Source organism: Diadema antillarum, unplaced genomic scaffold (genome assembly GCF_040938485.1).
Source record: "Diadema antillarum isolate AM-2024a unplaced genomic scaffold, OU_Dant_1.0 seq00001671_RagTag, whole genome shotgun sequence".
Lineage (NCBI taxonomy): Eukaryota > Metazoa > Echinodermata > Echinoidea > Diadematoida > Diadematidae > Diadema > Diadema antillarum.
Window position 1 is genome coordinate 567,759 of NW_027272368.1, and position 72,089 is coordinate 639,847.

At 37.4% G+C, this 72,089-nt stretch overlaps 2 protein-coding genes across 2 annotated transcripts in view; both read left to right on the forward strand.

Annotated features, from left to right (window-relative positions):
• Window positions 1-6,904, forward strand: part of LOC139711575 (uncharacterized) — a 33,735-nt gene extending 26,831 nt beyond the window's left edge. Inside the window, exons 25-32 of the mRNA XM_071623453.1 lie at window positions 1,133-1,202; window positions 2,112-2,183; window positions 2,666-2,737; window positions 3,321-3,398; window positions 3,793-4,696; window positions 5,187-5,292; window positions 5,700-5,935; window positions 6,734-6,904. Coding sequence (XP_071479554.1) covers window positions 1,133-1,202; window positions 2,112-2,183; window positions 2,666-2,737; window positions 3,321-3,398; window positions 3,793-4,696; window positions 5,187-5,292; window positions 5,700-5,935; window positions 6,734-6,904 — 1,709 coding nt within the window. The remainder of the gene's footprint in view (window positions 1-1,132; window positions 1,203-2,111; window positions 2,184-2,665; window positions 2,738-3,320; window positions 3,399-3,792; window positions 4,697-5,186; window positions 5,293-5,699; window positions 5,936-6,733) is intronic.
• A 5,203-nt stretch (window positions 6,905-12,107) lies between these two features.
• LOC139711576 (uncharacterized) lies at window positions 12,108-47,908 on the forward strand. The gene is made up of 26 exons (XM_071623454.1): window positions 12,108-12,195; window positions 19,428-19,766; window positions 22,371-22,548; window positions 24,126-24,316; window positions 27,338-27,487; window positions 28,043-28,387; window positions 28,681-28,841; window positions 29,422-29,535; window positions 31,761-31,899; window positions 32,602-32,693; window positions 33,131-33,320; window positions 34,266-34,688; window positions 35,834-35,918; window positions 36,473-36,642; window positions 37,435-37,563; window positions 39,745-39,897; window positions 40,702-40,818; window positions 41,403-41,472; window positions 43,015-43,086; window positions 43,627-43,698; window positions 44,059-44,130; window positions 44,637-44,717; window positions 45,041-45,944; window positions 46,571-46,703; window positions 46,939-47,171; window positions 47,747-47,908. Exons 1-26 carry the CDS (start codon window positions 12,108-12,110, stop codon window positions 47,906-47,908), a joined length of 4,863 nt encoding a protein of 1,620 aa, XP_071479555.1.
• The last annotated feature ends 24,181 nt before the right edge of the window (window positions 47,909-72,089 follow it).

Below are 72,089 nucleotides of genomic sequence, written 5' to 3' on the forward strand. Positions count from 1 at the left end.
AATGCCATCAGTAAATTCATTTTGTATTACTGATATTGAATCACATTTTAACACGTCATATAAGTTGAATGAGGAGAAATAATATACATATATATATAGGCAGAGATATTGATCATTAAGATAACATTATGGACACAGTTTTGCTAGTTCTGTAGACGTATTCAGTTACTTCTTGACTTAGAACACAAAAATGATTTCATGACTATGTATTTCGTTGTTTATCCATGATGTGCTTGCATACAGATCACTTTCATGTGAGGGACATGGCGAAGCGTGTAACATGTCACTGATATTGCATCCTCCGAGTTATAACGTCACTTCTCAACACGGTCTCGCTCCATCCAACTTACCATATCTGGCCTTTTTGTAAGTTTTCCATTTCGTCTTAAATGTCGTGCAATGCAATCCTGTTTATACATGGACTATGCTATTCAGAGGCACATTCTTTGTATATAATGCAATATGCAGCATTACGTCGATACAGTAGTCGTAGTGTTTACAAAGTAGCAAAGAAAGACGTGAACTAATGGTTTCGGTGCCTTTCCTTACATAAGTAACGTAACATTCTATCTTCAATACTCTTTAAACGGCTCTGCTGCCGATGTGTTGACCAATGAATAAGATCGATTACAAAATGCAAACCCGAACAATGACTTGAGTCGTAATTTTCAGTATCCATACTATTTCAAATATCAGGCCGAAATGCGTCTAATTTCTGTGTTCCTGCTATTCCATAGAAATTTCACTACATTGTACGATCTTTAGATAAGAAGTAGATCGTGTTACTTTCTTTTTAATCTGCTTTTTTTCTTTTGATCATATATCATGTTATGCGCAGTTGAGTATAATATGCTTCATAGAAACTGCGCGGTATAAGTTCAGAATTATTATCATTATTATCATCATCATTGTTATTATTATCATTATTATTATTATTTAAAAAAATGATTTTCTTCTTAACGGTGTAGTCTCCTCTTGCTTTTATTGCTAGCTTTTAGTTGTTGTTTTTTTACATTCCTTTGTAATCTATGATTAGGTTTCAAAATCTACATAAGATGAGGTAGGCTGACAATTCGTAGAATAGAATGAATAAGCCTACTGGTATGTTGTTTTTATCTTGCTCATTTTAGAGATTTGCAGAACACAGGACTTTCCGAAATCGTGTCGGAATCATTCGTCGATAACGGCAACATTTTGCATTTGTAAGTACCAACCGTTGTGGTTGAAAAGTTACATCGTACACGTAGGCCTATATATCGGAAACTCGTGAGGAGTAGTGTGTCGAAGTATTACTTACGACTGTCAAACACAAACAATTTTCTCCTGATTGGAGAGAAAGTTCGGCTGGTAAGACGATGCGACAGTCTTTTTACAAGTTTGGCATACAATAAATCGTGGATCTGTATCTCAACTCAAGGAAACTCACCTCTCCCAAAAGTTCTATAAAATGGACATTTGAATAATAAGTTCATCTAAATAAACATGTAGATTGAGAGAATGCCGCAATATTAGTAGGAAACATCAGTGAAAGTTTAAGGAAAATCAGACAATCCTTTCAAAATAAGTGAATTTTTGAAGTTTCAGTGTCGCCACCGCTGGATGAGAAAACTAATAATTCACAATATTTATAGAGCGCTTATCTTATTAGAATGTCTCTCAGCGCTGAGAAAATAAAAAAAAAGGAAGAAGAAGAAGACTAAACTGCGGCTTGTGATGTTACATGCTCATCTAAAAAAGCACTTGACTTGCCTCTTTCAGAAGGTATTGCATATAGCGGGAATAATAATTATTACCCTTAACATGCATCAGTAATAAGTTTAGGGAATGTGTGCTTTAAAAAAAAATGAAATTTTGTGGAATTCTCCTTATATTCTCCTTATGTTGATCTACACAGACATCATAAACTGTAGTAGTCTTCTCATCCAACAGTGACTGCGCAGAAACTTTATTGAAATAACTTTTAAACGGATTGTCCGATTTTCCTCAAACTTTCACTAATGCGTTCTACCGATATTATTGCATTCACTCAATACACATATATATGCAGATGTGAAGGTGAACTTGTCCTTGCATGCTACCAATGACTATGTAATTGAATCTCTAACCAACAGGAATTTGTCAGGTAATAACATAAGCCGGCTTGCTCAAGGTTCACTCCGCGGTTTACAGAGGTTGACCAAATTGTGAGTATACCTCAGCGTTCTTCACTGTATTCACTCACAATTTCAATTACTATACCGCTCTTACTTATACTGCCTTTATACTACCTCTTACCAATAATCCAAACGCTGTCATCATTAGAAAACGTTATCTGAATGACTACGTTTTGTCATTTGTTCTTGTGGAGAGATTCGAATATATGGAAATCTGAATGAAGTATTACCGCTGTAATCCGTACAACGTACACACGTATTGTCCTTATCAAGTGATGAATAGGCCTATAAAATATCTTAATGTGTTTTCATAGGTTGTTACATAACATCACACCATTCATTACATACAAGCCATCTGCACAAAATATGGATAGACACTAAGGGGATAAGCAACAGAAAAAAAGAGAGACCAAAGTTGTGCAAGGTGATATCATTGTGAACGGCTGTAGATCATTGGTAAATCTAACATGAGGCATATATCTTGTGAAAATCGTTTCCTCCTCTTCAAACAGGAATCTCCATGGCAATCCACTGGATGACGTCAGTCCGGGAACCTTCTACAATTTGTCAAATCTACAAGAACTGTAAGCTGAATCCACAAAAGCAATGTTAAAAGGCTTGCTAGTATCGCTGAAACTTTCTTCATAAATAGCCTTATGATATAGTCAGTTCGTCGAGGGGAGAAAAAACGATGATTGTATCAAAATAGCTGAAGAAACTCTGAATTCAATGGAAATCTGGTGACAATGAACCTTTATACAATTCTCGAAATTATGGCATAAACTTCCAAACGTTCCCACATGTTGCTATGCATTATACAGATTAAAAACAAGCTACAATTTAACATGTCTACGGCTTGCTGCCGAGTAAGCTCTATGTTAGGAGACTTTTTTTGTATAATCATTTGAGACCGTTTGTGTATTTTGTAATTGCATGACGTTGTCTTGAAGTCCGGTGTTAAGTAAACATGTGCTCAAGTAGTATAAGTCTAAGGGAATACATTAGTCTATATGGAAGTGCCAATTTTTCAAGCATCTACACCTAATTACATGATGGGAGGCAAGGCTTGTATGGAAAAAGGTATCAAGAGAATCGAAGAAAAGTGATGGAACATTCCATCTTGTATTTTTGTTGTTGTCAACGCTTTCTATTTTGTTTTTTTCTTAGAGATGTTCGTGAGACTTCTATCAGGCTCACAACATCAGGACTGGATTTATTCCATGGCTTGCAGAGTCTGAAAGTGATGTGAGTTTTGTTTCTTGTCACTATGTAGATTCCAAATAATCATATAAAAGAATCGTACTAAATGATGACACGTAACAAAAGATGGAGATAATATAGAGATAAGAGCTGGCTTTCACACCATGTTTTTTTTTTCATATGCTTTAATGCATTTAAGTGTATTTGTAATAGAAATGATGAGGACATATATGTTACAACGTACATATATTTATAAATTCATGGGATAAGAAACATCAAAAACTGTCGTAGAATGTGTTTCGCTGAAGGAAATTGACCGTTCATTGACGGTATGCTTTCTTCATAGACACGCGGACAAAATAATGAAAATCAAAAATTGTCATAGAATGTGCATAGTTGAAGGAATTGACCGTTCTACTACATTATGCTTTCTTCATAGACACGCGGACAGATACGTGTTTTGTTGTCTCTCTGGACTAACCGACGCAGACGGCTGCAAGGCACCACGTGATCAATTTTCATCCTGCGAGGATCTGATGTCTAATAACATTCTCCGTGTCTTTATCTGGATCCTTGGTGCTAGTGCCTTCGCCGGCAATGGATTTGTCGTGTTCTATCGAATGTTCAAATCCCGCCGAGACTCGCGCACTTCCGTGCAGTCTAGCTTCATCACCAATCTTGCCATCTCAGACTTCTTGATGGGTTTGTATATGATCACGATCGCCGCAGCCGATGCATATTTTAGAGGAAACTACGCAATCCATGCCGAAGCGTGGCAGTCAAGTATTGTGTGCAAAGTGGCTGGTATGGTATCTGTCGTATCCAGCGAGGCGTCGGTCTGTCTCATCATGATGATCAGTGTAGATAGATGCATCCATGTGGTGGCGCCCTTTAAAAGAGGTCTCCACTTGACGGTACGTCGGGCTCGTCTTATTGAGTTCACGATCTGGAGTCTGGCCCTACTAGTGAGCATCTTACCCGTTGTTATCCCGGCCTACATAGAGGGGAATTTCTACGGGCAGTCAGGTGTATGCCTAGCACTACCTTTGACCGTCAACAGACCTGCTGGGTGGCACTACTCCATTTCCCTCTTCATTGGAGCAAACTTCGTCGGGTTTCTCATCACACTCCTGTGCTATATAGCCATCTACATATCCATCAAACTCACCAAGCAGCAGATAGTAAAACGAGGTAAGGGATCTAAAGTCAACGCTCATTTAGCTGAGGAGATCAAGCTTGCATCCAAGATGGCGCTAATTGTCGGTACGGACCTGATTTGCTGGATGCCCATAATAATCATGGGCCTCATGTCTGCTGCCGGTAAACTCGTCATTTCAGCTCAGGTTAGCGTCGTTTTGAATTTTCTACGTTCAATGTTCTGTCCATTACACTGTATGTGTTTCCATAACTCAGGATGGTGTAAACTAATTTAAAATTGTAACGTGACAAGAAGGAAAATAAAATATATGTCGTATGTGTTGTTCAATGAACAATTGTTATCTGTTTGTATCTCTTGTATGTAACGCTGGTGGAAGGCGCATTTCCACATTCGCCTTGTGGACAATAAAACAATCAATTCAATTTAAAAAAAGAATACCATGTTTAGTACCATATTGGGCTACATTTTGATAGGACTTTAAATAGCAATTGCGAGCTTAGAGAATCTTGAAGTAAAGATCATGAGACATATCACACGTATGTCTTTCCTTTCTCTTTTTAGGTAACTAAATGATTAAAAAAATCATGAATAACGTGTAATGACAAAACAGAAATCGCGTTATCATTCAAGTCTGTTTACGTGGACCATCTCTTATATTTTATTTTATCCTGCAGGTGTATGCCTGGACTGCTGTCTTTATTCTCCCGGTCAACTCGTCCCTCAATCCGTACCTCTACACACTATCTTCCCTTCACGGCACGAGGAAATCAAACACATCCAGTCAGATGGACAATTCTAAGACAAAAGGTTTCAGTTCAGTTCAGTTCAAATTTATATAGTTTTTTTCACATTGAAATGATATGTAAACATAAATCTCACTTTCTTCAGTGTCAAAATGGTGCATGTAAATTTAGGAATATAAATTCATCGAGATCTGCGTCTGTCGGTGTTGAATTTGGACAAAAATACTAACCTTCAGTTGTCATTATGATTTCGATTTAAGAAATTTAGTGTGACGTATAATCGATTGTTAATAACGTATCTTTCAATAGTGTAGCTATGATAAAAAAAAAACGAGAAGTTGATGATCTGTCAGGAAGATAGGGCCTACGTTTTAATCAAACATTGCTACGATCATTTTTATATCTCGGTATCTACGTCATTTCTCTTTTCTTTTGTGATTTCAGTGAGTACCATTTTCCAGGAGAGCACGCCATCGCTCATTACACCTTTTGATCCTATGCCGAATCCCAAACCTTTGCGCATGCGTGACTGGATCTCGAATAATGAGCGTGACCTGACGTATGGGGAGCAACAGGTGATCAGTCGAGACATCGCCAGTGCTGTGGAATCCATGAAAGAGGCTGGTTTCCCTGCTTCACGCTTTCTTCAGTTGCCTGAAGATGCAATCGCGGTTCAGACGGTAAATTAACATTGTAAAACATGCGTACAACCATTGCAGACGACTTTATTATTGTAGCCTCCCCTTTAGAAGAAAATATTCTTACTGATATTTATGATGTTTTGATATTCTATCACCCTAATGAAATAGCAATTCAAGTTACATTCTCCGTGCAAGTTCCAATCAGATATTCGAGCCACTTAAAGACACTTAAGGACTTAAAGAAGAACACTTGCAATTTTGTCAGTACAACTGAATTGACCTTTTAATAGTGGGCTAACTTTCTTTTCTTTGTACAATGTGTGCGAATGTAACTCCTTTAGCTCTTATTCTGAACAGTGGAAGTTTTTGTTTTAATGTTCACTGACGCTATTAACTCTGCACATGCCAAAAGCCGTCTGTATTTCAAATAATTGCCGCACCAAACTACACGTTATCGTAAGATACACCCTATCGTCATATACGCCTTTCTTAAGAATGTTGGACAAAAAGAAAATGTTAGAAATGTCAAAACGACAGCACTGGCTAACAACATAGACTAAACACAGACTAACGTTTTAATGCTATAAGAAGATAATTATCCAACTGCGGAATAAATCAGAATCTCTCGGAACATTTACCGAGTGATAAAATTTCACATTTAATGTTTATTCCTGTCGTTATTGATTGCACTGTTTAAAAAGATCTATATATTATTATACTATATTATATTATATTATATTATATTATATTATATTATATTATATTATATCATATTATATTCAACGTCCTGTTTTGTTAATTTGTTTGTGTGTTTGTTTGTTTTTCTGCAAACTGAAGACGGAGAGCGGTCGCATCGAGCACGCCTTTTTAGTCCTGGACTCACCTTTCCTTTGCAATGACAATGAAGGCGATGATCATCTTCATAAACCTTGTGAAGAGGTTGGCAACCGAGCTCATGTGATGAGGGTTATGCAACGCGTGAAGACACTCTACACCAACGATTTGTAGTCTACAAGCACCGTTCGGGACACGAATCATAATCTTTAAGTCTTTAAATAAGATATGTTACGAAATTCGTTGTGTAGCCTACGATCTGTATTTGCTAGTTTTTCACTTATTTCAATTTTAATTTTTACATTTCAATATTCATATTTCATGTTTCTCAATGAAAGCTGCATCAAATAATGGTAATAGAAATAAATCTGATAACCAGTTTGGATGTATAATAAGATATTATTAACATGATTATGACGGTTACTTATCAAATGGATTATAGTGAAAATGTAAAAGAACTGCAAAAGAAATACGATGAGACCTGGTTTAAAGCAAGCTTTTTAAGCGTAGATTCCGATAGGGATCATGTGTATAGATAACGATACAGACCACGGATACAGCTTTGGCCCTATGGAGAAGAAAAGGACAATAATACTCGTGGATACAGTAAATACTTCTCAAATACTAGTACAAATGTATAAAAAAAAACAACAACAACATAAACCACATAAACCACATGCTACACTCAAATTAACAGTTATTATGATAAAATAAATGAGAGAAAACGATTTGCCTAAAGTACTTTAGTAAGGCCTAATAAATGATGTTTGAGGCAGTTTAGAACTACACCTGTATAATGTTATACGAGGGTGCTAAAAAGATCCACAAAAAGTATTGGAGTGCCTTTTGTTAGATTTGTTTTGTTACATTTCTCTATTTAATTACTTCTTTCTATGCACTAGCCTATTAAATATCAGATTGCCCAAGCCTGTGGTTTGCTTTTGTAGTGTTGGTAATGCATTAATACAGCATTCTGTCTTAGTGCTTGTCTTTTATCATAGTTATCGTGTGTGTTGGTGCGCCAATCATAGTGAGACTTTGTGTATCTAATGTATATTTCTTCGCTTGTAATAGAGAGCTTATCAGACCAATGGTAGCATTGTTCAAACGTGAGAAACGTTATTGCCTCTCTCGTCTTTCATGATTTCTTTCATTGAAATATGATATCTGACTGGAAAAAGCATAAAATAGTGATAAACCAGCTTGACTTTGATCGTCATTGTTGACTGTCTACATGTATTCCAACCGAGCGCTATTTCATAAAGCTCTTTACAATTTTATTGCAATAAGTTGCAACAACGACGGCTTTTATGGCAGCAGCTATCCAGCAACCATCAGATGCGAGTATTTGACTCACTACCATGTCAACGAACTGGGTACCCCCAGCACGTCTTATTATGCTAATAAACAAGTTCACAATTAGCCCCGGCAATTAGCTCATCTGAGCATTGGTACAAATGACCTTCTTTTTCTAAGTAATTTCACTTTTTTTTCCAAAGCGGCATAATGCAGAAGCTTGCCCGACGTGGCAATAATGGAATTCATGTTCAAACAAAATGAACCTGCGTATCGATAGACCAGGTGACCAGAATGGTCCGTCAATTGACATCAATTGGCAGGAGTCCATTTCATTGTTTTGTGTGAATGCATTAATACCATCTGTCAGGTGAATGTGCTAGCAAGTACCACATACAAGACATGGTACACGTGTGTTAGAATGCAGTAGAAAATAATTGTAGCAGTTCTCGTGACGTGACGCAAAATAAATGGAAATGAATATACATTAACACTGTCGTCATTATGGATATTATTATTGCTACTTATTTTATTACAGTCGTTATTACTGTTATCGATATCATTATGGGTTCAGATGTGCGTATCCTTACACCAATGTGATTTCTTGAAATTGTTGTTGTTGTTGTTGTTATTGTTGTTGGGTTTTTCTTGGGGTGTATTTGTTTATTTTGATTATTTCCTGGTAGGTAAGGGAAACCAGGAGAGCTGAGCACATCTAGCCTTTGTATTGAATTTTATCTCTGATTGGAAAAGATATGATGGAAAATATGAAACAATTCTCTCAATTAGCCTAATGACAACACCTCTTCATTACTTTATTAGAGCAAAAAAAGAATTATTATCGGCAATCGAAGAAATGTTTCCATACATCTAAGCCTGACTATGTAGGCTGTGGATATTGCACAGTCTCCATGAAGTGTAATACGATTTGTAGTTCAACGTTGAAAAGTGCAACATGGTCATGAACAACCATGCACTCGCTTAATTTACTTAGAGAACCTAGCGTCACGTTAGCGAAATGTACACAAATAATGACCCTATAACTGAAAGAGGAATATAATGAAAATCATCTTTCCGGCAAATGATTTAGCAAGTGAATTAAGCATTAACAAATTGGTTTTGAGAGTTGCCAAAGTCGTACTTTCTTCGTCAGATCGGGGGTTGCAGAATCTTTCTTATATTTTATGTTGATAGCACACAAGACTTGTCAATCATGCATCAGATCATGTGATCAATAGAAAGCAAGCTCATCTAGCCTTGCAAAGAGAAAAGTTATTATCTTCATATCGCGAAAATTAGAGCAGCTAGGGCATGGTAATCTAGTTAATGGTACTGACATTGTTCTTTTTTTCTTCTCTTTTTATTTTTCGATACCTTCGCAATTGATTCGATAATATGAGAACCATGGTAATTCATGTATGGAAGAGGGGGAGAGAAATGGAAAAAGGTTCAAAGCCCAGTTCCACAAGAAGTCTACAAATTAGATATTGCAGGTAAATGACAAAATGCTGGTGAGGTTTCTGTCAAACGTGTCATTTTATTAGGAATGTGTGTAGTAAAGCAGTGAAGTGCTGGTACATAAAATGCAAATATTTGAGCTTTTAAGTAATGTTTGAATAATTATCATGTTATTCAGTGGATCGCGATATGCAGATAATGTAATTCGCATTAACCTCTTTCTTTCTCCCCCCCCCCCCCCACACTCTCTCTGTATCTATATATTCTAACCACAACGCTTTATTGCATATCATTTAACAGTATTGTTAATAACGTTCATTCCATTGACAGTCTGAAATGTTTGTCCACATAAAAATGCATACACTGAAAGAGAGAGAGAGAGAGAGAGAGAGAGAGAGAAGGCGTATGCATCATGGTGCTATAGCATTCAAAACTACCCATACACATATACATACATTAGTTGGTGTTGTTGTTTGTCTTGTTCGGTTAAAAAACGAAGTCATCAAAATTCAAGATCTAACGAATTTAAGATGCCAGAAAAGCACACACACTCACACACACACACACACACACACACACACACACACACACAAATCTTGTCTTTTCACCAAAAGGTAACAGAGAGACAGTCTCCCCTACTAGGGTTTTCTGTGCTGTCTCTTTCCACAATTAATTACACGAAAAAAAAAAAATAAGTCAGCGCACCATTCCTCTTTCCTTGACTGTTCATTTTTCGTCCATATATCTCTCTGTGACCAATGCTTTTCAGTAAATGCAATACACAAAATAGATTATACACATACACATGTGTATAACATTTTAATGCCTCTTTTTGTCTGCCACTGTGGCCATTAAGTGCATTTAACCAGGCCTATAGGCAGTTGTACATAAAGACTGAAAACTCGATATGCCTTTCTCCGAACTATAGGCAGTCCATTAGGGACTTCAACACAGGATATAAAGAACAATATGTAGATCCTATTCAGAAGACGCTGGTGAGGCCATAAGCCATAACTGTAGTCGGGTCAAGTATTTAGGCGGACCATTTGTCATTTAAAAGCGATGAAAGATGCGTTCGAATGTCCTCGAATAAAGTGACTATGATAAATGAATTAAAGAAATTGAACAACCTTCCAAAACTTGCTGGTGAACTGAGTTTCCTGCTTTTCATTAATGATACAAAAATCTGCATTCACTATCAACTGTGCTTTAAAATGAGAGCGACTCTGAAAAGCAAATACATGCTTATTCTCCTTTAATTGCATTCGATCACCAAGATCCACATTAAAAGATCTAACTAGTTCGTTCGATTCAATTTCATTAAAAATCGAATTCGTGATTTCTCAAGTAAACCTGTAAAAGATGTTAGAAGAATCAAGAAATCAAAAGAGCAGGTAGAATGTCTTTCGCACCAGCACCGCCGTGATGAAAATTAATGATTCAAATTCACACAAAGCAAGCAATATTGGAGTAATTTCTATTTGACACTGTTTTTATGCCAATGTTTTTGTTCTCTTCCTCTGACTGAATAATTTGTGCAAATTGTATGTACCTTGAATTCGGACCCTTGCTTTCACATTGAATTTTCTTTTCCTCGGGCAATTAAAGTAACAAACATCCACTTTCATACACAGACCGTCATTTTACGACTATGGCTCTCGAATACGGACAGAGACAGTTTGGCTAAAGTATTTGACAACCAGCAAAACTACCTGTAACAGGCCAACAATCTACCGACAGATCTGCGGCTACAGGTTGTTGAAGTGCGTTGACACGGGAAAGGTTCATGCAAAGCTACCTATGGAAGAATCCCGAAATGTCAAAACGTGACATAAAGCACAATCTGTATATACACAATACATTTCTATGTAAATAGAAAAATAAATATAGATTAATCTTATACATAACGTTCATAGTTTTATCAATCAGATTAGAACTTTGAAAATGAAAAGCAATTTACTTCTACGATGTACTTGAACAGAGTTTTACATTGAAACTTTGAAAACAAAAAAGGAAATCTTGTTACCAAAACTTCAAAACAAAAACACAAGGTGAATATGACATGATGACAGTTGCTCAAAATTGTGCGATAACCATATTTACAGCGTAAAATCAAATGAATTTCTTTCTTTGTTGAATGAAATAAGAAAGGAACATAAAAACAAAATGGACCATGAGAGCAGAGAGTTGACGAAAATCCCTCCAATTCTAATGCCTATTCATGAATATGAATGCATTGCTAATGAAATTGGGTCGGAAAATTTGTAAATAGATGATAGAATAAATACATGAACAAAGATACAGTAGGCTATGACGAAGGACAATCTTCCACTGAAGGATAACACGTGCAATTAATTGCTACCACCTATAGCGGTCACGTGCTCTTGAGCTTCAGCCCATAGCAACCGTATAAATGCGATCTGTTTCTGTCGAGGGTGCCACAATTAATGGGGATGTCGGACCAACTGGATGCAAGAAACAAATCTAGCGAGTGTTGAAGCCAGGAAGTTCTGAGATACCTAAAGCGCTTCTGATTCAGTTATCTCTGCCTAGTGCCCTTGAAACTGAGATAAACGATCAAGCTCATGCTACGCCGGATGCACACAAATGTATTGATAATCTAATGGCGAAGGAACTGGAGATATTCTGCTGTTCTGCAGTATTTGTGATGGTACTAATCCTGGGTTATGTGGAGAGTGAAACTGGAGAAGGTGAGTGGCAATTAACGATCGCTTCTCTTTTAACCATTCAAGAACAATTTACTATCCTCAGTCTTAGTCTTTCGACCTCAATTATGTGATTTATTGAGTATATATATATATATATATATATATATATATATAAAACATATATATCTATATCTACATGTATTATGTATATGTGACCGTGCATCACAAAACCAACAAAAAGTCGCACCCCTTGAAATTTATGTGAGGACTCAAAAACGGGTCTACCAAGTCAATGGTCTGTTTTCATGTTTTCTGAAAGAGCTATTTTTCTTCTACATTATTCCTAAGTTTGGGATCATAACATGATTGGCTTACGGGAAAGTGTGTTTTCAGCAGTTTTACGAGTAGTGGGAGCAGGCATGCCTTTCAGAGACCCTTTTTATTTTTTGAAAATCCTTTGTACACTCATCACTTTCAATCCCAATATCTTTTGAAAGGATAATGCTATTGTTTTGAGAGTTGGCATTTGTGGACGGAATGTGTTGATAGAGCGTGTTCAATTTCAGCTTAATCTAATTAGCCCTTTATTGTTCATGCTCCAGTGGTCTAAATCCTGTTTTTATTTTGTCCCATTCATCGAAAAGCTAGCACAGCTTAGGAAAGATTAAGCGCTTGAATAGACCCTGTACTTCAGAGCCTTTTTTGCTCAGCTCACACTTATCCAGAATGTGTGCTTTCTATCCAATATTTAGAATTGTTAGGAGAATCCATTTGAATTGAGTTATACATCATTTTAAAGCTAAGAGTCTGTTCTTTCAAATTCTGCGCTTAACTAAAAATCCATGCCCAGCAACTTTTTTTTTTAATGCGGAGTCACATGTACGTATATATATATATTATATACGTATTCAATATAGTTGTTTTATTGTAGATAATATTCTGCCTGTCATCACTAGCATTCTTTTAACCTTTTGTGACCATTACTGTAATCAGAGGCTGTTATTTCTTTAAATGTTACAATCGTTTAGACTTAGACGTGTTATGTGATTTATTGGTATGGCATTATTTGGTGTACTTGGGAGGTTTTTGGATCAATAGGTGCTGAGTTACCTACCCTCTTGAATGCGCAAAGTTAATAAATACATACGGTTTGGGCCACTCATTTTGGGATTTTTTCATTTTCTGTCTCATATCTTTTATATTCCTTTCTGACAATGCCAAACGGAATGATGGTGCATGGTGATGATATATATTGATCAAGAATGTTGATGATGTATATATACATTATAACAGCTATCTACATTTTTTTAAGTCTCATATTGATGACAATTCCGATATTTTTCAAGGAACAAACATGACAAATGCGTTGAAACGTAGATGCATTTTCTAGCGAATAAGCGGAATAAAAACCGGTTACAGCGCTAGATAAAAGACAATCAATAGAAAATTATACAGTGTCCAGTGCAATTAGTGATTTGCTGAAAACAATTTTCTCACACTCTGTTTAAGCGTTACGACCATAAAACGTAAGTAGGAACACAATCTTTATTTCTGTTTATTTTTTTTTCTGGGGGGGGGGGGAGGGGATGTATAGTTCAAACATATTGCTGCAGATAGTATGACGTAATGTTCAATGGGAATTCCAGGGCAATTTTTAAGTTAGTTGGACAAGAAAGAGTAAAATCTAATAAGCTCAACAGTAAAATGAAAAAAAAAAGAGGACGGAAATGAGCTAAAAAAACTAGGGAAGTTATGAAATTGTGAAGTTTTTTTTTAATTTCTGCAAAACAGTTTTCGTACAGTTGATTTGAATACGTACATAAATGAGCTGATGATGTGGTTACAGCACAATTTTTTTCATTGGTCGTGTGCAAATAAAAAAATGGCGAAAATTCAATCATTCCGTTACAAAAGTGTAAAACATTATACTATTATTCTTGGTTAAAGAATTTCAAAACAGGCATTCCTGTTCAAAATAATTAATAGTTAAGGGTAATAAGGATTTGAGATTGGGCATAATTTCGTTTGAATGAAAAATGAGATATTTAATTTTTTTTCATACGCACTATCAATATGGCAAGTTGTGAGGGAATGACATCATCATTCCACTATTTGCATATTCATTATTTCTTTTTGACTGGTCAAAAACTATTTCGAGAAAAATCATGGACGCTTCCTAATTCAAACTTTATTATTCATCTGATTTTTATCAAATTTTCATTGTTGTGTTGATAAAATTTTACTCCTTCTTTTCAAACAAACTTTCCACTCCACTGGAATTCCCCCTTTAAGAAAAATTCTTCCATGAATTTACCCCATCAATATCAATTTCCACAAACCCTGTATAAACGCTGCAACTACACGTTAAACGCGCTGTCATACTCATACACGTAAATATGAATACAGTTGTTGGTGTTTTTTTAGTAGGTTTATAGCACAATGCTGAGTGCTAAATAGTGAAGATGGTGTTTTCCAACGGTCTTGGCACCGGTAAAGATATTGTCATTGGTAATGAGTAAATGAATACAATAAAACATGTACAAAATAGAAATTAGATGGCATCAAGGCAAGTACGTCGCTCACAAAGCTTAAAAAGAACTATGATGGTTGCCTATTCGTTTCAAACAAAATACACAGCTTGATGGTAGAATACGTCGGGTTTGTTTTTTTTTGTAAGTACATGGCATGTAAAACGAAAGAAATACAAAAATTGATACAGAATTCTAGCATGTTTTTAGTGCTTCATTTCAATTGTCAAACTGACGGAGTAAACGAAAAATGGAAACGTTTATATATTTAGAACATGTCATAGAAAGCTTGCTGTTTAAAGAAAACCGTCATAGATGATAAAATCAGTATCTGATTGTGCACACAATCTGATATTATCACTGTAGCAATTAACGGAGCGAGGCAATGTAGTTTGGCAAAATATGACTGCATGATATTTGCCAACCAGGCAAAATACATGAAATTGTATTCCACTCAAATCTATCATGATCCTAGTGCATTTTCGTCCGTTGAGCAAGTCCGGCTTTATTGTTTCAATGTATCTTTATCTTATTGTGTGTTTTTTTTTTCTTTCGTATGAATCGATGTAATTGACTGTAGTAGTTCATCATCGTTTTCATGGTGAGAGATACGTGAACGGATCTCAATTGAACTCATGCATCCTGCACGCTATTACGTCTATCAATGTCTATCTAATGGGTCTGTACGTAGATTATTTGACATCGTTATGGCCCTGTCACACCTTTCCAGGTAAGCCTTGCGAGCTTGTTGCGTGCAGGGATTTCCCAGCACGCAGGAAAATTTTCTGCGGGAAGACTAGGATTTCGCGTGCGCCTTTCCTGCTGAACGCGTACGTATTACTTACGTCTTACTTAAGTTCTAGTTACTGACGACATACGGGCACTACGAAGTACCTGCGTTACAATTGCATGTTACCTGCTTGGGAACTGCCTGCGAAATGCGGCCGCTACGAGCCCCCTGCGTTCTGCGTGGACCCTTGCGGGCAATCCCCGCGACACACCCGGAACAGGTTTTGACCAAGCTCACCCTTTCCGGGCAAGCCTTGCTTGTTACTTGCGGGAGACAATTTCTGCTATCCGGAGGTTCCCGCAGATGGCACGCACCCGACAGCACCTAGCACGTTTCTCGCCCGTAGTTGCCAATAGGTGCGCACGCAATCCGCTTTACCCGCAGCCAAGTTTTGAGCATGACCAAAACTTGTTCCGGGTGAGTAGCGGGGATTGCCCGCAGATGTCCATGCAGAACACCAGTAGGAGGCCCGTATCTGCAGCAAGTCACAGGCAATTAACCCGCTTGAAGTACGTAGGTTGCTCGTGGATCTGTGCCTATGCGCTATACAAGCGCCCCATTGACCAAGATAAATGACATTCTGTGCCAACTCTACCATATTGAAGTCCTTTAGAGGGATTCCTGCACAGAGTTGTCAGCCCTCATGCGCCACCCATGCGCCTGACACGCAGATCACACGGAATACATTTGAGCCCAAATCATCGTCCGCCCACAAAAATTGTGCACATGCAACAAGCTCGCGTAGATTGACCGGAAAGGTGTGACAGGGCCTAAAACTTGGTTGCGGGTAAATTGGACTTGCGTGCGCAACTCAGGGCGACTACGGTCGAGATACGTGCTAGGTACTGTCATGTGCGGGGCATCTGGGTAGCAAAAATTGTTCTTCGCAAGTTGCACGCAAGACTTGCCCGGAAAGGTGTGACACGGCCTTTACATGCATATTTTACTTTCTCAAAAGGTCGTGACTATAGAGAGAATTAGAATTTAATCAGCTTATCACGGCTGCGGGATTACCAGTCACGTTTACAGATTTATCCAACCAATTTTCATCTCAAAAGCGCAGAGGCTAGCTGGGTCGGCATTTGCAAATAAAAATTTCTGCCGGCAACCCGCTCGGCTCCATTAACAAAGTAGCATGATACAACACTCCAGGAGAGGATCAAGGAATTCCGTAAAGAGGGGCGCCTTTGCATGATTAAAGGGGGAGCGCACGCACCCCTCCCCCGTTTTGTCTTTCTATTTCTTTTGTTTAAAAAAAAAATAGGTAAATGGGGGCGCCCGTTGCGCTCCCCCTCCCCCCTTGGATCCGCCACTGCAGTCCACTGTGACTTCGTGGTTTTTATATACGAATTTGTCCTGTTCTGAAATTTGAAAGTCCTCCAGAATATTCTTCGAGACTGAAAGTATAATCAAATCATGTAGAACAAAATAATGATTGCCTTTATTTATAAACGCACATATTTATCTCTTTAATAACCATATGAGAACAGTAGTTTTTAAACGTTAAGTGCTTAAAAACAGGGATGCTCCCTTTCAATTAATAATTTGATTTTCTTTCCAGATTCAATCTAAGTTGAGCTTAGATGCACTCCTACTGAAATGTCCGTTCACATACTCAGAATAAAACATTGACAGAAGGCTCAAGTTTCGAGAACGTGTGCGGAAGGATGTTTGAGCTTATCACGTTGCTGTACTAATAGAGAACTTACTTTAACCATTCTCACTTCTGTATGCTATCCTGATATATATTTTCATCAGCAAGAAGTGGGGAAAACGCAATTCAATTAAATCTTTTTAAAAGAATAACACATCCGTTGTATGCCTCGACGTGCACAAGAATAAAGGAAGCATTGGGCAAATTAGACGTGGGAAATCCAATAACTGTACTACTGTAAAAGGATATCAAGAGACCAAAATGGTGACAGGAAAAATGAACAAAAGTTTGTCAGTCTTAGACTCTAGTCTCTTAGAGTCTCTTAGTCTCCAACATATAATTGCACTTGCATGTATACAACCAATGTATCATTTTATCTATGAATTGTCTCAATAGGATTTAATCAATTTAAACAAAATACGGATTGAGATATAATAAAATTATCAAGACATGCAGTGAAGATTACAGCAATATGCAGATGGCGACAGCAAATAGCGGCAAAAGAGGAAAGGAAAATCAAAAGGGGAATTCATTACCACATTGTATTGAAGAGCCTATTCATGCATCTTGTTACGAAATATTATAGTAGTTTTATCCACACAAAGATTTTAGATATGTTCTGGATATGATTTGATTACCCTCAATATGTTCAAAATGGAAACGACATTTGGAAAGTCCTCCTGAAACTATAAAAATGGAAAAGTATCACATTATGATATTTCGTTTTACTCTGGATATTGGATTGAGATACTTTGCGTATCAGGTAGTGAATAGGATTTTGATTTTAGATAAGCAACTGCATAAGATGAAAAAAGTTAGCAGTGATACATGTTAGTTTTTTAAAGAAGAGTTGGAAGATATTGTACATTTCTTCTATGAATGTGAGACTGGTAAGTCAGTCTGGAATGAAACAGAAAATGGATAAATGAAGGTTCTAAAGTACAGATAAAATCTAGTCTGGGAAATATCATTCTTTTGTTTTAAAGGAAAGAGAAACGACGCTTTAAACTGTGTTGTGAATATGATTAAGCAACAATAGTTTGTACAAAAGTGAAAGAACAAAGTTCATAGTTTTAACTTTATGAAGAAAAAAATAGGAATAATACTCTAGATATTACCATTCTTTATTGAGACGTGTTATGCCAATATTGTCAGGAATCTTATCAAAAGCAAAATACCATTTCCTTTGTTGAAATGATTTATGAAATAACAACAATTAATATGTAACTAAGCATTGCTTTCTGACGAATTTACCGTGGAAACAGCCCAATAAATCGAACATTCGAGTGAAAGGTCTGAACAGTCGTGAAAGGACACTTCCACACAATGTTTAAACTGACTTGACAAACCAGATTTAAATCATTTACAAAATGACAGAAAACCAGGCAGTGTGATAAGGCATTGCGAATTTGCACCTGTTTTCACAAAACAGTGAATATAGGAAGAGCAACCACATAAACAACTTGGGGGAGGGGACGATATAATAACCGCATAAAGCCCCCAGTGACCTACTCATAAATCCACACATTTATTTTTGAATTTTGTAATAACTTAGTAACGTTGACTTCGAGGAGAGGGATTATGTTTCTTATATTATCCACCAAAGTCATAAGTTTGATAATATTTCTACGCTCAAAACCGATAGAAGAGTGTGGGATGACGACTCAGCTAATTTACTTTCTATGCATATACGGCTAAGATCAATAGTTCTTAAAAGCTTATGAAAGTCAGAAGCCCACCTTTTCTCATTTTTGTCCAATTCAAATGAAACTTCTATCAATCTGTTTTAAACACTTTATTCATCAGTATAGTGAACTTGTCATTGGAATAGAAATTGCATTTCAAGCTAGTCTAGTTTTGTTTCGTTGCGCGTTGTTATTTTGCCATAAAATTCATGACTGAAAAGTCTAGTAGATGATAATTCAAACACACAGCCGAGTATAAAACTTGAATTAAACTCAATTTTTGCGACGTTTCGCCCATTATCAATTGCCTTTTTCGGTCAAATGACCAAATTTGCCCGAAGAAGTCAATTGATAATCGGCGAAACGTCGCAAATAGTGAGTTCATTTCCAGTTTTGTTTTGTTTTTTGTTTCTTGTTTTTTTCATTCAACTAAATCGATCTCATTATGGTCGTATTTTTGATATATTCTTGTTTACATGTAGGGCTAAGAAAAAAAGCATCAGCAATGTATGAAGGTGCATTATGAAATCCTTGTCATTATTTTCGTGTTTGTTTTTCTTGGGTGGAGTTTATTCTTTCGTGTATTCATTAAATGATTTTATGTTCTTACCAATTAGCACAAGCCATCACAATATCAGTTGGTAAGACAAAGGTTGTGACGTCACCAAACTACCCAAACAACTACGAGAACAATGTCCACCTGACGTGGCTCATCCAGTCTCCACAAAACGAGAGTATTGTCTTGAGCTTTGATGATTTCGACCTCGAACCTGGCTACGATGTGCTCAAAGTCGGCTTCGGTAACGTTTCGGGACTCGAAGAGACTAGGCTGATAACACTTAGTGGGGGCGCCCTTCCTTCAGAGGTTAATTGCAGACACAGTGAAGCGTGGCTGGAGTTCATCAGTGATTCTGAGGTTGTTCGGAGAGGGTTTCTCGTAAACATCAGTGCTAAAGGTATGGCTTAGCATCTCTTGGTTTTATTCGCCCTGTGATATTCCACAACATGCCAATTATCCCCCACACACACACACACACACACGCACACACACCCATACACAAACACTCAGACGGTTAACCATTTATGCAGCAAAGCGGTACGATCTAATTATGTGCAGTGCATGTGGTGAAATGTCCTGCAAAGAGAAGGCCGGCCCGGCGTCATACTTTCCGGAAAAAAAAAAAAAAAAAAACATGCACAAAGGTAGAATGAGCACATTCGGGAGATCGGGCAAACACCAAAAAGCACCACTACCATATTTCGGAATTTTCGGGGGTTGAAACTAATCGTAGTCGGAACCCTATTTCAAGATTGTTTAGGAACTATCTGAAAATCACCCCTAATTGATAATATTTCGGAAAATTTATACTAAAAGACCCCCATTTCAACAATTTTGGGACTATCCCTGAAATATGCCCCTTTCCCGAAAAAAAAAAAATCGGGAACGCGCATGATGTACAGATGACTGCCTTAGTGGGAGAGTCAGGTCTACTCTTCGGTACAAAAGGACTCAGTATTGATTCTCTAGGAGAGGGACCAGAAGCAATAAGAATGCTGAATAACAGCATGATAGTCTATAGGTATTAGGTATCACGTGTTGACAAACATCATTTTTTAGCTGTATTACATAGCAATGTAATTATCATAGTAATACAGTGTAACATGTTAATGCTATCATCAGCAAGATCTTATTGCCAATCATTATTGCACTTGCGCATTAAAATTTCGTAGATGTGTTTCTCAAATTCCTCAAAACCGTAGAGGGCCAATAACCCAGGGAATAGTGCATATTTCACGTATGGGTATTCATTGATAGCAAAGATGATAGAAGCGAAGATGGGTATAACTTTCCCAATTTGATATGACATTATTGTAGTGTGCGCATGCGCAGGTGACTATTAAATATCATAGCGTATGACCCTGTTGAGTGAATTCTGCCTCTTTCATATTCAGCTTTTAAGGGGTGCAAACAGGGTCACATGGTGTAGGACCTCATCAGTTCAGTTAAAATTCATTTCATATATCCACTTTCTCAAAGAAATTTTAAAATCATGGACAGCAATACAACAAGTAAGAATACAAAATATATACAACCACGTCTTTTGATTGAAAAAAAACCATACTGAACACAAATGTATATGGTCATATCATTATATGAAGGTGCCACAAGGAATAACAGAAATATGATGGGGCCTACGTAAAAGCTATAACGCTTGTAAAACTGTAGGTTCCCGAATTTATAGACGTGGAATTATACGTAGAAGGGATTTGTTTATCTTAACTAACTAAAATTACACTAGTACGGCAATTAATATAAAGTCGTATACAGAATTGTCATATACAGAAATTGTGCCTATGTGGTAAAGTAAGGAATAAGAATGAAGATATGTCATTTCATAGCCAATCTGTAGTCCCTCTAAGTTCGAGTTAACTGATGACCGTATGTAGGCCTCCACGGTGTGTGTGTGTGTGTGTGTGTGTGTGTGTGTGTGTGTGTGTATTTGTAGAAAATGCCGGGGGTGCCCTTTCTCTCCCTCTCTCTCTCTCCCTCTCCTCTGCTCTCCCCTTCTCTCTAACAATCGTAGATACCTAAATGAATTTTGAATTCCATCATTTACAATTAGGTGTCCGCTTTTTTATTTGATAATGTCGGCTAATAATATAATTTTTCTCAAGAAAGACCTATAGAAATCATTCTAGAGGTTAACTCTGTATTATTAGATTATATCTTTCTAAATACAGGCTGCTGACCACTTCTTTTCATAGGAGAAGGACTGTCACCCAAATAAGACCTGATGGATGTGCAAATTGACAGTGGTTGCTTCATATGACGAATGACGATAAGGAAATTAAACGACGAAATTACCGCCCCCTAAAATGATTTCTATTGGTCATTCATTAACAATATTGTAGAAAACAATTAGCCTACATTATAAAAAAAAGAAAACCCAAATATACATAATGATGAAATTGAAAACCGAACAGAGTGTGTATACGGCCAGAAGAGCCAAGCAAGAAAGAGAGAAAGAGAAAGAGAGAAAGGGATCCTTCCCGTCTATTGGCATTATAAATACGCCTCCATCCCAACCTGCTTTACTCTCAATAGTTAGCTCGAACTTTCAGAGACTACAGATAGGAAAAGAAAGGGCATTTCTTCAATATTCTATTTCATGCATATAGGCAGAAATTATGCCCCTGTGTGGCATAATGAGGTTCTAATTACTTGTGGTAATGTATGTCACGTATGTATGCAAGCATAAAATGGAGAAAATGAAAGGGAGGCAAATTCACCACTCCATTGAGTCACAAGTACGCGAGCTTTTAATGTAGCAACGGTTTGATTACTATACTGACCACCATGTACTCCATTGCGTGATACGCCTGTTTGTGTTTAAAATCGGAGGGTACAAACCATTTTTTTTTTACGCCCACTGCCAGCGCGCTGATTGATACCAATCCAACAATAGATATAGACGTTGTGATCTACGAGTATTGTATTTTTCCCCTAAAGATGCTAGCATTTGCTCATCTGGTGCTTCTAATGTTCTCTTGACTCGTAGTTGAAACCATGGACTATGAAGGTCATGGAAGCTGTAATGTGACATGGCCTTGGCATTATGTGGAATTTCCTGGCTATCCGTCTAGCGGGAGTCTGAATACTAGGATCTCTTACGTCATCGAAGCTCCACCTGAGTGCGTTGTCCGCATCTATGTAGTATATCGCGCAGGTGAATATGGGTGAGTCTTCCGTCATGAGAGTAAAAAAAATAATTTTTCATAAATTATGATAAGCGTGACCTTGCATCACAAAACCAACAAAAAGTCGCCAGACATGGAATTTTAGTTGAGGGCAGATTCTGAAAGAGCAGACTCTAAGCTTTAAAATGATATATAATTCCATTCAAATGGACTCTCCTAATCTATCTAAATATTAGTAAGAAAGCACACACTCTGGTAAAGTGTGAACTGATAAAAGAGTAAAGGGTCTATTCAAGCGCTTAATCTTTACCAAGCCGTGCAAGCTGTGCGATGAATTGGACAAAATAAGAAGATGTAAACCACCGAAGCAACAACAACGTAGGAATTATCAGATTAAGCTGAAATTGAGCATGCTCTATTAACACATTCTGTCCATGATTAATGCTAACTTTCAAAACAGTTATAGTTGAAAGTGAAGAGTGTGCAAAGGATATCAAAAGGGGCCTCTATGATATACCTGACCACACTACTCTACAAAAAAGGGGTTGGAGAAAAACTACTGAAAACGCATGTCACTTTCCGATTCATTTTATGATCCCAAACTTAAGAAGAATAGCTCCATCACAAAACATGAAAAACTCAAAACTGACTAGGTTAACCCGTTTCACCTTTTTTGAGTCCTCATATAAAATCAAGGAGTGCGACTTTTAGTTGGTTTTGTGATGCACAGTCACAATGATTTTTTTATCTCAATGCTGAATAGTAAACAAAGTCCTGCGATCCAATGCATTCTCGCTACTCGGTGATATCGAATATTGAAGGACAAGTACACCTTATACACGTATATTTTATGACTTGAGAAAATGCGGCAATACAAATAGATAACATTAGTGAAAGTTTGAGAAAAAGCAGACAAACCATTCAACTTTTATGAATTTTTGAAGTTTCATTGGCGCCATCGCTGGATAAGAAGACTACTACAGATTGTGATATCACACGTGTAGAACGATATAAAGAGAATTCTGAAGAAATTCAACAATTATTTTCAATATTCTCGGAAAAGAAATAAAAGAGTACTTAACTTGCCTCTTTCAGGAATGCAGGGGGAAAATATTACCCTTAACACAGTGGCAAGTCGAGGGAATGTGTACTTTTGTCCAAAAAAATGACACTTTGTAAAATTCTCTTTATATTTTCCTGTTATCGTTCAATGTATGTGACATCATAAACTGCAGTAGTCTTCTTGTAGAGCAGTGAATACACAGAAACTTTAAAAATCTTAACTTTGAAAGGATTGTCTGATTTCCTCAAACTTTCACTGATGTATTCTACTAATATTGCTGCACGCACTCAACCCACATGTATGAGAAGGTGAACTTGTCCTTCAAGAAAGATGTGATGGGATAGAACCATTTCCAACTCACAATTCTTTGGTTCATAAACATTTTTGTTGTATCAACACAGGTAAGAAAATAAGAAAACTGAATATCATATCCAACTTCATTGTGTATGTGTAACCTTGTATAAACTCGTGCGCATGTTTTTGCAATTTGCAAAAATGCCAAATAAGCATTATAGATATATATTTTCAAGTGTGTACCTATCCCTCACAATAGTCGTGATCTCTTGGTGGTCGGCGACGGAAAGGAAGTCGGTAGACGAGATTCCATCCTCGACACGTTCACGGGTGACATCAGCCTTCGCCTTTACGAGATCGAATCTATCTCCCGTTGGATGTGGTTTATGCTGGTCAGTGACTACGCTGAGCCGGCCACTCGGTTCGACGTGGAGTTCATTTTTGCCACTGGTAAGTTCCCGGATGCTTTGACTGTCTTTGACATTTTTTTAAACAATTGGATTGTAAATAAAAGACGTTAAAAGGTCATGATATCAGGTTTATTACATCTGTATTCAATCATCGAGTAAGAAATAATTGCATACTTGGTGGAACTAAAAGAAAGAAAAAGATGATTTGATTTGTATATCATAAACAGCATCTTTCATGATGAGTATAGAGAATTGTATGTTTCCAATCATATCAGCTTATGCAATCTGTCAACAAGAATCGCACAAAATAACCTTTCTTCTTCTATACTCATTGAAGGTGCAACGTTGGGACATTCCCTTTACTGCATAGTTATTCACTGTTTATGTATTGAAGATGATGGATCTTTGTCTCTGTATTTAGGTTCTTTACGGAAAGAGCAATTAAATCAATTTCCATTACCTTATGTGGCGGTCTTTCTTTATTTCCAGTACATACTCACATAGGACACAAATGACACTTGTAATTTCATTATATTGTTGTTTTTCTTGTTTTTAAGTGATATATTAAAACAGGAATGATAGTGAAGACAATTTCGATATAGGAATTCAATAGGCTTATACTGTGATAATCACAGTTGATTATTATTGTTGGGTAAATTGTACCGCAAAGAATAAGGATGATGATAACTCATTCATGCTTTAAGTAAGGAACGACATCGTCACCACTTATAACTTTTGATTTATCCAAGAAGGATCCTCTGACCCTGATATACATGTTTTCACCTCTAAAGTTGTTTTTTATTCCATCTTTGTTATCACTTAGTCAAGATTCACCTCTCTTACGGTGAAGTGGCGACGATAACGTCTAATGTGGATTTGCTCGAGATTTGGAGTAACCATCATGAAGCCCGATGGACTGTAGAGGCACCGGAAGATGCTTCTATTCGCGTACACTTCAAATCGATAGCTTTGGATATAGCCGACGAGAGAATAGTACTGGCTGCGGGTCTGTTACCCAACAAAATAACTGGTTTTCGCTGTATAGTCACCGGCTATGAAAGTCAAGACATAGTTATCTATTCTCATCGTATAGCGCTGGTCTACAAAGTCATATGGTTGTTTGAACATCAAAACAACGGATCGTTTATTTTGGAGCTTACTGCAATCCCTCCCACAGGTACGATGTGTCACACTGCATAAAATCACATGCTGTTAACCGTGTTGTATTCATATACATAATTAATTTCTTGTCCAATTTTATTTCAATTCAATTCAATTCAATTCGATTTGAATTTATACTTTTCATATAATAGAAAATTTCCTATAATTCTTTGAAAACGATAAGAATTTTATGATTAAATGACTGAGCTTCAACCAACCTTTCAAGGTTGGTTGAAGCTCAGTCATTTAATCATTCATCATCCTCAGCCGATGAAAGTTTTTAGTATGATAAGAATTTTATTTGTTGATTATTCTTAGCATCATGATATACAAAAGAATGTTCAATTTCTGATAATGTATAAACTTCTACCAGGTATGCTCACAAAGTATATTTCTGAATGATTATAGGCGCTATTAGTAGAATAGTTTGAATAAAAGATGAATAACGACAAATGTCACAAAGGTAAATCTGCAGTTCTCTCAAACGCTGTCACGATAATATTTTTTTTGGGGGGGGATTTTAAAGAGATGACAGATCTAAAAAAAAAAATAATAATAAATAAATAATTTAATGTAACGAGAAATGATCCCAGCGCTGTATTCATTTACCAAAGTTTTGAGGCAACCATCTTATATCATTCCAATCACTCTTTGCCTATACAACATAATTCCGCATTGAGAAGTACTTAGTGATCTTTTTTCTTTCGATCTTTTTTTAATTAAAGGGAAGATAAACCCAAAGAGCAATGTGGATTGAGTGAAAGCAGCAACATTAGTAGAACACATCAGTGAAAGTTTGAAGAAAATCGGACAATCGATGCAAAAGTTATGAATTTTTAAAGTTCTGGTGTTGGAACCGCTGGATGAGGAGACTACTAGAGGATATGACGTATGAGTGGACAACAATACAAAGAAAATATAAAGGAAATTCAACAAAAATTCACTTTTCTAGAATTATGAAAGAGCAATGGACCAACTTCTTTCAGAAAGCAGGGGGAACAATTGCTACCCTCAACATATGTCAATATCAAGTTGATGGAATTTGTAATTTTCATGAAAAATGGATTTTTGTAGAATTTTCTTTATATTTTCTTGGTATTGTTGTCCACTCATACGTCATAACCTCTAGTAGTCTCCTCATCCAGCGGTTCCAACACCAAAACTTTAAAAATTCATAACTTTTGCATCGATTGTCCGATTTTCTTCAAACTTTCACTGATGTGTTCTACTAATGTTGCTGCTTTCACTCAATCCACATTGCTCTTGGGGTTTATCTTCCCTTTAAGACTGTGACGAGGTTGACCTCTGTGAGCTTACTGCGGATGATAGGGGCATAAGACTACCCCGTACTGGATCTATTATCATACCATCAACTTTTTACCCCGACTTGTACCCCGCGAGCTTCTTTCGTGAGTGGGTAGTCTTTGCTCCAGTCGGTTATGTCATCAAAGTCACAATGCTCCACATCAATGTGACAACGCTGGATAATGACCTCACCATAGGATGTGGTGCATCGAGGTATTATGGTATGTACATTATTTACATAGCCACCATGTCAACTATTCTTTTTGTTGTTATTTTCTTCGCTGAGGGTTACATGAACCCTGAAAGTAACACTTTTGCATCTTGTATACAAAGGTATAGTTTTCTGATAGAAAAATGAGTTTTTTAACATGGATATTACATAATCCCGAACTGTCTTTTTATCAAAGTTATGTGCGATGTTTCGTCTTCAACACGCACGAGTATAAAAGCAGAAGTTTCTTGTTTCCTCAAAAATACAAAAATTCAAGAATGTGTATTATGCGACCAGCGATGTTCACGCGTTTCATATGATTCATTTTGAATACAGAGATTGAGACTTGAATATGCTGTTTCTTTCCTCATTTTTTTTTTCAAGTATCTGAGAGTCAAACCATATGGGACAGTCAAAACTTTCCTGTTACTGACCCCTTGGCCATCAGTCACTGCAATCGAATATGGATTGAATTGGATACAGATACCACAGAAATCGGACAAGGCTTCAAACTTGAGCTTACCGCTCTCACAGGTATAGAAACCTTCTTCATTATCAATTTTGTCTTTCGATATTTCAGTTTCTTATGCACTGGTTCACTTACGTACTATTTTTACGTGGACTTCGATTGTAATTTTGTACAATTAGCAACAAGTAAAGACATACTTGTATGTGGTTGAAAATTCGACGTAAATAAGCATCGATTATTTAGTGTTTAGTAGTAGCCATGATAAAAAAATCATACGTAATGGGGGTTGGACACAAACCAAGGATATGCTGATTACTCTAGACAGGTGTTATAGCTAATAGACCACCAGGATTCCACCCAGCGGGCAGACCTGATTTGTATCCCTTATAGCAGTTGGTACTACGTATACATTTTCACATTATTCATAATGTTAATGCATACAGACAGACATCAGTCGTTTGAATGTCTCATCATAAGCATATATTGATTGATTCATCTTTAAAAAAAAAAGGAAATGAGTGTTGATATCAATGAAGCGTCAATATTAGGTGTAGGTCACCAGATGATTTTATACCATAATATAATTTCTGATAAAAGTTTTCACACAATTTTTCCGTCAGAGCCTGTTGTCTTGATTGAAGACGGGGTAGAAGAGCTGGTGTCACCTTACTATCCGATGCCTTATCAGAACAATGAATACATTGAGTGGAAGATTACGACATCACAGGAACTGGGCATCATGGGTCATTTTGTCACCTTTGACCTTATTAATGAAGATGACCTACTTGTCATTGGCAAGAGTTCATTTCCAAACGTGTCAGAATCCATCATTTCTGAACTTACCGGTCGCATCCTGCCATCCGACTTCGTTTTGTGGACCCATAAAGCCTGGATTCGGTTTTCAACTGGGACATCTGGGATCAGCGGTGGATTTAAACTCGAGTTAAGATCAATAAATGGTGAAGGTAAAAGCTCTTATCATTACTTTTTCGTAATTTCGTCATTCATTTATTAAGGAGAACATTAACCTCTGGATATTGAATCTTGACTGAGTGTAGACTGCTTAAAAACTGTGTACTAACCGTGCCAAGACACACACACACACACTAAACAACAACTCACAGACAAACAGACAAGCATACAGACTAACAAACTTGAACTGATATTTACTACTCAGTGGTAAGAAACATGTGTCTCTTTGAAAAATGAGTAGCTATCTTCTAAGTGAATTGTGCTCTAATGACAATTGTTTGGACAGGACGTTGCTTGATTCCACTGGGGATGGAGGCAGGATGGATTCCCGATTCTAGTATCACAGCAACGAGTCAGAAGGATGAGGACCACGCCCCAAACCAGGCTAGACTTCATGGCCCCGCCTCCTGGATTCCACATCCACAGCGAGAGAACTCCGTCATTGTAGTGAGCTGAGAGACATGGGAAAGGGATATATGAGAACTTTTGTTCTGTCGTGTTCGTTACAAATAAGAGAAAATTAATTGAAATGCAAACGAATGAAGAAATGAGTGGGTATTTTATTCGAAAATATCGTGGTTAGTATCATACGCATAGTGTATGTTGATGATTTATTGTGATTAGATTAAAATAAATAAACAAATAAATATATACATTTGTATTCATATATAGCACATGTATTATAAACGTATTTCATACATATATGATATACATGCAGGGCCTCCAAATACAACAGTGTTTAACCACTGGCGGAGCCACCCTGTGAAAATAAAACATATAAATAAATAAATAAAAAAAAAACATTCTATGATATCTTTATAAATATCATAAAAAACACAAAAAATACATAAGACCATCTATACATAAAGAACATGAAAATATTACATTTTATATACATATGTATAGAGAGAGGGGGGAGAGAAAAGGGGACGGGCTACAATGAATTCTCGCTAGACTCCATGGCCAAGCGTTTTCATTCACCCTAAACTCTTCATATTCACTAAAATGTATGTTGGTTGATTTACAGGTGACATTTGAAGATCCACACTACATCACAGGGTTGATCATCCAGGGCGGAGAAGAAATTCAGACTCCCTGGCTGCTAACCCTAACAGTGTCTTTTCAAGATGGCAGTGAGGAGGCAAGAGACTTTCACATCTTACGTAGATTGTACAAATACATACACACACATCAGCTTATTAAGTCTTCAGAGAAGCCTAACCGTAACTGTTTATAGCCTAGACTTAATCATAATATATCTCTGCTTTCAAACTTAATCCCGCACTGTAATCTCTAAGCATGGAGTTCATACCGGAATCTTTATTTCAATATACGACGAATCTTGAGTTCCGCCAGCCACACAATAACGTTCATTTTTTCATGCGTATCATCGTAAAACAGTTGATTGTGACTGATAGAAGACAATCCCCAACTTTAGAGTATTGAGCTTTAAACATCGTCTTCAGACGGAATAAGGCTGAATGTTGTTTCATCAAACTTTGATATTGTCCTTTACGTATTTCGGTTATAATGCTGGTATTTACTGTTAATAATGAGGGATAAGGTTTAATGTTGGCGAAATTCATAACAAACAACTGGATTGTCATATTATCTATGCATTCCCATTCTGACTCTCTTGTAGGAATGCCCTTTTCTACTCTACTACAAGTTTCCACTGTACAACAGTACATAACTTTGTCAACATCATCTGTACTTGTGCGTTTGATAATTAACGTGGCACACTGACATGTTCCAAATATTGAATTCTCCTTGTTTCTAGATTCGTCAGGCAGACTGGAATGTGGAGCAAGTGTATGCGGTTTTATTTGCACGTCCACGGTTAACAACTCTGGTCAGGATACTGCCCATGAGCGCTGCTGGTCATTCCTTTGCTCTGAGATTTGATCTGCTTGGGTGCAATATAGGCAAGAAACATCTTTATACCTGTACTAAACTAACTAAACAGATAGATACATTTAAGATTACCTGTCTCGAAGCATTGATGGTCTGGGGTTTCAAGCACTAAATCATTTTGTCCCCCTGAAGTTGTGTGCACCTGGTACGGTATTTCATATCAGCACTGCTATCTGCGCTCAGCTCTCAGATTTTTTTTTTCTTTTTTCGCTTCTCTATACTAGCCTTTCTATAGAATAATGAATTTAGATGTCTTTATCCTTTGATCATTTAATGTGTTCATCTAATTATAGACAAGATTATTTTCTCACACGGTGTATTGTTAATTTCATTACCATTTTATTTTTTACAGTATCTTACCTTTAACTGTTGATTATACTAATGAATATAGAGGTTTTGTGCATATGAATACGTAAATGCACAAGGTATAAATGACAATTTCAAAAAACAATTGTGCTAGTGATGCAGTTGACATTTATTATAAAAATCATCATTGTTCATTACTACACTGATAATAATACGGTGTATCATTTTGTCGAATTTAGACTGCCGTCTGAACCCCGCTCATGGTGAAGTATCAATCAACACTAGCTCCACATCAACCAGTTCTGAGCAATCTGTGAGTGAAGACACAGTGAGGATATTAGCCTTCGACCATTACCCTTCCTACGGCTGGCCGACAGGTGGCAGCAGCCATCAATCATGGATACAGATGACGTTTGATGACGTCTTTCTACTTACTGACGTCATCATTCAGCAATGCGATGGCTCTCGTCTAATCGGGTTTAACATAGATACATCCTCAGACAATTTGTCATTTGTACGTAATACTTAGTAATTACTTTGCTTTCACCTATTTTTAAGCTCAATGTATGTGCAGGAAGGGAAAGCGGAGGGAAATACATTACCATTTTACAAATTTTAATTATCAATTCATAGCATTTCATCATCGTTTAATGCTAGGAGTTCTAGGTTGAAGAGCAATCGTAGCACATGGAGCAATATGCAAAACAATTTAATCCTGTTAATTGAGTAGAACGAAATATTTTCAGAGGCAGCAAGAGTCTCTTCGAACAAAGAGACCAAAATAAAATGTGTTACTGGATGAAAGGACGCCATTACATGTTTTTTGTTTGGAAAATGCTTTGTTGTATTTGTCTGCTTGTTTGTTTATTTGTTTGTTTGTTTGTTGCTATTATTGGATTTTTCTCTCTTTTTTTTTTTTGGGGGGGGGGGGGGTAGTGTCCTGCATTTCGCCACAGCTGGAAAAAAAACTGCCTTGAAAAGAAAAGAGTCTTTAGAATTTTCTAACTATGCGTATTGGTATTTTTGAATGCAAGCCCAAAATGTTAATAATATTCCTTAAGTGTACACCTGAATTAAAGTTGTTATTTTCATTCTACTAGAACATCGCCTGTCTGAGTGATTTTGCTTGCTTATCTTTTTATTCAGAACCTATCGGGATGCCACACGTCTATGTGCAAAGTGAGTCTGGTGGAGAGAGCCAAGGCATCGACGTACAGGATTACGCCGACAAGTTGGGAGAGTTATTTATGCTTTCGAACCGAGCTACTCGGCTGTTACCACACAGGTAAGATTCACGGTACAATAATAATAACAAAAAAAAATGATTGTTCTTTAAATGTCAAAGTAAGGGAAATGTAAGATGGGATAACAATCATGCGCTTTTGTCCGTTTATGATCAGAACGTGGTATTATTCCTGCTATAAGATTGTTACAAGACTCTTTGGGTTCCATGACATTTGCTTCTGCCACAATTGCTCCCATGCCCATAAAATATCTGCACTCTAAGCCAAATATATAATTTTATCCACAAACATAACCCTAACCCTTATCCTCATCCTTATAAAAAACTAAACCTAAAACACTATCACAACCCTAACCCTAAGTCCTTGGAAAAAATAGGACCGGAGCACTTTTCGCAGTCCTGAGCAAATGTGTCACCCCGGGGTGTCACCTCCTGTTTCGCATGGACGATGAAGCTGATAACGATATCATCCCCTCCCCCCCCCCCCCCCCCGTTTAATATCCTTTCATGATATGATGGATTAATCACACACACACACACACACACACACACAGATCAATACATGGGAAACGCAATGGTTTTAATTTGATTTTCTTTACGGCTTGTTCGAATGGTAGGCCGTTATCGTTCCTCTAAGCCAATAGATGAGATTGTCATTTAATTCAGCTGTCATGCTGATTATAACAAGTGCATGATTAAAATGCATTGCTCACTGTCTCTGTGTGTGTCTACCATGGCTTTCAGATTGTGTGACGACCTACTGTGGCGAGGATTGTTCAGCGGATTTCCTCATGCCTCAGATTGCCATCCAGATATCACAGACTAACTCCCTGACTGTACCACCACGAGCACTCTGTCAAGCAGACATTGTAGTTCCACAAGGACGATACGTGGCACTCATTTTCTATGGATTTCATGTAAATATTTCAATTTCTTGGACTTAAACTAGGCTCTGAAGTACTCATGAGTAACCATCTCGAGGTTTTTTTTTATAACATACAGAGTTTATCTAATTTTTATTCAATTTGTTAACATTGTTATTGATAATGTCAACCAAAAACTAATAAGTGGGCCAGGGTTACAACGACAACGTACGAATGACTGTTACTACTTGCTGATGAATACCCATGAACATTTTTTTTTTTATTGGGCACTCTATATCGATTAATCCCTATCCTTCCTCAAAACTTGAAGTTAAACTGTCACGACAAGCAAAATTTCGAAAGAATATCTAAACAGATATAAAGTAAAAAGATTCGATTCTTTCTTTCAGGATGTGGAAAGTATCATTGGAGACAATGATGGTCACATTGTGTTGAGCGACCCGGTCTCGGAGGAGGTGAAATTCGATCCCACCGACATACCTCACGTGTACATTTCATCCTCGCATAAGCTCTCGATTAGCATCTTTACCGGACTGATGACGTCATCTCTTCACATTACGGCTGCATACGGTGACATAGGTAATTCAATACGTCATGTCATGCAATGAAACCAAGTACAATGTATACAAAAGTAAGTATCAGGGTATTTGAGTAATGGGGACGTGATATGTAACCACGTGTTCAACTGCATAATAAACGAATCAATATGGGAAGACACGCGATACATTAATACCCCGCATTATGCACATCATGTATATTATATGATTATGTGTGTATTCGTGTGTGTGTGTGTGTGTAGGGGGTGCGTGTATGAGATCGGTAAAGATGTAATAATTGAAAAGCCGTTAGCAGTAACTTTGGAATTTTGACATAATCAAGCATACAATGACTAGCGTTTCAAGTACACGTATTTGGTTATCACACAATCATCCCCTTTCTGTTCCACAGATGGTACAGAACGACATGCAGGGATGGAGAGATTCTTGATATCATAGTCCCTCGTTCTGAAAAGTTTGTGCTTCTCTATGTTTGTTTTTCTATCATGTGTATCTATATTGGTTAGGAATGTCCAAATTTAAAGAGCAGTATTATATTTCAAAATTGAGAATCTCCCCTTTCAGAATTAAGCTAAACATTCTTATTTTGCAATATTTTGCGGGTTTTGCGATTCAGGGTTACACACGCGTGCACACTTCATTATACTTAACATAAATATATGATTAAATCAAGAAATACTTGACTTGTGTATGTATATTGATAAGTGTATTCGTGTGTACCTCTTCTTGTTCATTGATCGATACTTATCGACGAATCAAAACGGTTTGATTTCTGTAAGAATAATTGCTTTGGCAAATACACATAATATGTGTGCGTATGTGTGTGTGTGTGTGTGTGTGTGTTTGTCCTGTGTTAGCACAAGAGATAAATTGTTGGGTTTTTTTTATCCAATAGGGTAGTTCAATTATATCTACATTATATCGTTGTAATAAAAATGTATGAAATGTCACATGTTCTATCTTTCAGATAAGGGCAGATGTACGACGCGGGAAGTGGCCACCGTGGACAGCAGATTCACATGTACCGATGCCTCGGGCCTCATCATGACGCCAAACTACTTCGAGAACTACCCACCAGACATACACCACACGTGGCTCATCACAACCAAACTCTGGACACACACCCACCTGCTATTCATACACTTCAACGTAGTGTCGTTAGACTCGAGGTGCAATGAAGATCACGTGACTGTGTCTGACGCTTCTTCTTTCCAAACCATTGCTCGCTATTGCGATCACAATCGCCCAAATGGCGTCATCACTTCCTCATATAACAGGATGACAGTCGAGTTCTATTCGGATAGCATGGAGAGTGGCTCAGGACTTCTGGGGGAGTTTTCTTCATCTCAGCTTAGACCTGACGTCATTACTGAAGCCGAGGTGGAAAACGGTAATGATTTCCCACAATGATAATGAAATGAGACTAAACAGATAAGCAACAGGGGAACAAAATGATTTCCTATCCCACCTCGGCAAATTAGCAGCTTTAGGTTGCAGCGTATTATGATAGTCATATAAACCTAATAATAATGTAGAATTAGGATTGTTTGAGTCATAATGATTGCGATAAGTATCGTTTTATGTTTATTCTGATGATCAGGTCACTTTTGCCCTCCTGGGTGGGACTACTTCCGGAGGTCATGCTATCGCCTGGTCCGCCTTCCTACTATTGTCACTTGGTTTGACGCTGAGATACAATGCGTAGATCTACACAATGGGCATCTTGTTAGTATTCGGGATAGGGATGAAATGACATTCCTTCATTATATGATATCATCCCAGTGGGATGCACCGGCTATCAAAACGTACATTGGTGAGTATCTATTATTTTTCCTCGAATATTTACCCAAAATAAAATAAGAAGAAGATAATTCAATAGTTACAGTCAAGTGACAAAGAATGTGCTTATTTCAGATCTTCTGCAGGACGGCTAAATGTAACAGCATTTAATACTCCCATTTTGTCTATCCGATAGTGCGTTTGTTCTGTTTGTCCGCCTGAATGTTTGATTTCGGGATGTCTCATGCCGAGGATCTACTTTTCAAAGCACGTAAATTTGATGTTTTTTCAAGGTAGCAGAATTGCTCATGATGTAAGCCAGGTTTTCACACTAAATATTAAAAAAATTATAAAGGAAATCTATATTATATGTTCTGTGTTTTATGTTCGATGTATTATAATATTTTATGTTCTGTGACAGTCTCTCTCTTCTCAATTTTCCCTTTTGCGTAAGCTTACGCACAGTGAGTCTTTAAGTGAAACCAAATCACATGACAGATTCATTTCTTGTCACCTGCTAGCTGGATCACCCATTTAGCTTAAGTTTGATTTCCAGCATCGTATGGCAGTGGAGCTTAATGTACATCATCTCATACATACCGTATGAAGTACTCAGTATCTCACTGCAAGGAGGGTACTATAGAGAACACTAAATCCTTGTTTTGTGACCCTACATTACACTGATGCATTGGGCCAATGAGACGAGAAGACAAGAGCTTATAGTTCCATCTTCAATCACTGTTTGTTTTCGATCAGGACTCGGTCGAAGGAACGATCGTGGTGTTTTCGTCTGGAACGACGATAGTCCCATGACTTATACAGATTGGTTCGTCGACGAAAGGTTTGGATTGTGATTTTTACATTGATAGCCTACCTTTATAGAAATATGCATGCACTTTTAATGATAATCTTGAAATGGATGATACTTTTCATCTATTTTACAAAGCAATGAGACGGTGATGTGGCTCAGCTAGTCGGTAGTGTGTATGTATTGCAATCAAATTGCTCGGGTTCGACTCCAAGTGAGTATAGATGGCCAGTGTTGTATGTAATCATACCGTCCCTTTTTGTTTAAAAGAGGCATATCATTCTGTCCCTCGTATAGGACGTAAAATGTAGGTCCCTGTGTGACGACTCATGCACGTCAACTGCACGTAAAAGATACACTTCATTCAGTAATCGCTAAGAGCAGACTGCTCACCCGGTGAAGTGGTCCCCCTTCCCACCCACACTAGAAAACGGGCGAATGATGCCGACCCCTCTTGGTTTGCCCAGGCGACTCTATAGGAATAGTCAGCAAACGGTATTAACAAGGCACATTGTGTCGGAAAAAGAGTTTTAACCTTATGTCTTTGGAACATTTCTTCTCGTTTAATCCTGTGTAATCCGTTTCAGTGGTGTACAAGGTACGCAGCCCAACGGGGGGATACTGGAAGCATGTACAATGCTAGTCTTTGATCCAGCCACTGCTACTGACCTTTCAACTGCCCTCTGGCACGACGTGGCCTGTGCATCCCCGGAGTCTAATCAATTCATATGTGAGAGACCAGCTGAGATTGACTCTCGTAAGTCTTACGAACCACCCCCTCTCCCCCCCCCCAAAAAAAAGATATATATATATATATATATATATATATATATATATATAATAGAAAAGTGAATAGATAAGAGATGTGCAGAATTGTTGTGCCAAACAGTATGAGTTAATCTTAAATAAATTGACTTCACACCCACATGCCAGTGAATAGATTATAGTCACTTTCCCTTTCTACGTGAATTCTCATTTTGCAATGTTATTTTACTCTTATTCTGTCTAGAAATTTTGCGGGAAGATGACGTAATTCCTCTATACCTCAATGGTGAGTACAAAGTATACCTTACCCCACGTAGATAAAATCTATGTCAAGTAATGCATACGTTTAAATATTTTACTAAATCGATATGTTACAGTATACACCCATGAATATAAAAGGTGCCTTGTCTTCTTAATGAGTTGAATATTAAAGACAAATGATACATTGAAATCAGCGTATCGTAGATCCACAGTAATCGACCGTTTATGATACATATAGTTGGTTTAGCTTTGTTTTGTGTTGGACTCTTTTGGAACTTCACAAAATTCGGTGAAAGAAACGTTATACTTCGAAAAAGTTTAATTATGTTCAGTGGCAGACTTTGTATTGATATGCCCTTGTTTTTGTTTGAGGGAGGTAAAAGATTTGGAGATGCAATATCCCAACTACCTCCTTCTAAGTTTCTACTAATATACGCCAGTCTTCTGCTATGATGAGCTCAACATTATCCAAGAAGTGAAACGTTTAACTGAAAAGACAATCATTTTATGCCGATGTCTGCAGGTGTAGCGGAGCGTTTCTGTGCATCCGGGCTTTTCCAGTGCACGTCTCGAGAATGCATCCAGGAAGTGTTTCTCTGCAACGGGAACAGTGATTGTTCTGATGGTAGCGACGAGTTGCAATGTCCTACAGGTATGTCATGATCAGAAGTGTTATAGCAATGTTATCTAAAACCGCTGAACGCATACCACGTGTGCTTTGTTCGATCCCTTATAATACCTGTCACTTTTGTCTTTGCCATCTGCAGGTTGTAACAGCGATCAATTTCAGTGTGCCGACGGGTCCTGCATTTCGGTTTCATTCTACTGTGACGTCATCCCACACTGCCAGGATAACTCTGACGAAACCCATTGTCGTAAGATACCACTTACTTCATGTATTTTGTTGATATATTAAATGTCTGCTCAGACGACTACATTTTTCAGCACCAGACATGCCAGAGGAGCAGTAAACGTACATCACAAGGACTCTCATTCGAATAACGCGTATTATTTCAAATGTCCGTTTCCCTAATTGTGGGCGGATTCGTATTTTCACCTACTTAGCGTGGATGACATTTTTCCTGGGGTAGTACAACATTCGAATTCTGTTTTGTGTTTTCAGGATCGACAAAAATGTGACAACTTTAAAAACCAATTGAGTCTTGCCTTGCTTCGCCTTGACAATGCATTTTCTTTTCGGAGTTCAGGTATTGAAAATGTTCTCAAAATGCTGTCAATCAGTCACTTTTAAGCTGCTGACACAAACATACACACACACACACACACACACAAGAAGAAATGAATATCAACCCTAAAATTATAATGAACGAGAGCTATGACACATTTGTGATATCGGCAAGAAATTGAATATCAAGTGAATGTTTGTCTTATCAATATCATGATTATCATTTCTGTTTGTTATTGTCTTTATCGTTAGCAATGATGATCTGACTATCAGCTATCAATTATCAACTGACTTTGATGTGAAGTGATTAGACATGATTAGTGCATACTTCTCGACATCACCACGTGGAAGACATGCTATGGCAATAAAAGAGCAAATTGAATTAACATGTTTTATTTTTGCAGATTACCGAACATGTACAGACTTAGAATTCGCCTGTGGAAGTCAAGATTGCATCCCAATCTCAAAACGTTGTGATTTTATTGGAGATTGCCAGGACTCTTCTGACGAACTCGATTGTGGTAGGCAGTAGGCCTTTTCAATATTATTAAGTAAACATCATCGATATTTGCTTCATATATAGTGACCTAATTTGTAATGTGATTATACTGTGTGTTGACATATTTAGAGTAATAATGTTTTTATTAGCATAGTGTGTTTTATCCATTTATATTTCTGTTGGAAATGAATAAGTGAAATTTGATGAAATAAATTGAAATGAAATGAAATGAAAAATGTTGATTGCACACCGTTGAAAGGTCTATGAATTGTTATTGGATTAGTTGTACAAGAAAAACAGAATGTAATGAATCTTGCCGTCCGACATGTGTTGGGAGAAAAGACATTTTTCTTTCTACTCTATAATCTTCCTCATTCATTCGATAATGTGGTTGCCGTTTTTTTTTCTATAATTGCTCTGACAAAACACATCTCTGGATAAGCATTTTCTACCTCTCGTGTGAATGGCGTGCGATGATAAATGATTCGCCAGTTTAAGGACACTTTTTTTTTCTACAATGCAAGATAAATGTGAGGCGATTGCTGTTATGCTACAAACATTTCAGACAGACAAATAATAGTATGACTAACAATGAATACAAATCTCATATTGCCCGAATGTCATGAAATGTAGGACCGTCTGCAGCATCGTTTCAGTGTTATGACGGTTCTCTGCATCCTGGGAAAATTCATTGTGACGGAATAATTGATTGCATCGGGAATACCAAGGAAGACGAGGAAAATTGTCGTGAGTCATCCTGTCTGTGTGAATATGTCTTTTTTTATATTATTTTCATATGCTTAAAATTTAGTCAAGAATTATAACGTAGAGCTAAATTTCAATTATTCATCCTAGCATCACTTAATTGCATATTATGTAATCACCACAGCTGACGTAGAACCGAACCTCAAGAAACGAACCACTCCCACCATATACGTTGATACTTTAACCAAAGATCCTACACACTACTGTGTAGGATCTTTGCTTTAACGTCATGATCAACTACATTATGCGACACCAATATAAACAATACATGTCCCCGTTATCATACATGTTTTTTTACAATATACGATGATTGGTACAGGACTGTATGTCAGTTACTTAAACTAATTAAGCAAGACCCAGTCTTTATTCTCATCTCTGTCCAGTTTACAGCCAGGACGATTTCTCGTGTGATCCTACGCATGAAGTAAAGTGTGGTGACGGGGCGTGCACCTCCGTCCAGTCAGTGTGTATGTATGACATCGATCAGTTTGGACTGATGGAAGGGTGTAGAGACGCCACGCATTTACGAGATTGCCGTGAGTTCTTCTCAGTGGTTGTTCTTGATTTACCGTTCAGTCACATTCGTCATAGACTGTCATTGAAGTGGCGTATTAACCAATGACCACTTTGCTGGGTGGCCACTTTAATACTAGTAGATGGCGCGCTTGCATTACAATCGTCGTGACGGATGTCCAGGAGTATTGTTAAATGAAAGCAAAATATTATTAAACAGAGGAGTGAAGATATGAGGTTTGGCGTTCCTCAGTTTGTCTATCCTCTGTACCAAGGATATTTGCAAGATCGCAACTGCTGATTTACATTTTAACAAACATGTTGGTTCCTTTTTTTTCTGATGTGTCAAAAATGTAGATCAGAAGCTGGGATCTTGCAAATTTAAAGATCGAATATATTTGTTGCTGGCATATTTACAAGACGAAGGGAAATCATGGTCTTTGATGGTGTGTAGTAGTATAATTGTCTAATCAGAATACTGGAGAAGTTACTGCTGCTCGTAATCTATCACACATTGATATCTCACCTCAAATCCTGTACGGCGACTATTCTGATTACACTCTCATAAGTTTTACCAGCGGGTAGACTACAGAGTCAATGGTTACACGCTTAAAGAACGTCATCAATACTCCAATGTCTATTTATCATCTCAGTTCCGAAATGATACCTAGATTTGTCTAGTCATAAATCAAAAGGAGGCTTTAGAAACTATTCAAAATGATTGGCACCTCGCAAACAAAACGCCCGATCATATGTGGTGATAGTTACCCGTCCTTTATTCCCTGTGAGACATCTGATAAAACGAACTGGTATGGTCTGTGTTTCAGATGACTTCCCGTGTCCTCCTTCCACCATGAAGTGTGCCGAGGCTTACTGCATCCCTCTCAGATTCCGATGTGATGGCAAAATGGACTGCCCGTACGGTGAGGACGAAACAGGCTGCGGTAAGTTAGGAAATTGATATCAATAAGCTTTATAGGTTAGCTTACAGTTTGAAAGGTGTTCAGGGGAAAAAATACAAAATTTTGTGGAGTAATTCATATGCCTAATTTCAACAGATACGGTGAAAAACATTTTTGCTTTTCAATGTATCCCCCCCCCCCCCCTTCGGCTAAGTCATAAGCATTTGAAATGTTCATATTTGTCTATACATGTATATAAACATCATGATCATGATCTTCATGGCGGCATAGGCATACATGGGCACGTACTCGCATATTCACATACGCATGCACTCTAAAATCTTTTGTGATGTACAGAGCAATTTAAAAAAAAGCATGTTGTACGCAAATGATATTCTTCCCTCAGACGTATATTATAACAGTATACTCTTGTATTCCTCCCTTCATCAAAACAAAACTTCCATATGCGAGATAGTGCCTAGCGATATCACTAACAGAAGCTCTGCTCTCTTCCAGCAATGTTCTATACAATCCGTTATCACGTTTCTGTTTCACAATGATAAGTGTCTTTATATTCTTGTAATTGTGTAACTATCTCGTAATCTTATATCTGCTCAATCTATCAGATAGCTTCACATGTCCTCCGGGAACATACCGTTGTCATGGTGACATAAACTGCATCAGCCCGGAGCACTTGTGTGACGGAATCAGACATTGCCAGAGTCATGATGATGAGTTGCTATGCTGTAAGTGATTTGAACAACACTTTCTTTAGAAACGTGGTTGATAATTGACAACAGGAAACGACAACTTCCCTCTATAAATTCACACCCATCTTAGTTAACATAATAGTAAGTAATATGTGTTGAAGCGTTTTGCTTATTGTATAGATTCCATTGTATTGGCACAAAATCATAACAGGAAATAGCACATGAGACGGTTTCAAGTGTTCTTTGATATTTTCCGCATGGACTCATAAGACTATCTTCCATTTAAACTGTTGCTGCATGAGAACATGAGATTGGTGTTGTCATATCTGGATCTGTCATGTGAAAGTCTAAGATACCACTATGTGGTATGTATAAATGGGTGCGTATCATGTAAAACAAATCTGAAGTTTCTTCTTTTGCATTCCAGCAAGTTGTCCGGATGGCTGTCAGTGTGTTGGTCTCTCCTACAATTGTTCAAGAACTGAATTCGCTCCGTCCTCGCTTCCTCGGCAACTTCGTAAACTGTAGGCAAATATTTACATTTCATGGTTTGAATATCTCGGTAGTATCGTATGTATATAGAAAAACACTAAAATCGTTATCACTGTCGTATTTGGTTAAGTCTAACTATTGTTCATAAGAATGCTTAATTTTGCAGCATTTACCCATCATTCTGGATTGTTCCCGAGTATTATCATGAAGAAAGCCCATAAGAAATGAGTGTTCCAATAAAATTCAATGATATACAATGAAGCAGATAGAAATTACTTTCATTTTTTGAAACGTAATGTGCAAGACTGTCAGACGTTGGTTAAACAGGTCAGGTGATTTTACTCTCATGGAGATTGTGGAGACGTCAGAGAACAAATAATGACCCGATTGACGAAAAAAAAATGCAAAATTTTATATTTCAAATTTTTAAGGGCAACGTTAATACATTCATACTTGATGAGCTTGGAAAGGAGAAAACACGGCCAACCACTGTTATTTCTTATTGGTGTGTTGTAGGGCTGTCTCGTGTGACCCTCTCTTCGACGAATGTACGAAATCTTTCGTCATACATCCAAGAGTCGCGAACGAAACATCTGCCAAAGGATTAGCGCCCTCATTGATGCCCTACATGGCAGTTCTGTGAGTATCGCTTCTAAGAACTGAGTCTCCATGAAACTTTAACATGTTAAAACACTAGCGGGGGAATCTCCTTCTTTTCTTTCACAAAGCTCTCCCTGTCTCCCTTTCTCTATATCCTCTCTCCCTCTCTCGTCGGAAGTTAATCAGATTTTGGGGATGACTTTAGAAAGCGAAGCATACCACTTTTTGTTCATGAGTCTTGATTCGTAGAAAAAAAAGAAGAAACCGTACGATTTTGTTACACATGCATACATTTCATGACATTTTGTGCCTCCGAAGTAATCTGTGTTTTGTACTGTTATTTTTATCAATCTGTGTGTTGTTGTTTTTTTCATTCTACACTGTGAAATTCATATTACTATGCAATTTTCCCCAAATCTATATTCCCTGTTTGCAGAAACATGGAGGCATCTGGAGTTAATGAAATCCTGCCAGACTCATTTCAGGAAAATGCAAACCTCTTAATCTTGTAAGTCAGTAAATAGTTAAATTGATAAGTAAACTAGTTTTTTATTATCAAACCAGTCAAATTGTGATGGTCTCAGTGGGATCTCGGGAATATACATTCATAAAGGTTGATACCACCTAGAATGCAAACCAAAGGTGTTCTCCAGTGTTTTTTTTTCTCCTGTTATCTAAATAACTCTTTGTTAGCAAAAAGCCACTCCGGACTTATTAGGGCCGAACATGTGGGCGTATTCAAAGTACATGGAGTCAAAGTGAACGAAGAGAGATTCTGCATGAGTTGAAGTTTTTGGAGAATGCCATGATATGTTTTTTTTTATTATCTGATTAATCTAATCGCAAGTACGGCAACACATCTTAGATAACAGCAAGTATCCAACTAACCGTGTATATAAGTTTGATCCTTTCTTTGCAAGGAACAAGGGAATGTTATTGTATTGAATATTTGATTTTGCTTTACTGTAAAATATTGAGTACCATTGTTCATTTCGATTCCCTGTTGTCGTTGCTGTTTTTCTTGAATGTTGCCGGTTCTCCATACCAGGAATCTCGCGGAAAACGCGATTTCTTTCTTGTCTTCTGGAAGTTTTGCAGGCTTGGGACAACTCAAGATTCTGTGAGTAACTTTGTACGTGTAGGTGTCGTAGTATCAATATAAATGTACATTTTTATATTTTGAAACAGACATAGCGAAGGATTAAAATTTACAATCTTTATGTCACGTATATTTTAATGTGTCAAGTATTCCTCAAAAACGAGGAAAGGGATGGAGAAATGAAAAACAAACGAGAGGATTAAGTAAACTTTCAAGAACTGTGGCACCGAGAAACAAATTACCCCTATTAATGGCAGTTTGTAGAATAGACAAGAAATGATGCCCCTTGTAAGCAAAAACAACTTATGTGAATGCGAATGCGTGTTGGTATGTTCCAACGTTAACATGAAAGAAATTTCATTTTCCCTCTTTTTTTTCTAGCAACCTATCTGGAAACCCAATCGATGTCATTGAGACAGGAGCATTCAATAATCTATCAAGCTTGCAGGAATTGTGAGTAATAAGAGCATACTGATAAGTTCTTTTGTTTTACAAAACGTTGAATGGTACTTCTCTACACATTGGTTGAAGTCATGGGCTTAGGTGAGGGCAACACAGCGGTGAGAATGTGTAAGTTAGAGTGAATACATCTATCCTCGTCTGGACCGTAGGCTAGTGTGTCATATAGGTACGGCGAGAAAAAAACAATACAAGTCAGTACAAACACATTTTGAAATAGGGGCAGCATGAAAACTACTTCGTGTCAGTGACCAAAGAATGAATTCGTAGCCCAGTGAGATAACAATTACTGATTATGGACAAAATTATTTGGGACAATATCTACTCAATACTGTTCAACAAACTGCATCTTACGCCGTTTGATACTACATGTAAAAGCGTTTGCACAATGTATAATGTTTGTGATGGTCAGTGTTCAAATTGTTAGAAATGGTCTCAATTCCTTGATATACAGGATATCAGTAATGTACCTGAATATATTTCCTTCTCTCCACTTACAGAGACTTGCGGGGCACAGATATCAAAGTGTCAGCTGCATCACGCCAGTCAATGTTCCAAGGGATTGAGAATCTCCAAGTCATGTACGTTCAATATCCTTCATGCACAGTCGTACCATTTTTTTCATCTAGTCCCTAAATATGTGGACAAGGCGTTGAGACTAGTCAAGACATAAGTTTCATGGACTATTATGATACAATAATTTCGTTGATTCTATAGTACAGTATTGTGTTTCTATAAGTAGTTAGAGAAAGCTGTATACCAGTACATTGGCCGTAATGGATTTCTAAGATAACGGCTAAATGCCAATGCACCATCACAACGAGTATTCTATAGAATTGCAGAGTCGCTTTTACACTTGCTTGAACTATCTATGATGAATATTTCATTTTATTTCGCACTCCAGACATGCTGACAAATACCTATTCTGTTGTCTGTTGGGAATAACGGATCAAGATGGCTGTAAAGCACCGCGAGACCAATTCTCGTCATGCGAAGACCTTATGTCCAACGCCATCTTACGAGCCTTCATTTGGATTCTAGGCAGCAGTGCGTTTGTCGGGAATACATTTGTCGTGGGCTATCGCTTGTACCAGGCGATGTATGGACAGGGAAAGACAGTTCAGGCAAGTCTCATCACGCATCTCGCTATTTCAGACCTCCTCATGGGTACGTACATGATCACTATTGCCTCAGCTGACTTCCATTACCGCGGAAACTACGCTGTCTATGCGGACGCGTGGCAGTCCAGCGTCATCTGCAAGATGGCGGGAATGATCTCACTGATTTCTAGCGAGGCTTCCGTCTTTCTCATCATGGTCATCAGCTTGGACCGATGTCTACACGTGGTGGCGCCTTTCAAGAGAAGTCTGCATTTCTCACCAAGGGGAGCTCATATCGTTGAGTTTATAATCTGGTTTGTAGCTGGTACTCTGGGTCTCTTGCCTCTCTGCATTCCCTGGTTCATCAAAGGCAACTTTTACGGGCAATCCGGAGTGTGTTTGGCTCTCCCTCTAACGGCAGACCGGCCCTCTGGTTGGGCGTACTCCGTATCACTCTTCATCGGAGCTAACTTTGTGGCCTTTCTCGTGACTCTTCTGTGCTACGTCGCCATCTTTGTTTTCTTCCAGCTCTCCAAGCGGCGAATATCGAAGCGCGGTAAAGGATCGAAGGAAGAGAAACGCCTCGCTGAGGAGATCAAGCTTGCATCCAAGATGGCGCTGATTGTCGGTACGGACCTGATCTGCTGGATGCCAATTATTATCATGGGCCTCATGTCTGCTGCTGGTAAACTCGTCATATCATCGCAGGTGAGGTTAAAGGGGTGGTATAGATTTCGGTGAGATGGGGCTTAAGGTTGTCAACTTTTTTTGTGTGTGAGATAATGAGAAACCTCTTATGAAATATGGAAGAGCATATAATTCTAAGAGGAATCAAAAGTTTATTTGATAAAAATCGGTTATGAAACGGCTGGGATGGCCAAAAAAGCACGATCTTGAAAAAAGGTGGGACCCACCTTTTATAAGGTCATACGAATGAAGTATGTAAGCTGACGGGATTAGATTGATTACATATTGGTACAGCAAAGGATGATGACAACTGAAATTAAGACGATAACAAACTAATGTTGTAATTTGAAGATATTGCACGTTTTTCTGTAGCGGACCATCATGCCAAACCTTCGACGTCTTTATCATTAATTACGTTTATAGAACAAATTTTTCAGGTACCGCGAACATAATGATTTTTTTTAATTTTCTTTTTTTTTTGCGTTGTTGTTGCTGTTGTTGTTCTGTTTTTGTTTTAGTTTTAGTTTGGGGCGGCTTCGGCGGGGGAGGGGGGTAGGGGGTCGTGTTTTATTTAGATGGGAAGAATCGCATCATATATTGAAAGGTGGAAACATCGTGAATTTTCCAACATTTCAATCTCTACGAAGGTGTACGCTTGGACGGCTGTATTCATCCTACCAGTCAACTCTTCTCTGAACCCATATCTCTACACGTTGTCTTCTTTGCAAAACAAGAAGAGACAGTTAAGATCGTCAAACAACCAGTCCGACGAATCCAAGAGTGCAGGTAAGATGTTGATATTATACCCCCTGTTTACATCTTATTTGCAGTTGACTGAGCTCTGTGATGCGCAGTATTTCAATATTTCTTTTCAAGATAGGTCTTTTCGAAGGTGCAAGTTTCGAAGCACGCCATTTGTGATAAAGCTTTCATCACTTTGTTTGGTAGGATGCTATTGGTTTGGATGATCACAAGATAAATTATTTCCTTACTCTCCTCTACTTTCCTGTCGTAGTCAACACATCGATCTTCGATGATGGCACCTCCTCCTTGATCACTCCCTTCACATCTCTGACGTACCCGAAGCCGACACGGATCCAGGGCTGGATGCAAAGAAATTCTCGTGACCTGACCCCGGAAGAGCTACAGATCTTAAGTCGTGACATTTTGCAAGCTGTTGCTTTGATGTCAGAAAGTGGATTCCAAACTGCGCGCTTTCTCAATTTGGACTCCATCGCTGTGCAAACGGTGAGCAGAAGGAAATAATATCATTGAAGATTTCTCTTTTTCCTCTTAGACAAATAAGATGCGAACTATTGTGTAAACAAACAGTGGAAATTTACACTTCTGTTACCGCTTAATTATAGCAATCGTTCCGAATATTCACATAGGCTTAATACTTGATACTATCAAGTGGCACATGTCGCAAAAGACACTCAAAACGTGGACTGAATCACTCGGATATGCCAGCTAACATCCGGCACGTTGTGTGCCAATTGTATGTGAAAACAAAATTCATTTGACAATTTTTGACTCAAATAGTCCCGATTTACAATAAGTACTGATTTAGTAAGAGATAATTAGAAACTTATTGTACCATCAAAAGACAATAGTTTTTTCATGAGAACGTAATGTCATAACACTTTTGTGATACTGATCACTTACAAGTTTGTTATGTGACAAGTGATTTTTAGACTAAATTTCTCATCCTTGTGTGTTGACAGATCAAAAACCTTTACTGTCATTACCACTGAATCCATCGCAAAATCATCAAGCGATCATAAGGGATAATTGAGAACGTTATATTTTTCTTATTTGTGCAGAATGAGAAAGAGCACATCGAGCGAGCCTTTGTCGTCCTTGACGCACCTCTTATGGCACTCCACTGTAATGGAGAGAATGGAGAAGACACTGAGGAGAAAAGACAGCTCGATATAAAACGCATCCTTTCTCGTGCTCAGACTATGTATGCACAGGACAGTTAGATAGCCTCCTCTATTCTAGAACGACCCTGATAAGATGTCAACGTTACAAAACGTTTAGTGACTGATAGAATGAATTAGACGTGAGGCTATTATGGTGAATCTGAGCAAGGTCATATCTGAAGCAAAATTGATTTTCCTGCATGCTTTGGTATCATTCCCAGCTGTACAACAAAATATGATAGCAGAATCATACATTTTGACATTTTGAGATATAGAGTATCGAAATGAACGTGATAACAATGTTATATCGAATGTCATTATATTATATACTTTATCAAATTTATTATTAGTAACAAGGCAAAATAATAGCAAGACGATGATAAAAAAATAAGAGACGCGATCATAATTATCTTTGTTACTGCGGAGATGGAAATTGCAGTGTATAAGGTTGCGTTATGGATTTGTAAGTAATGTAAAAACACAAATACAGATTATCGTAAATAATTAGTCTACCTTGTAGATAGTCATAGAGGACTTTGTAAGAAAGAGAAAGTTAAGAAAAACTATCTGTCTAATTCTCTTAGTTTTTTAAAACTAGTCTGAGGTCACACTGCTTGTAAAGATTGTTGAAATCAGAACTAAGCCGTGTATCTCCAATAAGAATGTAGTTTTAGTTGGTCATATACAGGGAGGTGACCTCCCTGGTCATATACCACCAGTTTGATATGACAAGCAAGTCCATTTGTTGAAACTTCGACTTTAAAGTATTTAATCTCTATACCATAGAATCGAGATGACTGATTACAATTTGGAGATAGTGCTTTTCGTGTGGTGGTTGCTTATCATGCATATCCTATTATCCTGTAAAGAACATGAAGAACTACGTACAGACGATCAAGTACAGCAATAGACAGCAAACCGAAATCGTAATATTTTGATTACAGTCAGTTTCTATTCATCCGTATTAAGTATCACTTGATACGTCATGGGATTACCGGTATTTGTGTAAGTAAATTCCTGCTGTAGTACTCGCCTATATGCAACATTGAAGATGTTCTTGTGGTATATCAATCTTTTGCTAAGTTTGTGGATCTCTCGCTCCTTCATAAACAGAAGGGTGCAGACAATATTTTAACTCTTGTGCTTTTTCACACCTATTGTGTCGAGAGTGATAGCTGTCAATCGGTTGATATTAGATGGATGCAACGTTTTATTTTATGCTATGAGTGTCTCACATCATTTATTAACGAGCAATTGTAGTTTTCACAGAGACGGTACCTAACATAATCTAGAGTTAATTATAAGACCTCGTTCTGTCCAAAATTCTGTCCAAAACCGCCACGTTCGGGTGAATAAAGTTCAACAGCATCCTACATGTTTCTTTATTGGTTCATAATAGTCTGACACCCTCTGCAAGCTTGTCATTGCCATGCGAATGGCCTAGCTTGGGGATTAATGAGAGCGCTAGGGAGATAAACTGTGAGCGTGACTACGAGTCACACGCCACAAACATTCCTCTGATGTAATCTGGCCATTCGCCTACAGATCCAGTTTTGCATGCCACTAAATCTATGGTCCAGAACCTAAAATTCCTCCTGTACCAATGAATACAGATTACGATAATACTTCATTAAATATGTGTCATACTGATATCTCAATATCAGAGAGCAAGACCCAGACACCTCAGGCATATGCAAATAGATGTCAAATGGCTGAACTTTTTGTGTGTACGATGCACATACAATAAAAACTCATGAACAAGGGAGTTTTGTTATTCATTCTAGACAAGGTATGGCAAAGTCGTACAGGCTTTCTGGTTCCCAAGGAAAACTATTTGGTTGATCTTTTTATTGGGGGAGGGAGGTGAAGGGTCATTGAATTTGAATGTTGCAGCTCTTGGGTTCACACATATTATGCAAAGACTGTTTGCGACCATTAGCAATCAGAATCATTGACGATCGTTGACAACCAATCGGCGGCCGAAACACCAAACTTATCCAAAATTTTGATTGGCAACTTATATCCGATCGGTTACGGACAGGGAAGTGGTATCTGCTGCCAAGTTAGAAAATTCTTTGATTTCCAAAATTGTATAACTTTCTTATTTTAAAAAAAAAAGATTATGGGAATCCTTATTCTTATTCCAATTTTGGTGAATTTGCAATGTTGCGCTTTTAGATTGTTTGTCTTTTTTATCAAGCTATTTCTTGTCCAGAACTTATCTTCAAGTCTGAGAGCTAGTAAACCATAACCAGGGTGTCGTAGTTGACAGGAGGGACAGGAGTGGAAGGATTTACGAGTCTATCTTTTAACTGCAGTCTGTGATGTTACGCACACTGCAGAGGCACGTCTTTCTCTATGACAAATTAGAACAACTGGCAAAGGATGATGGAATGCAATTTCGAACAAAAATCAATAAATAACTCCTCGCAGCTCGTAGTGTATGATGGCAGGGTATGATGTCCTAAATAATCATTGAGATGTCTAATTCGGCAAGTTATAAATGTAAACAATACTTGCAGGTGGAATGGATCAGGAAATTTAACAAGTTAGAGACAATCAACACGAGGGGCGACAACATCTACTCCGAAATGAAGATACACATGGACACAACAGTACAAAGTGCATGTCAACATGCCCCGGTACCGGTGGGAATTCAATGTCAATAGTATAGTGAGGCGATCCTTGGACGTCACTACTGAAGAAAAGTTAGAAGACGTTTGCCTATCGATTCTGGCTGATCACTTATGTTGTCCCTGGACATGAATGACTCATTTCTCTGGTTGACGAAGAACTATGCCCTTCGTTGAGCTTCAAAGTGATCCAGTTTGAATTTATCTTAAGCTTTGTCATTATAGCGATTATTTCTGCAATGCGATTTAAGATTCGACAAAACCTTCAGAGAAAAATATTTCATAGTTTCCAAAGCCCACCTCTCAGTAACCATGGTAACTGCATAACAAAAATGATACGTACGAAGATTTTAAAACAAAAAACTCCAAAAAACAAACAAACGATAATAATGAATAAATCAATAAATCATATCTGTGAGGGCCAAAAGTTATGTAATTCTTTTTTGGATTGATTTTATAGGCCATTAACAAACTCGATTGCAATCAGCTGAGAAGCAAGAGAAATAAAAAGTACCATGATTCTTAAAAACTTTCCTGTGATATAGCTCTTTTATGTCAGATAAAAAAAAATAGTGCTACTTTGACGAACGATTCTGAGTCATTTCTTTTCTTACGCAAGGAAAATGAGACAACCACGAAACGAAGTTTGTCATATTATAGATCGCAATTCGTGTCCCTATGTAATATATCATACAGTAAATTTCCGATGTTTACCACCCTATCTCGTAGTGTAATTTGGATATGTTTTATTTTCTCGCGATATTTGCCAGCTCTATGTATCTTCTTTATTTTCTTTTGCTTTCTGTTCTTCTGACAAACGGTCTGTGTTTAAGAGCATTCAAAGTAGAGTATGACTGACAAGGCTACCTCTTTGTACATATTTTGTTTGCCTGTGAGGTTGTTGAAGAATCTTTATTTCCACCTATCATCAATCTACATGTATCTATATGCTTTATCACTCCAAGGATGTGCCTCTCCTTTCAGAGCAGGTTTGACTACTGCAACTTTCTATGTTCACTGTTTGAGACGTGGGTAACAAACGTGTACTATCAAACGTGTAAATTTACATTTCTTGATGACTTCAAGTGCAGAAATTAGCTACAGTCGTGATGTTTGATCACGAGAAAGGAATAATTACTCAGCTACAGGCCTGTATCTACCCACATCATGATCGATGTGTCTCGATCTTAGATCATTGTTTGCCGTTTTATTCGTTTGCGCAGAACTGTGGGTTTGTGGGAAGCTATTTGAATTTCCCACAGAATAAATCAGGTTCACCCAAGTAAATAATGTCGATCTCTGGGCACCCAATTTCTCCCTCTTGACTCTTTGCTGAGTTCCGAAATGAAAAAGTATCGATGAGAAGTTGACGCAATAATTGAGCTGTGAGCTGATCAAAAATAGACCTAAAGTTAAATTATCATGAACTCTCTTTGCAAAATAAGGTTTGTATAATAATGTCTTGGCAGCACTTCAGTCAAAGTTAATTCCGTTTCGTCTGCATACAGTGCCCTGTTTGGTGGGACATAATCAAAATTCTAAATATGTCCCATCACAATTACAACGAGTATTGCATTCCAAGGCGAAATGTTCATATTGCGAAAATAACCGAATCTCGTTACGTGCGATTATCGAAGTATTTACAGTACGGTGTGAGTAGAGATTTGCAGAGGGGAGTTCTTGTAGTTGTTATGTTATCAGATAATGAATCTAGTAAGCTTATACGACGTCGCAAGTACACATATTATAAGGGGTGTCAGGGTTTCAAGAGAGGTATCGAAACGAAATAACCATTCATAGGATTGTTGCAGCAATCGTAATTTGCCCGAAGATCTTTTGTTTCTTTTTCTAAGACGACTGTCTCTTTCGTAGAAATGAATAAAACTACATGTATTAAAATCCTGAAATCGAAAAACTTGACGAAATTGAGCAAGTTATATGCAAATTCTGCCAATATGTAACTAACAGTAAAGTTCTTTTAAAGCAAAAACAAAAACAAAAATCCGTTCGCTGAAATCTTTATGAGCAAACAAGCATGTTCCATGCCACAGATGAAATTAAAAAAAGCAAAACAAGAAAGCAAACAAACGATCTTCTTTGCTTTTAGGCAAAATAGTCTTCTTTATGTGTAATCATTAAGTATTTTATCAACGAAAATAATGCGCAAAGATATTCCAAAATGTCGTGATCATCTTTCCCTGCGTGTCACAAAATCGGCTTCCCCTGGCCTTTAATCAGAAAGCACGTGTGCGCGTCGCTACGTAGCTCGTCACCTCCACTTTACATACATTTTCGTCGAACTGCGACACTATCAACCAATAGCAACTGAGAACGCAACAGCTCACGCGATATCTAAATAATTATGAACGCCTGACTGTACCATACAAACGCCAATGTAGGTACTCTTCGTCGGTAGACGTAGTAGAGCAACATCGAGTGAAACGGTCTGCTAGATTCAACATTTCCAGACCTACGTGTGATCGGTGGTACACCGAATACATTTTCAGCTCCTCCTTTACATCACATGCCTTTTTCATAATGGACCAATGACATACGTTCATCGGCTGGTTCTGTTCATGTATTTCGACACAAATTCACAATGTTCGCGGTAATTCTAATGATCGCATGGGCGGCAACGACTTCCGTTGAAGGTAGGTTGGCAAGCCAGATATGTATTTCAATACCATAAAAATTCCTTCCTGATTTGTAAGATTGTAACGATTTGTCTGACTGTTCGCAGAGTTTATAAATTTGATGAATCAACTTGCCTATGCTATCTGTCCTCCCCGTGGTAATATAACTCCTTTGGCATAGAAGGTAGTCAAATGATGGATAAAAAGGAAGGAGTACAATGGCTGAAGTCATTCCACCAATCAAAACCACAGCCGAAATTAAGGAGATGGTTTAGCTTTGGTTGAGATGGGGATTCAGATTTTAACTTTTTTTCCGAGATAACTAGAAAACGCTTATATGAAGCATTAAAGGGCATCAGCTCTAAAACGAATAGAGTTATTAAAAGTTTATTTGATAAAAAAAAGTCGGTTCTAAAGTGGCTGAGATAAAGAAAACAAAGTAAAACAAAGCACTTCTTATAAAAGGTGGGACCCATCTTTTATTAGGACCTCTTTGTTTTTGATTATCTCGGCCATTTCAAAACCGATTTTAATCAAATAAGCTTTTAATCCCTCTGAGAATTGATCTTAATATTTCAATAGGTGGTACCGGGTACCTAATTATCTCACAAAAAGTTAAAACCCGAATCCCCATCTCTACCAAAACAAATCCATTCCTTTAAAGTCACTTATTTTGACCTCTTTGCAGATATATTTCGATTGATTAAAGTCACTTTAGTGTGATATGTCCATTTATTATCTTATAAGAGACAGAATTCGTCGATTGGAGGTGTTGAAACGCTTTGAGGCAAAAAAAAAAAAAGAAAGAATTTGAGTCGGTATGGTTTGGTATTTCATTTCTGTACAAAAGATCGAATGACATAGAAGTCTTACAAATCAATGATAGATGTAATGATGGTTGAATAGGCCGTAGATATCTCTGCTGGGCAGTGTTAGCATTGTATCGTCGCTGTTTTATAGAGAAGTCTAGCTGCAAAACGGGTGGTGTTAGTTGTTCCAAAGTTTCGTTTTTCCGAGAAAAGGCTCGCGCTTTTATATGGATCATTTAACGAATCTTCGGAATAACGAACCTGATACATCTTCACTTTCGGATAAAGGAACCTTCGGAATAGCAAACCTAATCTCAATTTAAGATTTACGAACCTTCAGAATAACGCACTTCCGGATTAACAATCTGTACCGTGTAAAACGTTTGTTGGTAGGTCACGAAACAAAAACAGAACAACCATGGATATATATTTTTGATAACCCATCAACGCTGTGACTTCTGCTATTTCACGTAATTTCGTCATCTCAAAACAGTTCAATTGATAATGTAAAAATAAGTGAAACACATCTCTCCAATATTCAACAAAATGCAATTCAATTCAATTCAATTCAAACTTTATTTTCACTTTCTTTCTTCAGCAGAATGTATAAGAAACAATATCATGAACTTGACATGCGAATCGTTGTAAATATATATAACCAGACAGGATTAACAACATATTCTTGTTTACATGATCAGTAAAATAAAGATACATACACTCTATATACACACTGAGGAGAAAAAAAGTGGAGGTACCCACTCAAAAGACTAAGCTTGTAACATGTGGATACCTCTGAGGGAAAGGGGGAGAATGGGGTGAAAACTTACAACTACAAAGAGTGCGGGAAACTGGGGAATTCTTCAATATAAGACCAGCAATGTAAGAGCGTAAGATAATGGATTAGTGAAAAATACTCTAGCGATTCATTATTCAGCGTCTTCACTGAAAATGTTGTTACCAGGGAATTGTATTGCGCCGATCCCTGTAAGAGAGAGAAAAAGAGAGAACCTATTTAACAAGATTCCGTGCGGAAAGGTGAACAAAGAAATATGACTTGAACAAAGTGTTTATTTTTGAGAGGGAAAAGTAAAGCAAATAGACAGACACGGCGTAGACAAACTATTAACTGATTTGTGTACAAGAACGTGTATAATTTGCAACGCGCATCGCGTCTACTAGTAACAATGAGTGTTGAAGTGATTTGAAAGCTTGAATGGTTGTGGTGATGTCAGTTTAAGTTCAGTATGACTCTACTGGCACTGTTAAAAAACTTTGTAGTCTGTGAGAATTCTCTCTCACTTGAATCTTATTTGACATAATAGGGAGGTGGCAAAATAAACGCATTGTTAATCAACTTCATTCACGTAACCACTTAATCTTTGTTGTTGTTAATGCTTTGTTTATGTCTGTGTGTGCGATTGTGTATGAATTGCTTTATGTTCCCTCTGTTTTTTCACACAACTTGTCTTATCGTTTCGTTTGACTGTTACTACTAGTTACTACTCACGAGGGAACTGCATTCTACAAGCTAGGCTTTTTAGCAGTTCCCTCCATTTACCTTTACCTTGATACGATTCAGTAGTACAGTTTGACTATGCATTTCCTTAAACTATGTTTTGTTTTATTGTTAGAAAAAATGATCTGCATTAATTTCGCTTGAATATGCGAAAGTCACAGTTTACTCTCTTTACATGCAAGTGTCATATTGTATTGTGTACTTTTGTCGGAAATGAAATAAAATGAAATGAAAATAAAAGTTAATCTGGACAAACACTTAATCATTCTCTGCCATGCATATATCATGTAGTGGGATGAAAAAATACACTTCCGAATGCTTTGAGTGTACAATGATTTTCCAACTGAGCCAAGAACCATACTTTGGCTGGACTTTATTCGCCGATTGGTACAGATGTCTGGAAACTGATTGTCAATTAATATAAAGATTATCTAATTCCCCTCATGTCTATTATGTCACCATGGGGTTTTTTGTTGGAATGTGTCACATGGTACACCTGATTGTACTTACTAAAAATAAGTTTTGTTAATGATGCGACTCACCTTATTTCCGCACATCCATCAATCGACAAAAAGAAAAAAAGTCTGAAATCGAAAGTCAATATTGTTTCCACATCAGCTGCACTACAGACGGAAAATATACAACAAGTACTGTTTCATCAGCTTAAACTGTATAGCAACAGAGCAGTTTCTGACTTGAGCTGCTGAATTATAAACAGCAAAGGACCAATAATTGAACCCGAGAAGTCATTCGTCTGTGGAGCGTGCAGTAACTTTCGAGTGTTTGGATCCGAATCAAAATAATAAAAAACTTACATGATTGCATCAAGTGCCATTGCTCTCATACTTGACTAACATGATATTTTATCCGTTGCCTCTGATTTCATTTAACACCTAATTCCGTCTATAGGCCCTATATTTCTTGAAGATGAATTGCATTGCAACTCCGAGACATCTTTAATAGTCAAAACAAAGCAGCTCAAACCGATAGTGATTTATTGTTCTTTGTATGTTTCCTTTGGCATGACGTGAGCTGTTGAAAAGTTTCTTTAATTATATAGTTACCTTTGATTATTATTGTGAAATAGGCAATTTGATATCTTAATTACCTGATATTTAGGTGGTCTTCTTTGTCCTTTCTTTCTTTCTTTCTTTCTTTTTGGGAGAGAGAGAGAGAGAGAGAGAGCAACCGCGTAGATAAAGTCCAGCAAAAAAAAAAAGAGTGCAGCTAGCAATGTAAAATCTGCAATGATATTTTCCTGAAATTCTGTGCTTCGAAATACAAAAAACGTGGCAGCAGAAGAAAGGAAAGCAGTCTTGCAGATCTCACTAGACAACATTACCATCTTACCTAATGCCTCGTATGGCATTTATTCAATCTTAAACAATCAACGTTTAGTGTATTTTTTGATGGATTGTCAACACTGATGTGACAGGATAAATGAGACGTGTGAAAAGCGGGTTCACAGTTTACATTGAATGTAGATCAAGGCATGCCAAAGTTCATATTTAAAGAGCTTTATTCATCAAAGCGTCATATATTTTCCGCTGAATGCTGAATGAGGATCTCTGGATGAGAGATCGCGAATGGACAAATTTTGACAGAACAACAAATGAAATAGCTTTGGTCGTGTTTTTTTTTCAAGAGTTTGAATGCCTTTCAACAGCTCACGAATAGCACAGGTACACTCAAACGATATTATCACATAAATATTATTCAACCTCTTATTTGTCGACGGTGGCGAAGATTAATTCCGTTTGATCGTTGATGAATATCACCTTCCTAATTGTTCCTGCATATTGTTACACAGATTTGAAAATCAAGCAGGGCAAAATGTTTCATAATATGAATTGCGTCATTCCTGGAAATAAAATATTATTATTTAGTGTATGCCAGAAAGTCATATTACATCCAGAATGGCAATACATTTATTTTGCCTGATATCTACAGAGTGGCTGGTCCTTTGAACATGCATAAACAGAGTAAATGCCAAACCATTAACGATGAAATTACATATTCGCGATACCATTCTGTAATTTTGTGACTCTTGTAATCACTGCTTGAAGTTAAAACTTTTTGTGTAGATTTTAATTATGATAGCGTCGTCTTTAATTGATGGAGACTATTATTGTAATTAATGCCAATGCCGTTTGAATATATATTTAGATAATGTTTGTTGTCTTTGACTGATTTTTTTTTCTTAGCTAAAAAAAGGAGAAATATATGTAGATATAATACATATGCATAAATTGTGTTTTTTCTGGTGATTTTCCTGGTTCCATAATTATTAAACATAGACCAATTTCGTCACTGTCTCTTGAAATAAGGATTTAGTAGACATAACTCATATCTTGTGCTGTATGATATCCGATTGGGTATTCTTTTTTAAATATATCAAACATAACACAGCTCATCTTCTAAGCAATGAGTTTAGATAATTGTCTCATGCATACCACTGATTTATGATAATACTTGCGTAATAAAGATATAACCTGAAGTAATAAAGTTATACTCGCATCAAGCAACTTCAGTTTTTGTCAGTCCGTGATTGGTTTAATACTTGATAAGATTTAGTTTTTTTTCGTAGAAACGGAGTTCAACTTTATTAAACTTTACATAACTGTACTATTATTGCTACTATCAGTTTCAGTTTCAATTGACTGTCTGTAGTATCCTCTGCTGCTAGGCTTTTTCATTGATAAACCTAAAAGCACACGTCAAGACGTCCAACAATATAAGATTGGCAAGCCAATGCATCAATATATCAATTTTCCTATACAGAGTCAGTACTTCGTAAACTCAGTTCGCGATGACATTGCATTAAGTCAGGTGACAGGTCGATGGAGGCGACATGTCACGTGACACTATTGTGTGCGTGTGCAACCCATTGTCAGTGTGCGATCTGTGCCTTTCAACCGAGGGGCAATTGTGCCTTTTGTACACACACACCTTTCACATACTGGGGCAGCCGTTATTGAGAAAAATGAAGATCTGGGTCCCTTGTCATTTATCAATGTATCTTACTACATCATTAGGCACGTGGTGCTTTCATTGCGACCGAGAATCCAAACCAAAGTAATATCTAGTGGAATATTTGCCAAGCAGTGAGTATTCCGGTCTATTATCCACTCGGTGCTCCACTCAACATCAATGGCCATAGAGCAAACTAGAGAGGCGTGAATGGGAGAAGAAGGATGGAAACACACAAAGCTGTCAAAGAAAACGAGAGAAAATGCCCGTCAATTAAATTCTAGGGTTGATTGGAAAAACGCGCACCTGTTAATGTCACATAGGTTATGGTGAAAAGATGAGTTCATTATAGTAAACGTTTGCTGACCCATATAGATAAAAATTCTTATCTTAGAGGTTTGTTGTTGTTTTTTCATCTTACAAGGGGCTACAAGAACATAATTCCACAGTTGCTCCGGTAAAGGGAAAGCATTGTGAACGTAGTCTGGGTCATTAGATGCATTAAGATTATTGCATTAAGACTGAGAAATATGAAAATTAATTGAACTTGAGTAAACAAATGGTTCACTTCCATTACCAATGTTCCACCTAGAAATGATGCATCAATATTTATCTCTTTTTAGACACAATATACTTCTCTTTTCGGAATAATGTGCCCTTTTGTATCAAAGATACACATTTCATAATAGATTGTTTGAAATAAATATTTCATCACGAAAAAAAGTCCCTTCCTTTATTTGTTATACGCGCCCTTTCTCATAAGGATACTCACACGGCGGACCGCAGAGTGGATGGAAAGAGAGGTGAAACCCCCGGTCACTTAAATTAGACATAATAGAACGATAAGAATATTTCACATCAGTCCCACCTAATCTCTACCTCATGGTCTCTGAGCTGATTCTTCACGTCAATTGCATGGAAAAACTCAGTGTTTCATTTCATTTTTTTTTTTTGGGGGGGGGGGCTTAGTTACATAACTCTGCTTTCTCCCTTTCTTATCCGATGAATGAAGTAAGTTTAATGAAGGGAATGCATTCTTATCTCCGGGATGGTAAAAAAATCAGTGCAGATTTTTTTTTCATTCATTCATTTATTCATTTATTTACTTTTACTGTAGCGTATTGCAAATTTTGCTTTTCAAGATTCTCAGTGTATATATAGGTATATGTCTAAATTTTTCTTTACCCTACAAAGGACACGTTCAAACCAACGACAATGAAATTTCGAAGAGGAAAATGTGTGGAGCCTTCAGTCAAAATTATGAAGACAATTGCTTTTGACTTTATATTTGAAATTTGAACTGTAACTATCTTAAGGTAGCGTTGACAATGATAACAAAACCAAAAAAGTATATTACTTCTTTAACACATTGTAACAGGTTAATACATTGTAAAAGGTCAACAGAAATGCCTTTGACCAGTAATAACTGTATGTATAATAACGCTAAAATAAACAGCTAAAACTTTAGTCTACATATTCATGTACAAACAGTCGCTATTAAGCAGCTAAAAAGACATAGGCCTACTTTAGTTTTGTGAGTTTGTGTGAATTTGTTTCCATTCATTCTATTTTACGCGTTGACCATCTTAAAATAGGATTAATGCAGCGTGTGTTCCATTGTACTTCAACATTACTCTTGAACTTCCCGTCTCAACACTTTTCATCTTTTTACATCAAATCTGTCTCCAGAACTGCACTTACGTCACTTTGTCTTTATGCAGGCCTCACCATTATGTATTCTTTTTCTTCTGTACATGAACAGTTATCCTTCAACGTCTATATACCTTTTTTCAGATGTTTATTCGGTTGCATTTGCTAAAATTATTAAAGTGGGGTTTTTTTTGAAAAACATAAAAATAGAGAAACAGACAAGGAGAAAGAAATGACATCAACTGAAATCTAAGTCATAGTTAATCAAGGTTTTCCATAACATGCACGTAAACGAAGAATTTACATGGCCAAGTGTCCAAGGGGGTCCATAATATGCGTCTTCAACATTACTCTTGAACTTCCCGTCTCAACACTTTTCATCTTTTTACATCAAATCTGTCTCCAGAACTGCACTTACGTCACTTTGTCTTTATGCAGGCCTCACCATTATGTATTCTTTTTCTTCTGTACATGAACAGTTATCCTTCAACGTCTATATACCTTTTTTCAGATGTTTATTCGGTTGCATTTGCTAAAATTATTAAAGTGGGGTTTTTTTTGAAAAACATAAAAATAGAGAAACAGACAAGGAGAAAGAAATGACATCAACTGAAATCTAAGTCATAGTTAATCAAGGTTTTCCATAACATGCACGTAAACGAAGAATTTACATGGCCAAGTGTCCAAGGGGGTCCATAATATTCGTCTTCCTGACCATTACAAGTGGTATGCATATACAGATAATCATCTGAACCTAGGAGACGTGTCTAGTCGAAAAGGTTTAGCAAACTAGTAGAGTGGGGGAAAAGAACAGTGCTCGTGTTGTTGTTGTTTTTTTTTTCAGTTCGAAAGCTTATTGGACATTATTAACCCGTTGAAGACGAGTCCCGAGTATACTCGGGCAGGTGTCTATGGGAAATGCGTGTTGTAGCAAAATCACACCGTCCTCAACGGGTTAAGCAAATAATCATCGTACAGTACAATCTAACATTGCCGAGGTGATCAAGGACTGGGGCTCATAGACACCTCGCGGATCACCGAGGCGATGTAGATTGTATCCATTGCCCGAGAAATAGATGATTATTTGCTTTATACCTCACATCGATTCACAAATTTGAGATTGGTTAAGAATATATTTGATCAACCAAGCAGATTCTTATTTAATAACCGTGCTGAATATTACAACACAGGCGATACAACCGCAGTCCGTGGCAGCCGAATGAACGAGCCTAACCTTAGATCTAAGATAATAACAAGCGATACTGATCTGTCGATAATTGTGCGATGTGCACGGATGTGTGCGTTGGCGCATCTACCGGACTTGGCCGTGGTCGATAGATGGGAGCGATACCTTTAGCAACTGCAATCGTGTGTATATTAGAATATGCTTACAAAAATTATATCACATAATTATGATAATGTATGGTACCACGGAATGGATGTTGGAAGAAAAACATGTCTTGGTCACTTGATCCAAATTCAAGTAATCTCATTTGCAAACATGCTTATGTGGTATATAATGCAAAATATCATGTACGTAAATCTGATCATCTTTCTCTCTCCCAACTCACACACACACACACACACACACACACACACACACACTGTGTCCATCGTCTAACTGTTTCTCTTGTTCATGAACAAAAGCGCCTACACTCTCCAAGCATTCTCCCCACGTATTTTTACCGTCAGAAACTGGCATTGTACTGATAGACAACTGTTTTTAAATGTTGTTTTTTTTTTTTTGATATGCATGCCAACAAATAAAACGCGTCAGTAGTTTAGATACTTTTGCTGCTCTTCTGGTAGACATTCTATGACGGTTCTAACGCGTTAAGTATTGTGTTTGTTTGTTTGTTCCCCCCCTTTTTTTTTTTGTTGAGATTTAGTATAATAATCTGTAACATAGTATCTGCCAAAAATTGATTTGCTTAAAATGGCGTGATTTCAAACCCTGCCGTGTATCAATGTTATCTACAATACCTAGATTAGCAAGCTAAATAAATATGAACCGATATTAAATCAAACTATCATCAGAATACCCGATACGTATGTAGTGGTAGGATACTTCCAACATGAAAGAATAGACTGGTGCTTGACTGACAAATTTACGATCCCGTGCTGTTATTGTTTTGTTTTGTTTTTCAAATCGTATGCTATTCACTTATTTACATTTTTGAAAGGTGTCGTACTATCCAATGCTTTGAGATAATGCACTCCATGCTCAATTTAACTTTAACAAATACCTTGAATAAAATCAAGACCAAAATGGCAGACGCTTCCTTATTTGAACTTTAAGATATCAATTTCATGAAACTATAAAATGCCTAAAAGGGACTGTACAGTATACTGGTTGAGGGGAGGATTCAGGTTTATAAAATTCCTGAGTGAGATAATGAGAAACCTCCTATAAAATATGAAAGAGCATGTAGTTTTTAGAAGGATTCATTATTTATTTGATGAAAATTGATTTTTAAATGGTCAAGATAAAAAAAAAATGATAATTAATAAAAGGCGACAGGCCACAACTTTTATTGGGATCTCTTTGTTTCTCCTTGCTCTTGGATATCTCGGTCATTTCAAAACCGATTGTCATCAAATAAAGTTTTGATTCCCCTTAGAATATGCTCTTTGACATCTGATGGAGTGGTTTCTGAATATCTCGAAAAATATTAAAAGCTAAATCCTCACCTCGACCACAAGTGTACAGTCCCTTTAAACTACAGATGCAAATCAGATCAAGCAATGAAACTACACTTGCAGAGACAGATTACCAAGCCAGTGGATTTGTATACAGAATATCAGAAGAATCTTGTTTTAGTTTAATAAATTAGCAGACACAACGCCTTCTCCTTCCATCGCCCACAGTTGACATCGTCATTAAAAATCTCATCGTTTTCTCATATAATTCATGCTTTTATTAATTGCAAGGAAAGCTGGAATTCTCTTTGTTTGATTCACCTCAGTATCCTTGAACCGTTAAGCATTTTGCAATTTTGATTTGTTACTAAGTGGTTACTTTTCCACCAAAGAAAGTAACTTGAAATCATAAGTATTAAAGTTTTTGAATATCTTTCTGAAACTTAGTTCAACAACAAGAACAACCATCGAGGAAAACCTTGAGAGCACTATTTTTGAAAGATTCCCTTCCTGAAAGCTTTTAGAATATATATAATGAAGCAGCGGGGAGCGGTGGGGAGCTGCTTCTAAAAATTAAGAATTTCATTTGGAGAATACGTGTTTGCGGGCTGCGGGAAGATGACAATTTTGTCACGTCTGGCATGCATTCGCCAACGCCTACCTCGAACACAGCTGACGGCGCGCTTATTAAAGCTACATGCTTGGTGATTTTGTAATTTTGCACTGTGTGTACCAAACACACAAAGCGCCATTCAATGTAAGCAAAGTCATTTAAAAGCAATTTGCGAGTCACACTAAACGTGTAGGGAGTTATTAGCAGTTTTCATGGGAAGGAGGTTGGGGTTCATTGGGCAGAAATACCGCAGTGTTGAACTTTCAATAACTTAATAATTCTCTCATTAATCTAAAAAAAAAAAAAAAAAGGCCGGCTCTTACTTGTAATCTATCTACCCACGTACTCTTCTCTCTCCGTCACTCTCCCTCTCTCTGTCTCTCTCTCTTTACATATTGTATCATATATATATATATATATATATATATATATATCACATAACATCATGTGTGTGTGTATGTGTGTGTGTGTGTGTGTGCAAGCGTAGATCCTGTTGTAAGATTACCACTTGACCGTTATTGATTAAAATCGGAATCTAGCCAATGACCCATTTAAAACTGGGTTGAGAAATTCTCTTTCTTTGCCCTGAACTTAATTTCATACCCAGTTAAACTTTGTTGATTGCAGTGAGCTTAAGTAAACCTTCTGAAACTGGTTCCTATTGAAGAAAACCCAAATCTCCAACATGCCCAAAATTCATTTTCTACCATAACAAAAGATCACGTGACTAATCACTTTCAGAAAGCAGGGGAATAATTGCTACCCTTTACATAATATGTAAAGGATAGCAATTATTAGTACCAATTTTATGGAATGTGTAATTTCCTTAAAATTATTTTTTTTTAGGAATTCCCTTTATATTTTCTTCATATTGTTTTCCACACATGACGTCATAACCATTACTAAACTCCTCATCCAGCGGTTCCAACACCAAAATTTCAAACTTCATAACTTTTGCATCGATTGTCCGATTTTCGTCAAAATTACACTGATGTGTTTTATTAGTGTTGCTGCTTTCACTCAATCCACATTTCTCTCTGGGTTTTGGTTTCCTTTAATATCTGGTATAAAATGACATATTTTTTAACGATAATGTTTATAATGACAAGGTTTAACGCCTACATGAAGATGCGTTTACGACTATGGTTAGAAGAGATTCGAACTATTCGAACTGTGATGTGCTCAGTTATACCAAATCAATCATTACTCAACCGTCCTGCGAGGATGAGTTTGCTGAGAATCTAATCTAGGACAAATTTATAACTTCGCTTTTTAACCCATTACCTTTTGAAAACTTGTGGCTTATGAGCAAAATATGATGGGCATTACGTAATCTCATATTGCAATTTCAGAAGTGGTCGTTTGAATGTACAGCACGTGATTAAACATTGATGCTTCATTCCGACAGGGATAATTATGTGTTAATGTTTATAGAGGGCTTTTCTCTGGGATGGAAAATTGAAGGTCCTTTAAAAAAAAAAAAAAAAAAAAAAAAAAAAAAAAAGATTTCTTAAGCAGATGAAAACAAAATTTTCCATACATTTATAATATGAAGAGTCAAGATGTGTGTAGGCCTACATGTATGCGTGTGTGTACATACAATGTATGACATTTTGCGTCATAATGTCATGTTTGTATTGAGTAATTCGACGTTCATACTGGGAATGTTCTGTTTTCAACTCATGCAGGCAGCACCAATTTTAGCCACACCCTATCTGGTAACGAGACGGCCAATATTTCATCTTTGGGTTTTCCAAACGCTTATGAGAACAACCTCCGAATCACATGGATTCTTGTTGTCTCGGAAGGAAGCTGCGCTTTACTCAACTTCTTCGAATTCGATCTCGAGCCAGGATATGATTTTCTGAAAGTGGGTTTTGGATCGGACGCTGGTTCGGAAGATACTCGTCTGATAACTCTGAGCGGGGCAAGTTTACCTCCACCCATGAGAACCAGGCATCGCGTGTCATGGCTGCTCTTTACTACCGATTCTGCAGTGACACACAAAGGCTTTCTGCTCCAAGCTGTGGAAACACGTGAGAATTAAGACCCCCCCCCCCCCACTAGTCTCACTTAACAGCTTTTTTTTTAATTTCAATACCTTCAATTAATAATGCCATATTAAGGCAATATCGAATCTATCTGCTTCCACTCATTATGTCTATATTGAATTCTTGCAATAGTTCTATCCCTGTAAAATTTTCGTGCGTGTCAAACTAAATTTTGTTTTCATTATGAAAATGAATGAAAACAAGGTCACAGTTGTGGCTCACCTTCATCATATATATTGTACTATTTCATTTTCTGTATTGGTGACATATTTTGATTTGGTCTAAATATTTTTGAATATACAGTACCTTCTCTCCGTATTTCCTATCAAGAGATAATTCGGCCTTACAGTTAAGCTTGCTTTTATGCACGTCCCGTCATATCTTTCCAATGTATATTTTTTTCACCACCTGAACCGTAACTTTGATATATGCATGTATATATATATATATATATATATATATATATATACATATATATTCATTTATTGTATGTTTACAATTGACGTAGTGCAATATGTGCTGTTAGCAATATTTACAATGTAACCCATTATCAGAAAATAGAATTGAATCGAAATGAATTGAATTCTCTGTCCTGCGTTTCTAATTGTTACATCACAGCTGAAGTTATTGATTTGAGACCGGCTGAATGGAAAGACAGAAAAGCATTCGTCCCAAAGAAAGTTTGTCAGGGGAGTATATACCTTCCCAAATGGCAAATACGCTCGTATCCTTTGTTTTGGAGGCGCAAGAAGGACGACAGATCGGGATGTTTTTAAAAAGATTCACCAGTAATAAAAAGTAAGAATAAATTCGCATTTTCTTTCCATGTAAGCAATTGGAAGTTCCTCGAATTTGGGTCAAAATTTCTATACATATAATATTGCAGTTTTTATTACCATCTTTAACTAGCCGTTGCATGTATGCAAGATGAGAATAGATTCACTAGTATCTGCTACTCAGTTGTTTTTCATACACTTAACACACACGCACGCATCCACACACACACACACATACACATACACAATATATATATATATATATATATATATATATATATATATATATATATATATATTTATATATAAACCGTGTCGAAACTTTTCTTTTGTATGAATAAGGTGAAGTGTACTTAAGGCATGTGAGTCAATGAATCGGGGAAAATTTATCGGAAACATAAGATTGATTTTGGCAAAATGCAATATTAATGACAAATTATTACCAAAAGAACTCAAAGTTTGAGATGAATATAGTCGTAAGTCACATGACTAAATGAATTTGTGATGACCACAAGAGAAAGTCTTAATTTTGACGCACTTAACCTTCATGCAACCACAATATTTCTTACATTTATGTTTTGTTACTTGCTCTTTTTAAGCTCACTACTATACCACTGTAATGTGATGGCCAGGATAAATCCTTTTCAAAAGTGAGAGGTTTTGTTTGCTTGTTTGTTTGTTTTTTTTTTTTGTTTTTTTTTTTTGGTTTTTTTTTTTTTTTTTGGGGGGGGGGGTTCTTTAAGGTTAAAAAAAATGTCCCATAGCAAGCAGTGTCTTCCTCATATTCGTTTATCCGGTAGAAATGCCGTGATGTACATCGGTAACGGGCGGGAGGTCGGAAGGCGCGATACTGTTCTAGAAAGGTATACAAATACCACCTATGAGCTCGAGGACCTACCGTTGGAGTCAACAGACAGGTGGATGTGGTTTCTTTTCGCCAGTGATTACCGGGGAGACGACACTGAATTCTACATTCGCTTCACTGAGATCTACGGTGAGTGAATAATGTTAAAGGGACATTCCAGACGATTTTCATAATTTCACATCATGTAGTACATTAGTCAACATCTCCATGTATAGATTTGTGGAATTCATTGTGGTTCTTGTGCAGAGAAACAATACTTTGAAAAACCTTAAACAAATTACACTGAACAAGGATGATGACATAGGAGGTTCACATATTTCAGAAATGTAGCGATGTAATTCCATTACGATACCGCTTACTTGCGAGTTCACCTGTGTGTTATCTATGCATGCCTTCTTCTTTTGTTCTGCTTCCTTGAGCCCCAACTCATGCATTCTTATGGTGACTCTGCCATGTCATCATCCTTGTTCATTGCAATTTGTTCAAAATGTAGAAAATATTCTTATTCTTCATCCCAATTATCACAAATTTTGAAACTCTGTCCTCAGTATAACTGATTTATAGTTGTTCAAATGTAAAAATCTGAAAATCTCGACAATGACTCGACTGACTGCCTGTCAAGATAAGATACTCCTTAACCTTTATTTCGTATCATTTTGTTTAAAAGTCCATTGATAATCTAAGAGTGGAGCAGCCAATGTTTAAATAATGAGTAATTGTATACTTTTCTTGCACATACAGCTATTAACAGTATGCATAATTCAAAATTCAGTTGTAACTGCGTTCCCTTGACAGGCTGTAACTGAAAGGCCTGTCAGCTGGCGAGCAAAATAAAGCACAACAAAACAAAGGCGTTAATTTCTTCCCAAAGCTCCAAATGCAAAAAGAACTATTTTCACTTTTGAACCCTCTTGAAAATCTCTCGTTTGATGAAATTGTCATTTCACCCAGTAAAGCACTCTGTTGAAGCTATTATACAGAGGCTCATTTTCTGAGTTTATTACTAGTAAATCTTAGTCAGTAGCACGTTTTATTTCTCATTCGGTTGATTTAATTCTTGCCACGTCAGTGCTTCCATTATGGATTTTTTTTTATTTTGCCTGCCTGTCTTTCTCCTCATCTCTGTTCATGTTCATTTACGTGTATTTGTCTTTTAACTGGTGTCACACATTTTTTGAAATGTAAACTTGTGTGACGCAGTAAACTAGGGGTTTGACCTCTGATAGGCCGAGGGCGTATGTTATTTTCTCACATCTGCTGCATTTTTGCCGTTTTACTACTTTACATATTACGATAACAGTCCCTGCACTTTCGAAATGGTTTTTGTCTAATTTTCATGGTATGTTCTGTATACAATTGTATGTCTATGTTTGCGCGTTTTAAGAGATGTAAAGTAAATTGAATTAGATTGAATGGAATTGAATGAAATGATGGTTCAACCCTCGTAACTCTTATACTAACTCCACTTGAAGAAGAAGTCATAAATTTGTCATGAATGTTCAGTGCGTTGAATGATTTCAAGAATCATCACCATATCCTTGCAGCCGAATACGTGCTTACCCCTGGGATACCAGTGACGTTTGAATACGACCGTTCTAGGGCTAAGATACTGAGTAGCAATATTTACTTGGCAACATGGACCGTGGGGGCGCCGGCTGATTATTTCATCTGCGTCCGTTTTGTCGTACTCGACCTAAAGTAAGTTTTGTTATTGTTGTTGTTGTTGCTGCTGCTGCTGTTGTTGATGATGATGTTGTTTTTTAAGATATGGCAACATAGTTTTTGGATTGGTCTGGGATCTGCTTGAGCCAATTCACCCTCCTCAAGTTTCTGCATGCCTGTCTCCTCCCTTTCGTTCGAACTGTCCGTACGTAAATCCACCTGCGCTCATACTGAATCACCTCTACTGATTGCTAGAGGTACAATAGTTTGCCACTCACTCCATCATTGAAGATATGCACTTAATGTGCTATATATCCGATTAGGGCCTCTTTAAAAGTTTTACTCTTTAAATAAGATCAATGCCTTTGAAAAAAAAGAGATTAATACAATATGCTGTAAAACGCAGTACATCAATTCGTAACATGCGACATTATTGAGAGTAATATGTTTATCTCCTAGCCAGCCAAATTTGAATAATGTTTTCTTAAATTATTTTTGAAAATATTACAGACCACAAATGGACTATTTTATCGTGGGGTCATCATGGACGTACCTTAGAAATGACATGTACCTCTTCACCGCCACCGGCCAACCGGACACTGAACCCATAGAAGAAGTGATCTTTGACACGCGAAACATCTTCATTGGATTCTACGGCTATGATAACAACACCGACGCAGACAATCTAGTGGTTAATCTGACTGCCATTCATAAGTCAGGTGGGATCATTTGCTACCAATCCAGTTTTCTCTCTCCAGCTCGCGGTCTCTTCCTCACTCTCCCTCTCTCTTTTCTATCTCCCATTCTGTCTGTCTGTCTGTCTGTCTTTTTTGTTCTCTCTTTTACTGTTTCTCTGTGTCCAAAGCAGCCATTTCAAAGTTTCATCGTTTCATTTTTTGAAGATTTTAGAAATGTATTTCCTATTTACTTGAATTGTTGAGCATCTATAAGATACACCAATCCGAAAGTCGTTGTGTGTGTGTGTTTGTTTGAATTCTTGGAAGTTTTGTAGTAACGTTTCAGACATGATGTCAATATTTCATTTGTTTTTATGTCTGAAGGAGCGCTGCTGAGATACGAACCGCAATAATGTCAGTTTATCCATTTTAGTGCTAGTAAAAACACAAATGACGATGGTGTAAAACAATAGTGGCATTACTCCGCTGAAGGCAGGAGCTAAGTTGTGCCTTATGGTAACACAATTCTTGTGTTATGAAGTTATTTTCCGTCCAAAGCAACACAGGAGAAGATACATCAAGAATGGACACAGCTGAATAGCAGGGGCCGCGGAACCGGGGGGGGGGGGGGGGGAGGGGGGGCTCCCCCCCCCCCCACACACACACACACACTTTTTGTTCGTGAAAAAAAAAAGAAAAAAAAGAAAAATCGGGAAAAAAATCAAAACACTCATGAATTTGAATTTCCAAAGATTCCGCCCTTACATAAAGTTCCCGTCTAAGCACCGGCGTAGCAAAAAAAAAAGGGGGGGGGGGGGCCTTTTAATCAACCCTCTCCTCTCTCAGTCCCTCCGATCATTTTTCTTTTTAATAATTTCCCACAGGCTATTCCCACAGGCTATTCCATCATTATGCGTATACAAAATATTTAAATTTCAACTTTAAAAAGGCAAGAGTTCCCTCGTACAGGAAGGGTGGGGAGAGCATTCTCCTATGCTTTCTCCATGTCCCCCCCCCCCCCCCAACTGTGCATGCAAGTAGACTATGGCTATACTTTGAGTTTTCCAATATGCCACAAAATGTGTGCACCAAAACGTTTAACTGCAATCAGAAAATACAGAATCTCTTATCCCCTCCTACACCATCCTGGTATGTCTCGTAATGTCTTGCACTTCTCTGATTGACAAATTTCCAGATAGGGAGCCTATTCCAACAGAAATGTGCGCCAGATTGTTGAATTTCAGTTCTAATAATGAAAAAAAAAAACTCCCTCGACTATGGGAGGAGTATCTTAACATTCTCCCATTGATTGGTCTCCTCTTTTGACTTTTGGGAATGACAATTTCAGAATTTTCCACAAAAATGTGCTTCAGATCGCTTTATTTCAATTTTAAAAACGCAAAAGCCACACCCTCCCCCATCTACTTCATTAGACTTTGTGCATACACACAGATGCGGAATAAGAGCTAAATGCCGTGATTTTGCTATTAACACTTCCCTGGAAGAAAAGCCCTAATCATTAGGTTATCCGAGTATCCTCTCGGATCACCTTCTGTATCTGTACTAATTCTTTGTTTTTCTTCTTCTTCTTCTTCTTCTTCTTTCTTCTTTCTCCTCAAAAGTTGTGTAGAGGTTAGCTCAGAAAGTCCTCTGCCTATCAATTTCAAAATTATACAATATTTTATGTATCGTGTCCCAAAGACGACAGATCTAGTTTCAATCATTCTTTTTTTTGGGGGGGGGGGGGGAAGACCTAGAATAAAATTCCAAGTATTGCGCCAAAAGTTTGCACCAGACCGCTGAATTTCAGGTCTGAAAATGAAAAACCACCTTCGTGTGGGAGGAGAAATATCCCTTATGTTCACCCTCGTGCGCATGCCTTTTCTGTTTGACTGCTTAACAGACAGCGTTCATGAAATTTATTGTTGGAATTGATACAAGAAAATTATTTAAATGCTACCACTATAGGCAAATCATTGTTCAATAATAATCCACATAAAATATCCTGCTAAGTGGGGCCGTTCAAGTCGCTAAAACACGCAAAAAACATGCATCAAATTGCACCATTTATAACATCAAAATGGAAAAAGTTCTCACCGTGGGAGGGGGACACCCCCCTCTCACGCCCCCCCCCCCCCCCCCCCCCACCTCTCACTCGCCCCTCTCGTTCGGGCTCGGTCGCTTCACTCCATCGCATTGGAACTGCCCCCCTCCAAGATCATATCCTGGCTACGCCGGTACGTCGAAGCGGAGGGGTGGGGGGGGGGAGGGGGCTTGACCTTGACACCCCCTCCGGTCTCGCATTCCCCCCCCCCCCCCCCCCACTGGAAAACGTTCTGCGGCCCCTGAATAGCCCTGTTCAGTTGTACTTATACAGGACTTTTCTCCCAATATCAAGTCCTGAACAGAATGCGTGGTAATTCCTCTAACAGTAATAAACGTTTGAAACGAAGGGTTATATGTCAGAATTAAGACAACGAATATAATATTTTCTATACCTTTAAGAAAAAAAAAAAAAAAAACATCCCTCCCATCAAAGCTCCGAATGAAATGAAAATCCTTATGAATCATGTACAGCTTGTATGTATTCCTAGAAACAGCGCATACGCGATTTACATAATTGGCTGATATTAACATCCAGTTTTAAGTATACTGACTGAACTTAGCTCCCAAATACGACAAGGTCTGTGTAGATATCATCGTATTTCGTTGATAACATTGCATTTCGTAAATCAAAAACTTATTC

Coding starts and splice junctions, on each gene's coding strand:
- LOC139711576 (XM_071623454.1), top strand. CDS start 12,108: ATGGCGAAGGAACTGGAGATATTCTGCTGTTCTGCAGTATTTGTGATG. Junction 32,694..33,130: donor CACAGACTAACTCCCTGACT/GTACCACCACGA, acceptor TCTTTCTTTCAG/GATGTGGAAAGTATCATTGG. Junction 43,087..43,626: donor AATGCAAACCTCTTAATCTT/GTAAGTCAGTAA, acceptor TCTCCATACCAG/GAATCTCGCGGAAAACGCGA.